The sequence below is a fragment of the Coturnix japonica genome, chromosome 2, assembly GCF_054131305.1.
Source record: "Coturnix japonica strain WE chromosome 2, WE-NBRP24, whole genome shotgun sequence".
In the NCBI taxonomy this organism is placed as follows: Eukaryota; Metazoa; Chordata; class Aves; order Galliformes; family Phasianidae; genus Coturnix; species Coturnix japonica.
Genome location: NC_140664.1, coordinates 28,878,368 through 28,950,456, shown reverse-complemented (window position 1 = coordinate 28,950,456; position 72,089 = coordinate 28,878,368). Strand labels below are relative to the sequence as shown.

Genomic DNA, 72,089 nt, shown 5'->3' with positions numbered 1-72,089 from the left:
CATTTAACTCTCCTCCCTCAGCAACCTTTAGATGCATGTTTTTATCACTTTTCAAACCCAGATTTCTTGTATGGATGATGCTCAGAAATACTTTAGGAATCTAACCTCAACTTGTCCTAGATTGGAGAACACGGAACAATATTAAACAAAAATTATCACAGGTATGGTACATTTCTGTTAGACTTCCAGATAGACTTCCAATGGCTACTGGCAAGTGAGGTGATCAGCATTGAGTTATACTGGTGGCAAGGAGCTAAAACTCTTGAGGTTTCTTGAAGCAGCTGTGGTCTCTAAGAAAGACATTATCTCCAAAGCTCTTCCAGTCTGTTCTGTGTTTAATAAACCATCTTGGTCTATTATGGTCATCCTGGCAATGTTGCTGTCAGTTAAAAGCTCACCTGAAAATGTCTGTAAGTAGTGAAAAGGTAGTGTAATAGATGACCTGGGAAAAGTGTTCCTGAAGGACAAATGTTCAGACAAGTGTTAAGAAGAGACTTGCAGGGAAGAAGGGGGCCAAAGACTGTTCAGGTTTTGTGAGTGGGACAAACCCAAGAACAAATGCTGACAGTGAAAGCACAACTGATGCTCAGTCACACAATATAGGCCTTTTTTCTGCACATTTTCCCCTGCACTAGGTATCTTTGGCTCAATGCATTTTGGAAGATTACCTGGAAGTTGTAAAGTTTAAGCAGTTTATCTGGCACTAACTCTAAAGCAAAATGAGAGCAATCTTACAGTCCCCATAGCTGAGAAAAGAACAACCTTCCTTTCCAGGACAATGGAAGGAAGAATACCTTAAATACTGGCCTATGTTTAGTACTGGAAGCATAGATCCAACCTGTTTCCCATTAGGAGCTGAGTGGTGTTCTCAGAAGAACGCGATGATGGAAATGATCAGATGGGAAATGATGACCCACCATCCTTCCATATATTTTTTCTGTACTGCTTGTGTGCTGTTTGCCGGTCTGATATAAATTCTAAACTATATTTTATATTTGTCTTATAGGCAAAAATCCCTTGCCTAAAGCCATTCCCATGTGTAGGTTATCGTGAAGTCAGTCACACCTTCACACACTGCCTCTGTAAGTCTGTGGGGTATGAAGAGAGCTATTTTAATACAAAACAACCTTATCTCCCTGTACCTCTAATAAACACAAACTGTGTCTCATATTTTCATCATAAGCACTCCCCCTTCCCTGCCTGTAGAAACCATAGACTGTGTGTGCTGAAAACATTGTTTTGTGAAACAGATCCGTATATACTTTCACGTTTCTACATATCTGATTTTCTCTTTTTTTTTTTCAGCTAAGCTGTCTACACACCACCTTGCTCAATCACTAAAATAATTGTCAGATATATGGAAAATAATGCCTGTGAAGTTCAACCCTTCTAAAGTAGAAAGTATTTTTAGGGTTAGGGCTTGCAAGACCTTTGTGAGGCAAATACTAAGCATATAATGCTAATACAGCATCTCAGAAAATCTTTTTCAAGGAAGCCTTAGTTCCATGCTGCATGTATTCTCAAGGATCTCTTAGAAATGACTAAGGAGGTGCTGCCTTCACTGAGTTTGTAGAGCACTTTTAACTACAATCTTCGTCCCAAACACAAGGTGAAAAGTCCTGTGATGTGTGCTACTACCCACAGCTAATCTGAAACATTTAGCAAGGCCTGCAGTTCATTGTTTTAAAGTCATACATCTTTAAATGGCACAGCTGTTCACCTCTGATTGCCAGATAGATAACAGCTATAAAATACAAACCATAAGACAAATATTTCTGCAGATTTGCTAAGTTATAGCCATCCAACAATATTCCCTCTGCTGCTCAATATGCAAACACCCTCTAGGTTTTATGACTGCGGAGGATGGAAGTTGTAAAGAATGGGATACCATTGTGCTGTATCATAAACTGCTATTTCACTAGATTCCCCAATTTCTTGGGGGAAATCTAGCGCAAAAAAGCAATTTACATGGAAAAAAACTAATTTATTAGGAATACCTTTCTTCTTGGATACAGTCAAGTACATTACCATAAATATGTTTTACAAATACGGTGCTCTGAGTACAGACCACCCCTATTTACTGCCAGTGAGTCGAAATATGGGGTTTGGCTGCATAATACTGCTTCTCCAGTTCTAACAGTTCTGCATTAATATGGTGTGAAAAACCTATATATAGAATGCTTTTGTTCAAATCAGATTATACTAATTCTATATGAAGTGCTTTAATGAAAAATGTTTAATGGCTGAAATACTATAAGACTGCAGTTAGAGTGCAGGTGCAAAAATGATATTCTACACTCCCTGGAGAGCAAACTTGTACATACTGTGAAATATCAATTAAAGTTTATAGTTGCCTGCACCAGTTAAATGTCTTTTTCATGGGAAATTTTCATCTTCTCTTATGAAACAATCACTTGAGTTAAAATGTGTACTGAATTATGTGGGCATCTTGAGTTATTAAGGAATAGATTTGTTTTACAAGCAAGCTGTAAGCATTCTTTGCAGTTTTTATGAGGTCATCTACATGACTTTTAAATGGCGTTCTTGGCCAACCTCGATTCTCAGATCAGTTCATTAATTCACACAGCTGTCTTTAAAAACTACAAGAATAATATATGCTGGAGTCTGAAAGAAAGAGGTGGATTTTGAAGCTGTATTTCAATCATGGGTCCTGTTGACATCATAAACTACGAGAGGACAGCCTAAGCTGTTTTATGAACAGCAGCAAGCTTGTGATTGAAATGCAGTCTAGTTAATTGATTTCTTTCAGAATATATGGAGATAAGATGCAAAATTTATCTTTCCAGCAAGTAAGTGCACCTTCCAGAAAACATTATCTGGAACAAATGCAATATGCAATATTAGCAGAGATCATCCCAATACAATCTGGTATTCAATGGCATATACCATGGTGGTCAGCCTGCTCATATGCTTCAAGATCTGAATAGAGAAGATCTGGATTTAATTTCTGACTCTGCCATACTTACTGTGTGATTTTGGACAGATGTCTGGTGTGCTTCTGCTTCACATCTTTGTATTACTGAGTAGTATGCCTCTTGTTTTTCCTTCTTAGCTTTTCTATTCTTCTTTTCTATCTCTTCTTGTTATCCTAAAATGTTTTGGTTTTTTTTTTGTGCCAGGGTTAGTCTCTCATCAAGTATTTCTATTTGTATGCAATGTCACTAGCTGAAACATCAAAACCCTACTGAAAAAAAATAATAAAAAAAAATCTAAAGAATATTGATACAAAAAAACCCCATATATTAAGGCGATATTTAAGTGAATGCAATCTTCTTTTTCTTTTTACATTTTTTTCTCTTTTTGTTTTTCATTTCCTTTTTCTTTTTTCTTGTTTCTTTTTCATTTTCTCTTTCTTATTTTCATTTTCTTTTTCTCTTTTTCCTTTTCCATTTTCCTTTTTACTTTTCCTTTTCCTTTCCATTTCTCTTTGGAAAGTTTTAGAGAAGCATTCCAGGAAAAATGTCAGGTTTTTTCCATAGAAGATCTTCCTATGGCTGCAACGTAATATAAAACAGAAATGTCATTTGTGTAAAATTAAAATATTTGGAGTCTTAGAAAGGATTTCCTTACATTTACATCTAAATCATATATTGTTGTTCAGATAAGCTTTAAATGATATTCCAGATATGCAGACATGCTTGGTATACTATGCTTTGGAATCTCCCATGTTGGAGTATAGAACTGTGTAAAGAAATACAGTCTCACCCAGAGTCACTCAATATTAGAATCAGGGGCAGACAAGAGCAATGACATAGTGAGGCACAATTATTTGTTGAGGCACTAACACCGTCTCTCTCCTGTCCTCAGAGCAAGAAACCTGGAAGAAAAAAGAGGGAAGGGGAAAAGGTAGAAAAGTCCAGGTAGGAAAAATAGGAGAATGTGGTAGCTGGAATTCTACTACCTTATCCTGCAAGGAAGTTGCTGTGTACATTAAAATCTATCAAAAGACTATAGATGACATCGTAACAGTAGATGTCAACAAAGATTTGATATAGCTTTTTAACTTTAAGCAAAACGGAATAGCACAAACCATCCATACCACCAGTTAGAGTAGTAGTTACAGTAGAGCAACTTGTTTCAAGCACTACATTCCAAACATCTCATTTACAGTATCCATTGTTTACCAGGGGATATGGCCATGCTTTCTCACATTCCTGTTTGGCAGTGAGAAGACAAGATGTGAATCTTCAGCCCCATGTATACAAGAAAGTGCTAACAGCTTTCGAGTACTAATTTACAGTCTATATATCTGCTTTGAAATACTAAAATCTAAAATGGCATCTTTTCACTTCAGGTTTGCACAAGAACCCTTGACAAGTATGAATGTCCAGGTTGCACTTAAAATATCTTTGGAAGTCTCTGGAATGAGCTGTTGGTTCCATCTGTGTCTCTGGAAACCTCATTATGGTCCCTGACTCATGCGAGACAGCAGGCAAGACCTTCTTTGTCACGTAGAGAGTGAACTGGGTGGGACATGGGCAATAAACTTTCGTTCACTGCACTACCTGCTCCTGGTGAGGAGAAACGGTTTCCCCTTCAAGAACAAAATCCATGCTTTTCAAACCAGAATCCCTGCCACTGAACATAAAGCAAAAGAACACCTAAACCATGGGTAGAGACCTTCCTTACTGCTTGGCAGTGTTGGCATTTAGTGGAAAAGTAATCATACAGCTCATAAAATACGTTGTGCTATAGCAGGTCATTTGTAACTGTGAAACAGGGAATACTATGGCAGCACACATGCATCTCCAGACACTCTTTGAAAAGACTAAACACTGCTTCTTGTGATTCTCCACATTTCTTGCTGGGGAATTGGCTGATATATGCACAGGCAACAAAGATACCTAGTGATTCACTCTCCAGCTTTCTACCTTTATAGCTACTTCATGCTTCTAAGGCCCAAAACAGCACTGGCTATGGTGAGTGGTGTGGTTACTTCCTTTCTGTAGTTTTTGCTATGCTTGGCTGGCACAAGCCATTAAAAGGAAAGAATAACATGGCTGCCCAGCATTGCTCAGCTTGTCCGTTCCTTAACTGTTCTCATGTTCATTCATTATATAACTGCCATATAAAGCTGGATTTTCTGGCCTGATAGTTGGCTTCTTGGAAAGAAAACGTAGCTTTCCAAAATTGCTTTCTTCCATATATCATGATAGCTGCACATGTTTTGAGTGTTTTCATCTAGCAGTTTTCTTTCCTTCTAATTTTCCCGAAGGAACTTACTGCAAGTCCTCAGCACCTTTGAGCCTGCCACATCTAGCAGTTGAGAGGATGGCACCATTTCCAGTAGTTTTTTTTCAGCACCATTTGCTTCCAGGAACATTTGAAAGTATTCAAGTCACCTGCTCCAGTTCTCTGCCAGTTCCACTCCAAACTCTGACTGCTTCAGTTATTCCATTTTTCCCACTTATGTACTTCATTTCTAGCACTGTGTAAAAAAGACATGACACAGGCCTTTTGGCAAGGATCCTTGGGGCTTTTCCTCCTTAGGTCATTTCCAGGACATAGTCACGTGAGACCAGCAATGACTTTAAAAGATTCACTCATCCTGCAGGCATGAATAGGCTTCAGTAAGCACTGCGCTGCACAGATGCTTTAGGTTCCCTCTCCTGCTCAACAATACACTGGGGGAAGCAGGCAGTCCTTAGCCATCATAACTGCTTCTACGTGACTTCATCTTCTTCAACAGGCTAGAAGTGAACTATATATATATATATATATATATATATATATTTTTTTTTTTTTTTTTATTTTTTTTTGCAGCAGTTGTTCTAGTCTGCAGCTGTGTTTAATTAATTACTTGGGGAACTGAGATGGATAGAAGAGCTTTTGAAAGCTGTTGAGAACAGAGTTGTCCACAAGCTAATTATACTGTTATAATAATCCCTTGGCATTCTTGGACTTTTCATCCTCTGACTGAAAATACATAGCAAATCGTCCAAGGATCCCCTAAATTTTGGAACAAACAGCAGAGAAGAGTCCTAAAGAAAAACAGGAGCCAGTCAGGAAAGCAAGTAGTCTTTCAGCTTTTTAACAGACAAATCATAAAAGATTAAGTCTCAAGAAAATATACAAAGAATCTTCGAAGATTTTTCTTCCTCCACCCAAATGTTTATTTAAGTTTGATTTTTGTGCTTTAGGTAGCTGACATGATTCATTTGAACAAAAATACTTACTACTGATCAAAACCACTTGGGAATGTTCTTTATAATGAACAGAGTTGCCAAGGAAGGAAAAACAACCAGAATGTCACTTAATACTTTTGCTCATTTGGGGATGAAAAATGTGCATATTAATACAGAAACACTACTACTGCAGAGCCAAAGGAAAGATTTTTAGGGGAGTGTACTTTTTTTGTCAGACCAAACTTTTACTGTAGGACATGCCAGGTTACACCTGAGAAACTACACTGAGTGGCAGAAGGGGAATGCTATCTGACTACCTGATGAACAGGGAAACCTGGTCACAGCAGGTAGTTCTTTCACAAACAGCTCTGAGACAGGTCTCTTGCTTTGTGTGCATAACTCCACATGGCAAGCTACCCATGCAGTCAAAACAATGCATCACACTAAGAGAAGTAAAGATTAAAAATGAAAAAGGTTTTCCAATCTGTGCCCCCAGTGTCTTTTCTTTTTTCCCTTCCCTTCCCTTCCCTTCCCTTCCCTTCCCTTCCCTTCCCTTCCCTTCCCTTCCCTTCCCTTCCCTTCCCTTCCCTTCCCTTCCCTTCCCTTCCCTTCCCTTCCCTTCCCTTCCCTTCCCTTCCCTTCCCTTCCCTTCCCTTCCCTTCCCTTCCCTTCCCTTCCCTTCCCTTCCCTTCCCTTCCCTTCCCTTCCCTTCCCTTCCCTTCCCTTCCCTTCCCTTCCTTTCCCTTCCTTCCTTTCCCTTCCTTTCCCTATCTATACCAGCCACTGCTGGTAAAGATCTACTCAGTTTCTATTCAGCCAGATAAGTGAGATAAGAGATGATGGTTGGTTAATATCAAGCTGTATCTGAGTTTAAGCACTATCATTTTCAGTCTTACTACATAAAAAAATGTGTCAGCTCAGCATGTTCCCTTTACCATAACAGGTCTAAATATTAATGGATGTATTAATTAAGATGGTAAGACTCAAACTACATTTGTTAAAACTAACACTTGGTCTGTTTTGTCTGCAAGTCAAATTTTTAAACATAAAAGTTATTCCATATTAGTGACAAGCATGCTTTACTTTAGCTTTAAAATGGTTAGCCCCACTGATGTAGTTGCAATAATCATTTCACTAGCCATTCATTGGTTACACATATTTTCAGAGCTGAGTATGAGACAGCCACAATAGTGAGAATGCAGCAGTTGCTGACACTGTGGACAGACAGTGGAAATAAACTGTGGAATAAATCGGTTGTATGGGTAACAGAAGGGAGCAGAGGTGCAATTAGTGTATGTAGTGGCAGCCACCACAGAGGCAACCAATTTGGCTGAAGGCTGGAGAGACTTTTCTGCAGTGTTTCAGGTATCTAGAAAAGTCTGTATTTTTTTCAAGCTGGAGTTATTCCTGATGCATTCATTTAGGGCATGTCATTAATAATTGGGCCAAAAGGAAATATCCCAATGCACAAAGTCAACAGAAAGGTTCTTAAAGCAGCTGCTGTAATGCAATGACTTCAAAGTCCAGTTAGTGATTTTCTCATGTCTTGATAGAGCCTTTGTGGGGGAGTGTGAACTTGGCAGTATTTCTCTTCCCTCTCTGCCCCTCAGTTTTCTTGCAGAGGAGAAAGTGTGCTTTGGGTTTGGGATATGTCATAAAAGATACTATCAGCCGCTGAAGACTGGAGATGTAGCTCCCTGCCTCTCAAACTTGCTCCAAAGGAGAACTTTTCCTCTGTCTTCTGGCTAGGAATATTTGTGATTTTCACTCAGGGTACTGATAAGTCTTATTGAGCATTTGAATGATCTGTTTCCAACTTAAAGTCTTAAATCTCACTGGTTCAACTGTCAGTCTGTTTCTACTGTTTTCTGCATACTACTGAATATAAGAAAGACAAAGTCACTGTATCAGGTTCTGAATCACAAAAGTAACATGAGCAAAGACAGAGCACCCAACCTCATCTAAGTTTTAGTAACATGGAACTTCCCTTGGAGATTTCTACTGCTCATTACAGCCAAATTCAGCCAACCACGTCGAGATACACACTGAAAAGTGGATTCCCCCGTGCAGCTGGGAATAAATACGAAGGATGGTATCTGTTAGGCTTTTGCACATGGGATTTTCACACTGAGTGCAATTCATAGTGCTCACACTAAAGGTAAGGAAACAATAAGTGATGGTGAAAATCCAACAGAAGGGAGATTGGAAAAGACGGGATGTCAGATTAGCTAGTTCTGTATAAAAAAAAAAAAAAAGTGTAGTACCTTATGATCTCCAAATGATGTGGAATACTGTATTTTCTGTTGATTCTCTAAGGTAAAAACCATTTCAGTGAAATATCTCAGTGTTAGAGACATCTCTGCCAGGAAAACTCTGTCCTGGTACTTCCATGGATCTGGCACACAGTGCAAACCAACAAGAAATGGGTGAACCTGAAGGTAACACTAGTATCTCTCCCACTTTGTCTTGAGATATCTCCTTCAAAAATAAAGCTGAAAAGTGATCACTGAAACAGCAAATATAAAGGTGAAGACTGAATTTCCCCTAACAGCTCTACCAGTGCTAATCATGCATGACATTTATTAATGAAATGTATATAATATAGTAAGGCTTTTTTGGTTTGATATGTAATGGGGATTTGAGGTTTTCTGTCTTACCAGTGTATTTCACGGCTCACTTCCTTTTCCACTACTGATTGCACAGCATTCCTGGTGCAGCAATGAGTGCTTACAGGGTAAGCTGATATTGGGGCAACATTTGTGGAATAATGTAGCTTTCTTTTAGCAGAAATATCAAATGGGGAAAAGGACAGGATTCAGCAGTGTGTGGCCAGCAAGCCCACTGCAGGTCTGGGCTTTCCACAGGTACTTTCCACTCCGTGGAGAATCTGCTGCATTGCGATATCTGCAGTCAGAGAATGTGATTTTGATATGTGTGGTGTTATTTAAATTACTCTGCGCTTGTTACTGAAATCTACTGGAAAACAAAATTGCAACAACAGCACAATGTTTACATTAATCTCAGGTAACTGAAATGGTTTTTTTAAAGGCAGTCACCTTATACTTTGTATCTTAAGTATTGGAATGATTTAATGTCAGAAAAGTGCAATTTATTCTAATCAAATTTTCTTTAGTAATGAAACAGGTTCTAATGGGACTTAATAGATTACATGCATTTCAGGACTTGAATCATGGAATTTTTTTTAAGTTGGAACTGAGGAATGAGAAATCTTACAATGTTATTAGTTCAATTTCTCTATTTTTTGCCAAAATCAAACTACCTTTTGAAATGCTTTCCCAAGAGCTTTGTCTAATGTATTTTTAAGAAACTCATATGATACAACTTCTGGCATGCCCCTTCGGTGAATATTCCCAAATCTAATCAACTGATTAATATATTTTATCTTCTATTTGAATTACATTTGCTTCCAGAAAATATGTTCCCTTAACTTTCATTTCAATATTGATATGTAATATAGTATAGAAATGAAAAATATTACTATTAATAAATATGAGGCATTGGTATACACGTAGTGTTTTAAAAAGCCATTTGACTTCTCTTAATTTCATGGAATCACCAAGGCTGGAAAAGACCTACAAGATCATCCAGTGTAATTTACATTCTAGACCCTGTGCAGGTATCATTTCTGTAGCTATGTCCACCATTCAGAAGAATCTGATTCAAATTTCAGTTGTATCCTGGTGGACAATGGCACGTGTGTTATGACAACTGACAAGCAGGTTAACATCCTGTCAAAGTAGGTTCAATTCAGGGTGAAATGAGTAATGACTGAGAGGCCCTTACCACACTGAAATGCATCTGATCGGCTGTGCAAGATCTCTTTATCTTTTAAGTCCTTCTAGTTTCCCCTTCTCTGCAAAGTTGGGCACTCGGAGGAGCAATTTATAAACTCACAGCTCATATTCTGGTTGCAGTTCCAGAACTGACACAAAATTAAATCAGTCTTGAGTGCAGTAGGATACAAAAATTACCTTCCCAGCCTACTGAGCCCTTCAAGACTTCCAATAAATCTCCTGAAGGCAGAATTCCTGTGCTGGTTGCCTATCTTTCTTTCCTTACAAAAAGACCTTGAAATGGAAACAGAAGGGTTTTCTTTGAAGTCATATTTCATAGCACAAAAAGACATGCACAGAAGCAGCTGACTTAAGGTTTTGCTCCTCTTGTTCAAAGTATTTCATGAAAAGCTTAAAACGGGACTTCTTACTTAATCCTCAAAACTCCTAATTGCTACAGACACATTACATATGGAATCAGGATCTGATGTTGACAGAATCTCTTCTTTGAAAAAAATAAAGACAAAGCTCTGTGAAAATATGCTGACTAGCAGAAACATTGTTGGGCTTCATCTAATTGCATTCCTTCTCTGAAAATTTTAGCACTCTTCCCTGTAAGATATAACACTTAGAATTGGCATTTCATGTAGACGAAACATATCCCTGTGTAATCGTTAAACTGAGCAAGACATAGTTATCCCTAGTTGATTCTCTGGACTTCAAGAGAGATATTTTTAAGTTAAAATCTTCTCTATGAGAGTAACTCCTTCATTTAAAACTTGGGAAGGAACAAGGCACTGGCTTGGGTCAGCCCAGAGCCCATTTTGCTGGTGTGTGGCCTGACACAGGCTCACTGTATTGTTTGTGTGCTGCACTCATCTGGGAAAGAAAAGGCTTGGCTTAGAAGCTTGTTTCTTTCTCAAGGCCTTGGGTGCTGGTGGGTTCTGTTCCTCAAGGTGAGGGACCAAAGGGATGCATCCATACCGACAATTTCATGGAAGTGATTCATCTGGTGAGGAAGCACCTCCAGCACAGAGCAGGTGGCTGTAGAACACAGAAGATTCTTGACTCCTCTGTCAAGGTCAACCTACCATTTCACAGAGGTTTACTGGAGTTCTTTTTATGTCCGGTTCTCTTTAAGCTGAAGCAGCATGAATACTGTGCAAAGGACATGGACTTTCACCCTGGCACCTCCCAAACCTTGATCCCAGTGCCTATCCAAACTTTGGCCTAGTGCCCACCTGTATTTTATGTGCAGAACCTTCTTAATCTGCCTGTCTTTGTAGAAGTGGGCTCTGAAGGGAACTCCCACGTGAAAGACCTGTGAAGAGTTCATTTTGTTTTAGGCTGCCTAGAGTGTTATTGGAAAATTCTGTAAGGCAGCTCATGTGAGTGAAAATGATTTGCTTAGGATGAATGTAACCACCAGTGCATTACTTCACATAATCTAAACAGAGTTTCAGGCACACTTCATCTATCACTTCTTGAAAGAGAGCGGCTGAGTTAACAGTCTCTGACAAATATTATGTTTCTCAGGCAGCCCTGGAGCTGTCTTCCGCGTTTCCTGGCCCACTTTGATTAGATATATAAACAGCATGAGTGAAACACGGGTTGAGTTTTGCTGTTAGAAATGCAAGATAAGGACTCCACGACGATTCATCAACACCCCAGCACTCTGTGTGATACACAGCACACTCGGGAGATCTGAGATTCCTTCTTGGTGCTGTAAGATGAGTCAGCTGGCTAATAACCATGATTTATAGCTGTCTTTTAATAGCTCCCAGGGCTCTCCAAGGGTAGAGTGTCACACTTCAGGGTGGCTGCCTCCAGAGTGGGAGGAAGAGGAGAGAGTAACCTTGCTCCAGCCAGAGATGTAGTGCCTGTTGGTGTGCAGATGTGAGAAAGCAACAAGTGAAGTGGGAAGGAGGGTATCCAAAGGGAAGAGAGGAACATATGTAAAACAGAACAACCATTGAGCTCCTAATAATGGGTCTGAATCACAGAATTACAGAATGGCCTGAGCTGGAAGTGACCTTAAATATTATCCCTGCTGCAGGCAAGATTGCTGCCCACCAGACCAGGCTGCCCAGGGTCCCATCCAACCTGGCCTTGAACACCTCCAGTGATGGGGCATCCACAGCTTCTCTGGGCAGCTTGGTCTTTTTTAAGTTTTATTCTGTTTGTTACCTTTTTTGCTAACACTGGCATTTGTCTCTATGTCAAAAATCAATGGCAGAGCAGAGCTTGGACTAAGTGAAGAATAAGTAATATCACATTTCTTGTGTGCTGCCATTGCTACAAATACATGTGACCATGGATCCGCTGTGTGACCATCACCTTCGTTTATGTAGTGAATGATAGTGTGGGTTAAATTTTCCTTAAAAACACCCAAAGCCTTGAATGTATCTACTAATTAGCCATAAGTGGGCCCATAGCCACATCTCTGGGCAAGTGTACAAAAAAGCAATCACAAGAAAATTGGAACATTTTTATTCCAAACATGAAAACCTCCCACATCCCTCGAATTACAATTCCCTGAAAGTCGGTCCTCACTTTCCCAGAAAGCTGCATTATAGGGCATTTTAGAAGTCAACAAACAATGTACAACACACACATTCTCACTGTATTCCTAATCCAGAGGGCATGGAGGTTAACTGAGAGCTGGCAGGAGGAACAAAAAAGTTTACTCTTTGATTTCCCTGATACCATTATGCTAAAACATTTGTTGGAGACACAAAGGCTTAAGACAGAGCTCCAGAGAGTTGGGCTTGTGCCCTATCTTCAGATCTTCTTGCATTTGTTTGAACAGGAGAATATAAACTCCACCTTCCCCAAGCTGTCCAGAGAAGCTAGCACTGCTGGGCGGTACTATCAGGGTTTCCAGCTATAGGTGTCATAGATGATGCCATCCACCTAATGGGCAGCACCCAGAAAAAGTCTCCAGCTAAAGCTGACACTCACTGTGATATTCTGCATGTTTAAAAACAGTATTTCACAGGCCAAATCAAGACAGCAAATTAAAAATCTCAAAATTAAATAAAACACAGAAAGCTGATGGCTAATTTTAAAAAAAAATAAAACAATGAGATAGTGAATTCTGATACCTACTTCCAATCATTGTGGTATATTTTCAGTATTTTTCTTGTTATATATACAGTAAACTCAAGAGGGAAAGGGGAGTGAAGGGGAGGGAAGGGGAGGGAAGGAGGGAAGGGGATGGGAGGGAAGGGAAGGGAAGGGAAGGGAAGGGAAGGGAAGGGAAGGGAAGGGAAGGGAAGGGAAGGGAAGGGAAGGGAAGGGAAGGGAAGGGAAGGGAAGGGAAGGGAAGGGAAGGGATGATAATTTTTATCCAAATGCTTCTTTCAGGCTGCTAACATGAAATATAAAGCATACAATTGAAATTGAAGACTGACACTGAAAGCATACAACGCTTTCAATATAATTGAAACTTAGACCTTATTTTTTTTCACTTGCAAGGAAGAATTTATTTTTACCATCTTCTCTAACAGACATCTAATTCATATTACTAGTGACTACTGAGATGAAGAAAAGAGCATCCCAGGGTCAATAGTGTTGTTTCTCATGGTCTGTAGTGGGGGGCTCATTTGTTGTATTCACTGAAATCCTTACCTGAAATCAGGACTTGTCCAGCATAAGGAGGGAACTGTTAACTTTTTCTTCAGATTCCTTATGCCAAACCAAGGGAACAACCTTGACAGAATATTTTAAATCTACTGAAGTAATCGTAAATTAAGAACGTTGATTGGTTTTCTGTGAGCGTGAGCATTCTCAGCCAGCACAGAGGAGGCCAATTAAAAGGGTCAGAATAGCAGAGGAAGAAATTAAAGCTGTCAGTACTAACATCTGAATTAATTTATGAGTTGTGAAGAACAGTTACTGTTTTCCACCCTTCCTTCTTGATCAGGAGTGGCTTTCCTTTATTCTATGCATCATGTTGATTATGGCTGAATCATCTTCAAGCTGTTGCATATGTCAAGCCATGCTTGGAAGCTAAGCTCAAGCTCTCTGAAGTAAAATGAGTCTTTAGTCTTTACAAGCTACAAGCCTTGCAGCCATGATGGCTGTGTTGCTGCAGTTTCTATGCAATCATTAATTAAACTAACAGCAAAATACAAGGCGGGGATGAACACCAGTGGCTCTGAGGGCTGTCACACCATCCTTCCATTCCAGGGCTGTGAGCTGTACTGCGAATGTTGCAAAGTGCTAGCACTAGACCTTACAGACAGGGCATCTGTGGGGCTCTGCAACTCCAGCCTGTCAGGAAACCTCATCTGGCTTCAATTTGTGAAAGACCACACACGCTCTGGTGCTGTGCCACCTGTTTCACATTTCTTGCCAGCCTCTGCTTTGCTTTGCTGGTTGTGGTGTAGAAGATGATCTTGAAAACCCTCCTATTTTGGTAACACCAACACAGTAAGACATATGCTTCTCCTTATAAGCATACTGAGGCTGTGTTGCAGGAAGAACACATGCCACTCAACCAACAAAAGCCAATGTTGACAAAAGCCCAGTTTCTGCAACAAGCTGGGAGTTTCCCAGAAGACTGACGCAACCACATGGACCAACATTGCTCTGGGAGGTTATTTTTATCCTGGAAGAAGAGCCCCGTGTTGCAGCACCTGCTGCTTTGTGCTCCTGGCTGCTGCACCCCTCCAGCAGGGTCAGCAAAGCCATGGGGCCATCTCCAGCAGAGCAGCGGTTCTGGCAATGGACGATGTAACAAAAAAAACACAACCCAGCTTCTCCATAAAAAACACCCCAAATTAGAACTGTATTTTGAATAGTGAAGAGATCACGCTTTCTGTTTGTGCAGAGTCAGGTATGACAGTTCACTACTCCTTCATTTAGGAAGGTGGTGAGATCTGTCACACAGAGCAAAATGTTGCTGGTGATTCTCCCATGGATGTTCTCAGACACTCTATATATTCTAAAAAGCTGCATAATTTTGGATCGTGTGAATCTTTCAGCTATTCCCAAAGTTTTTTTCAAGCTAGCTATATGTGTGACAGCAGCCAGGGACTGGGATTGCCACCTGCAGCCAGTAGGCACTTCAAGCATTTTCTGAACTCCCAGACAATGTGAAGGGTGAATGTGGTAAGCAGGTACAGAAGATTAACTGTAAGAACAGCCCTAATAACCCAGAAGTGAACTATCTGAAATAAATTACCCCGAGGCTATCTCATTCCATTCAAATAAAACATCAGAGCAGCAATATGAGCCACTTGGTGGAGATAGAGTTGAACCTCTGGGCAAGGACAGAGGGGAGTAGGTTACCTGGGTTGGCTCAGGGCGCAGGAATCCCATCACAAGGACATAAGGTACAGCTGTATAAGAACTGCTGTCATCAGGTAAGATTCTCAACGGAGGAATCACCTGAATTATGGAAATCAATAGTGGGTTACCTAGGGGGCAAGGATAATCAGGAGCATTAATTTCCCATTTTGTAAAGTGTCAAACTGTCTGTTGTCCAATGCAGTACAATTGAAATACAAACATTAGGACAGACCAGGAGCTGTGATGGCACAAAATTATCAAAGTTTCTGAATCTAAGAATGACCATCCCTGCTTTACATTTTCTTTATATTTTTTCACTGAAGCATTTTGCCTTTTATGACGCAAACTATTTAAACACATCAGAAAATAAACCAAATATGCAAGCTCAAGTGATGGTTTATTATTTGTTTTTTCAACCCTCTTATTCCCCCCTAGCTAGACACTTTAACTTTCTAAAGTCTAAGAGGAAAGAAATCCACGAGCCCAGGAATGCACTATTACTTGACTTCCTAACTCAAGAGCAAGCTCTTTGCCAATCATTTGGTCTTTATTTTAAGGCTGTTTAGTGAAGTAGGAGCATAGAAAATTACAAAGCAGGATCCTAAATCAGAAACCATGCATGCATGCTGCAGATAGAATCCTATTGTTTATCTCTGGAATCATTAATGCATGTTTTATGAGTTCCTCGGGAAAAAAATTGTGCATTGTTGCGTTTATTCGAGATAAGTGGATGATGCTTTTATGGCTCTGCTGCAAAACAAGCAGAGCTCCTTGGTGACTCACAGTTCTTGTTGTGGACTGTTGTGCTCCATCCTAAATTCTCTATCATCCCTTGCCTTCTCTTTCACCAGCCAAACCAAAGGAGCTTTGTGGCACTGAAAACATTGCTGCCCAAGCCCAGACATGATGAGTGCCTCTAAGCTAGCTGCCACAATTGCCTACAGTACCAGGTTATGTCAATTAAGTTTTACAATTTGCATTGGATCCTTTACTATTACACAGAATCACAAAATGACCCCGGTTGGAAGTGACCTCAAGGATCATGTAGTTCCAACCCCCCTGCCTGGCAGGGCCACCAAACATACACCTTTACTACATCAGGTTGCCCAGGGCCCCGTCCAACCTGGTCTTGAACACCTCCAAGGACAGGGCATCCACAACCTCCCTGGGCAGCCTGTTCCAGGGCCTAACCACTCTCCTAGTGAACAACTTCCCCCTAACATCCAACCTAAATCTTCCCTCTTTTAACTTAAAACCATTTCCTCTAGTCCTGCTATTGTCAGCCCTTTCAAAGAGTTTACTCCCCTCCTGGGAGTAAGTTCCCTTCAGGTACTGAAAGGCTGCAATGAGGTCACCCCGCAACCTTCTCTTCTCTAGGCTGAACAAACCCCACTCCCTCAGCCTGTCCTCACAGGGGAGGTGCTCCAGCCCCCTGATCATCTTTGTGGCCCTCCTCTGGACCCTTTCCAAAATCTCCATGTCTTTTTTGTACTGAGGGCTCCACACCTGGACACAGTACTCCAAATGGGGCCTCACAAGAGCAGAGTAGAAGTAGAGTAGAGTATTCAGCACCTCCTTCTCCTTGATTTATGTTCACTAACACCATGTTGATCTTGACACATTTATAGGCCTCACAGTTGAGAAAATAGTAATTTTAACAGAGCATATTCACTTGCTTATACTATATGGAGAAACCCATCTTATATACACACAGGGAAAGCCCCTGTGCCACCCTATGCCTTACTGTTCCCTGAGGTGCCATTGGTACCATGACTTATCTCAGGCAAATAAGACATCCCAGATCCACCTCACAGCTGCTGTGAAGGCAGATAAGATCTGTAGGAAAGCAAAATTTGGGTTTGGGATAGGGGATGAATGGACACCAGGAGCTTAGGAGAGGCTTTCCAACTTCAGGCCATGACTGGTATATACCATCAATCACCTCCACTTCCTAAGATCCTGTTACAGCATTTAGAAACCCAAATTCCCTCTTCACCTTCCTGTAACCTATCTCTGTGGGAAACACTTTCTTCCACTTCTCCAACCACTTTTTGCGGCCTGGCCTTCAAAACGCCTTCAGCCCCTCTGCCCCCCAAGACCTGGAGAGCAGGAGACCACTCAGATTGTGGTCATTTCTCTCTCTTTCAGCAGACACAACTGTAGCATGTATTTTTACACCCCCAATATTTCCTTTTTATTGTAAAAGAAAATAAGGAAGTATTTTTAGTTTAAAGAATAACAGAGAATATTTCAAAACAAATTATTGTTTATTTGTTTCAGAAGAAGAAATGAAAAGAGACTGAAATATTTTGGCTAGTTTAATATATTAATTAAGAAACATGAAATAACGGAGATTTTTTACATGCTTAGAAAGAAAGACAATATCTAGCCAGGGAACAGTCTGCCATGAAATGAAATCAGCCCATCTCTATTAATTAGCAGAGCTAGCTGGGTTGAAGCTAAAGGCTGAGGTAATGCACAACTCCCTATTTTTTCCTTTGTCTGTGAAAACTCTTCACAAAGTAGTGCATGTTTTATGGGAATATCAACAGGCGTTCTCAAGGAAGACAAAATTAAAGCCCAAACTTGCTGAAGGCCCAACAAAACTACCTTCTGAACATACAACAGGCAGAACTACTAGCCCAGTCCTTAATTTGACTATTAGCAAAGTGAGGCCAACCTGCAAATAAAGAGCCCTTGAAGACTGGTCAGGCCACTCAAACCATGGCACATTTCCCTTTCTACACTAAAAATTATATTTCCTGTCAACAATTACTAATGGTCTTTACGTGTTCATGTGCTAGAGAATAATGGCTTTTGTTAGTACTTGCATTATGGTAGAGACTGATCATAAAGGTAACCAAACAGCCACAAGCTGATCAAACATTTAGAAGGCAATGATTTTATTATTAGCATTTGGGATGAAGGAACGGTGTTCACACATCAGTCTTCTTCTCTAAGTATTTTGCATCCTATATGTGTTATTATAAAGGTGAGAAATGAGCTTGTGCTGATGAATAAACACAATGGATTTGACAAGAACAAATATTTCTTCTTTGTTCCTCTTCATCACGCTCCCAGCAATATCTGTCTTAAGCCTGCAAACTCTTAATTCATCTATCTTTTATTTATTTGCTTTGCAGAGGGAATCTTCTGTTTAGATTCTATGTGTAACACCCTGCTGCAGTGATTCTGCAGTGGAATAGACCAGAGGCAACTCTGACATTCCACAGAACCAAAGCTGTTCTCACCCACTCCTGATACTGTGGTTGAGTGGTCATACTAAAGACATGAAATACTGTGTTTCTGTCATCACCACAGGTATGTGAGAGCAAGATCCTATTGGAGCAAACTAGGGTTCTGGACAATAGGATCTCTCAGCTTCCCATCTTTTACCCAAAATATAATACATACATATTAAACTGTTGCCTGCAGATAACTTGGTCTCAGGGTAACAAAGTGTGTCAGTGCCTTTACTGATAACCCTACCCAACATGAAAACATTAATCCAGCTCTGCCTATTCCCTCTGACTTTGGAATTCATTGGTTTTGATGACTTATTGGGATTTTGGGGGTGATTAAAGGCCCTACCCAGCCATGTATACCACCTTTGCTCTCTCAGCTTAGCACTAGTGGGCACTGAGAATGGCTGGAAGCAGCATTCCAGCCATGAGTGCAGTGGGGGAAGAAGCTCAATACACTGTGCTGGGGTTGGAGCAAGGAATGCTTCTGAGGGAGCACTGCCCCAGTGTCAAAAACTGTGCATGGAGGTTGATCGGTGCTAATGGAAATTAATTTATTTGCATTCTTAAATGCCAAACACCATTTTTTTTACAAACTGTTTCAGTCTAGGAGAGTGCAGCTACCCCTTGCAATGAGAATCTCTTCCCCTCCTTGGGGCGAATCCACCAGTTCTTCACACACATACATGTATGCTGCCTTCTGGCTGATAGGAGCTTTGCATTAGAGGCTCTTCTCTCCATGACACAGTAATAGCTACAGTGGTAATTTTTACCATGATTACTTACAGCCATTTAATGCAACTGTAATTATCATGGAAACGGGGATAATATGCCAAGGAACATTAAAATCTGAATTGGCAGGAAATGAGTTGGCTCGAGCGAGAAGAAATCACCCCGCAGACCATGATGCCCATTTATCACATAATTGCTTCCTTGCTATAGCACTCCAGAGGGCAGTGCCAGCTCCAGGCATTGTCATTAGGACTGAACTGCAAAGTGTGCTTTATGGTTTAAAAATTCAAGTGATCTTAACTCTCCCTGTCCTCAGTCTCACGTGGTGGAATGCAGCTTAATTTGATGTTCCTTCAGTACTGCTATGGGGCTCACTCTGGGCATGCAGACTCTTGGGGCACCCAGCTCTTTGATTACACTATGTCTGTGTTGCTCCCTCTTTCTCTCCTTTCTGGTTCACTTGTACTTTCTATTCTTGTCAGTCCCCAGTTTCCGTTTCACACTGCAGTCACCTCTTTGGGTGAATAAATATTAACAATATTATTATCCATTTCTGACATGAACAGCTTTAGCTTTTTCTATGCTTTCTAAAGAGCAATTCTCAGTCTTCATACCATACTAAATGCATTACTTCTCATCACTTCCATTGTTTCCCTCTATCAACTTGATTAATAAACCAAACATTAATATCACAACATTTCTCCACTCCTGAGCTACTTGTTTAAGTGTCCACAGCACTTTCTCTCTTGGTTATTGTGGCATTGCTTTGGCTGCAATTATGACTCCTTTCCTTTCTGCACTAGAAAGATGTCAACATCTTTATGGTCCTGAACAGACTAACCCCAAATGATGGTGGTCTGTCTTTGTCCCAGACAGGTTTTGGTGGAAGCAGATGGTGCCATTGCCTGACTCATGCTGTCATTCTCTTCAAGGACAATACACTGCCAGTGCTTCTGAGCAGCAGGAAATGAACGGCGCTATTTACCCTCACTATCACAAACACTTGATATACAGTCACGAGAGAGAGAAATGGTACCTATGTGTGCCTGCAGAGCCCTCTTTAATCAGCACAAAGAGCAAGCAGCTCTTCCACGTGGATGAACAATTCCAACACTGACTGCACATAGCCTGGTTTAACTTCCTCTTCAGATAGCTGCAGTGAAGTCGCTGAAACAGGACAGGACAGGCTGGAGAGCTGGGCAGTAAGAAACCGGGTAAGGTTTAACAAAAGCAAGTGTAGAGTCTTGCACCTGGGTAGAAATAATTGCATGCACCAGTACAGGCTGGGGGAAGAGCTGCTGGAGAGGAGCTCTGCTGAGAGGGACCTGGGCATCCTGGTGAACAACAGGTTGGCCATGAGCCAGCAGTGTGCCCTTGTGGCCAAAAAGGCCAGTGGCATACTGGGGTGTATTAAAAAGAGCGTGTCCAGCAGGTCGAGGGAGGTGATCCTCTCCCTCTACTCTGCCCTGGTGAGGCTTCATCTGGGGTACTGTGTCCAGTACTGGGCTCCCCAGTACAAAAAAGACAGGGATCTCTTGGAAAGAGTCCAGCGGAGGGCCACTAAGATGGTGAAGGGCCTGGAGCATCTCCCCTATGAGGAGAGACTTAGGGAACTGGGTCTGTTTAGCCTTGAAAAAAGAAGGCTGAGAGGGGATTTGATCCAGGTTTATAAATACCTGAAGTGTGGGGGCCATAGTGGAGAGGCTGGTCTCTTTTCAGTGGTGCGCAGGGACAGGACTAGGGGTAATGGGATGAAACTTCAGCGTAGGAAGTTCCGCACGAATGTGCAGAAGAACTTCTTCACAGTGAATGGAGCACACGAATCCCCCCTGTGGCGCAAGTGGTAGAAGTGCTGCTCTGCTACACAGGAGGCTCGAATCCCGGGGGGTTGGACTCGATGATCTCTAAGGTCCCTTCCAACCCACACGAGACTGTGATACTGTGATACTGTGATACACTGGAACAGGCTGCCCAGGGAGGTGGTGGAGTCTCCTTCTCTGGAGATATTCAAGACCTGCCTGGAAGCCTTCCTGTGTGACGTGGTGTAGGGAACCTGCTTTGGAAGGGGGGTTGGACTCGATGATCTCTAGAGGTCCCTTCCAACCCCTACAATTCTGTGATTCTGTGAAACCCTTCTGGTGTTTAAATGTTTTAAGAAAGGCTGCCAAGATTCTGAAGTGGTGAATGTGAAAAATAATTTGAAGGAAATCAATGAAGTAAAAGATGAGTTATGTTCGAGTACGTGGTGCAGATCTGTTAGCACTGAGCGTACTTATAGTCATTAAATGGAAGCAGGAGATGAAAATCAGAGGTTCATCAACATTGGCCACAATCTTCAGATACATTCACAACTGAACAATCAATGCCAGCTGAATTCATCCACGTTAATTCCTATGTGCGAATGTTACAGGTATGGATGTACCCAGCAGGCCTGCTTTTCAAGGTGGCTGAAATAACCTTGTATCTGCACCCCAACCTACACAAGACTTCTTAACTACCCGTGATTTGTCTACCAAGTGACACAACACATGCTAACTTTGTTTCTCTGCAGGATAGAGAGTGCTCTCCAGGCACCCAAGAATGGGTGAATTAACAGGAGCTCTATGTATCCCAACCACTGTGAGCTTTCAGACTGTCCTGGGTTTGCATAGTCTGATTATGTCAGCCTGAGAGTGCATACTAGAACCAGGAGAAAACCCTTAAAGAACATAACAATAGATCCCAATATCTATTCAACAGGTGGCAAGCCTGCTATGGCTACGTCACAGGAAATAAAATAAAACAAAACCGCTCAGAGATATGGAAGTTCCTTAACTCCCAACCTCAGACTGTCCCCTTCGCAGACAAACTATGCAGTGTATTTTCAGGGTCAGCTTTGGACATGCACGTGGGAAAGATGGATACGGTTATCTGTATTTTCCACTGTAACAGCTGCTGAACAAATGAAAGAAGCAAAGCCTGAGAAAATTAAAAAGAAAAACATTTCTCAAATTGTAAGCTGAAAGATCAGAACAGATTTAAACCCTGCCCTGAGAGGCTGCTGTGCATAAACACATCAGAGTTCTTCTTAGAGGCTTGAAAGGCTCAAACTACAAAACTGTGAATGATGACAACTTTGCTTCTGTTGTAACCACACTGTTGACTCTCTTTACTTAAAACTAAGTACTTAGGCTCAATTTACTTATTCAAAAATCTTATCACTCACTGCCATCTAGTGTTAGCCTAATATTTTTTCAAGTCTGGCTTTATCCTGAGGACCTGGACATTTCATAGAATCATAGAATGCCCTGAGTTGAAAAGGACCACAATGATCATCAAGTTTCAACCCCCCTGCTATGTGCAGGGTCACCAACCACCAACAGTCAGAACCTGGTCAAGAGGAAGACTTGTGGATGGGACCTGTGAGGCACACAGGAGTATGTTGTTTTGGACGCAGTCTTACAGCAAAGACTATTTCCATGCCCCATCTCACTGTCTAAAAGCCAAGTACTCGACCTCTACCTGAGGTTAATTAAGATTAATTTTATCAATTAGAACTTACTTACATACTAAATGCCTACTCAGATTTTGGTAGGCAAAACCAGAACAGAACTTCAGTTTTATAATCAAACATCTCCAATTATAGCTAGTGTGGATTTATGCCGCAGATTTCAAAGGTATCAATGAATCTGGCTAGTGAAAAAAATACTCCAAAGGCTTCCTGAATATTAACAGATATCATCTCCCATTAGACATCAAGCTGCTGTCCACCATAGCAAGTACAGCATAACAGGCAAGAACAGTGATAACTTCTCCCCATCGCTATTTTACCATGTAAGAATGAAAAGTCTTAAAGATGACATAAGGCAGTTGGATGAGAAATAACTTTTCCTACTGAAAAGAGTGTCATCCAAAGAAATGTTTAGGCTCAAGTTTTACTAATCAGCAGCACATCTTCCCATCGTTCTTGAGGACTGGTCAAGTTTTGTACAGTATGAATCGATTTCTGGTAGCTGCCTTGCTTTAAAATCAACTAGGATTGTAACTGTTCCTTACATGAAGAGCTGATGTATATTCAATGGTTAAAGAAGTTGTATGAATTCAAAAGCAAACTACAGAACACTGTAACTATATGCAGACATAACTAGTTTATTACCACTGTTTTTGAAGCAAATATACTCAGATACTTGAACACAGTTTAATTCATGTTTATTTCCACGTTTGGTCTATTACTGTATATTACATAATGTACTGAATATCCAGCAAACAAACAGCAAAACGAGAGTGTAGATTAAAGAAACAAAGTCAGTTTTTATATCAGGAAGGCCAAAATCACACTAGCAGTATAAGGACAGTAAGTGGTAAATTACTAGTATTCAGCATGTCATTCTACCACTTCTATATGCATGCAAGTTCAAAAGATCCCTCTGCATATAGTTATCCAGAACATAAAATTATTCTCATCCTACACTGCATCTTTGTAACCTTATTTGTTACGTTTCAGGTCTGATCCTGCAGTCCTTACTCAGCAAAGCATCTGAAGGATCAGTCAAACTAGTCTTTTACTCCCGCTGTAGTCTACATAAAGCCCATTGGCTCTCTCAAAACATCTGATGAATTGCAATTTGAACTTCTAAAAATTCTAAAATTCTAAAAAGTAATTGTAACAATAAAAAAAACCACATAACTACACAGATAACTAATTGCATTAGGGCCAAATCCAGGAACTGACCTAGTTAGAAGCCACAAGAATTCTAAGGACAGCCAGGTTGACACCTGTTGAGTTAGGCACTTTCCTCATAGGTCAGCCTCTTTTGGGATCACAGTTCAAGATGTAGACATCTTAAATCTCCTTAAATACTGCTTTGAGCACCTACATCCTTTTTTTGGATCTGGCCTTGTTTTCTTACTTGAATAAATACTGGTTCACATTGATATTATGGACAGGCATTGAGAGAATTGACCCTAAAGAAAAACAAAATGTTAATATAACACGATATCACAGAGAAGTCTACAAGAAGCTGCTGCTCTTTTCTGTGCTTGGGTTAGGCACATTTGATTTAACAGCTTTTAACACTGTATCCCATTTACTGTTCCTATGTTCTAACTGCCTTTTCCTAAATTTGTGCTGAAATAAATCATTGCTGTCTTCATCCTCAGCCTCTGACACAATCTCCATTTTTTGTATAATCAGTTTAATGAGGTCGTGTTGCTTTTCCAACAGTGTTGATATATCTTTGAGCCTAAAAGGAGAGAAACAACAAGAAGAAACAGAAGTTGAAAAGCACGCATAAAGTAAGTTTTGCCATTTGGTTTCAAAGTACAGATATCAATAGTCCTCAACCTCACACTTCTCCTAACAAAGAATTTTATTTGGGGTACATTGAAGTTTTCAAGCTGTGCTACTTCTCCAGGTTTTAAGAAATAAGATTAAAGAACAAATTTCTGGTTCTTGAGAAAAAATGCCTTACTACATATTTAACGTAAGAACAACCTCACTCTCAAATAAAGTAAAATTCTAAACATTTCCATTTGTAGTTTTGACTTAAGTGTCTGGAAAGGAATAAGGACCAGATTTGCAACAGCAATTTAGCACTCAGTCATCTGATGATCTTCACAACTACTTTAGCAGTATATGGGACAAACTTACTGATTTCTTTAGAATCACAAACTGGCTAAAGTTGGAAGAGACCTTAAAGACAACCAAGCTCCAACCGCCAGCTGTAAGCAGCGCTGCCGCCCACTAGATCAGGTTGCCCAGGGCCCCATCCAACCTGGCCTTGAATGCCTCTGGTGCTACCCAATTGCTACCCAAAGCACAACTGATACAAAGAGCATCAGTTAGCAGGCATACAGAACACATTATCTTTTAAGAAAAAAATGGAAGAAATAGTAAATGTGTCCAGAAACTGTCTTCATGATATTATGAAGCAGGCTTTTTCTGAAAATCTACTCTTCACAATGCCTAGACTTACGAAATGGCAGCACAAATACAGATTTGCAGTGATTGAAAGGGCTCTCTATGAAGAGCAGTTTGGGTCTTCCTTAGATACAGTTCTTTCTATGTGGTTATCAAACAAGTACAATAAGAATTAAAACAGTACAGCAATTAACTAGCGTTAATTAAAACAAAACAAACAGAAGTACAAGTGTGTATATACTCAGAGCTGACTGTGTCCATCTGCAGAGGGAACTGAGTGCCATTTTGAATGCTGACAATAAAAACATACCAGTAACATAACAGAACAAAATTTTCAGAGAAGGAAATGCAACTTTCTGTAATGAAATAGCCATGAGTTATTCCATTCAAAAAATGTCTGATTAGATAGATTTTCCTAGCTTTACATTCACAGAAGGCTTTTCTGAAAGTGTTCCTATGGCTATATTGGTAAGATGAGTAAGAACAGTACAGTACAGAGGACTTCTTCCAACCTTCTAGGAAACAGATGATTTGTTTGGAGGAGAATGTGGACAGCAATCCATTTTGGGGGAAACAATCTGAAGCAGATTTACCACCTGACCACTGCAAAGTCTGTTAGCGATTGTGTGTATCTGCAAACCAGTTGGAATTACACTAATTGTGAGTTTAAAGTAACTCTGGAAAACCTCCATACATAAACCTCTAATTCAGAAATGAGCGTGCCTTTTCCTTATATATATATATGCAGTTCACTGCAAGGGGAAAACAAGCCCGTCCTCTTTCTCTGCCATGGGATAAGCATATTTCTTTAACACAGATGTCTTTTGAAAGTAAATACATTACAGAATATGAAGTTACCATACCAGTGAAGTTTAATAAAGGACAAAAGGTAAATTAAATTTCATTTTGTGGGTTAAGTATTGATCTTTAGAATGCTGTTTTAAAACAGCGATTCCTTTGTAATACAGGGCTCTACTTACTGCTAGAATAATAAGACAATATATACCTGTATTTCTGCTTCAGAACTTCCAGTTCTAATGTTGTATCAGTGCTCTGTGCATCTGTGGTAGAGTCCTCAAACCCAAAGCAATACTGGAACACACTCTAAATAAAACATAGTGTCAAAATGAATTAATAATAATAATTCCAAATGGGTGAACAGTAACAGACTCAACATACTCTTAATGTTAGAAGTAGTTTCAGGTATAAAGTTAGTTTTAGAATATTAAACATTCCTATTGCCAAATACACTTAATCAGAAAATTCAGTCTACCAACAGCAGATGAAATTAAAAGTAGAGAGACAGATAAAAAGCAGCCAAAAGTGAGTACTTACATTTTCAGTCTGAATAACTTCTGTAACTTCTCCTGACTAATAACATCACCCAACACTGAGAATTCAAGGCACTAATTATAGCTGAGTAAATTAGGTTGCACTCAAACATTGATTAGTCATTTTAAGATCAGACATGCTATCATTAATTTCAATTAATGATCAAATCTTATTAATGCAAAATTGTCAGCAATCTGTGTACAAACCAAGTTAAATCACACCACGTTTTACTATAAAATCTAGAGTCAAATATTCACAATCTTACCATAAATCCACAGTATCTTGGTCTGTTAGGATAAACTGTGATTGATTCCTGGTCCACTCGACTAAGGAACCAAAATGGCAGCTTCTTCTCTAAGTTTGTGTGAAGATTAACCTAAACATTATTTTGCAATTAGAATATTTCCTTAAGATAGCTACACATAATAACATAAAAATAACCAATATGTCAGTATATTTAAATCACGAGTCATCATGTCTCAGAGGACATGTACACAGCACACTATGGTACAATAATTGATCCTCGCAGTCCAGACACTAGATACCATGTAGTCAAAGCAGTATATAGTTTTCCACAGAGTAATTATTCCACACAGCTATGCACTCTTAAAACTAAAATAGTTTTAGATCTGAGTTAACTCATGTGTAATGACTGGAACATTTCATTACTCTACGGGTTGCAGTATAGAATTACAGAGCAGAAATGCTCAAAGACCGAATACTTTAAAAAGCCAATGATTTTGAGACTAAATAATGATGAGAGTGATCTTTCCCTTTAACCGTGCTATACCTTTTTCCTAGGTTATGACGGAGAATGTACAGATTAAGAAGCCAAAGGAATCACTGTAAGGAAAATACTCTGAATGTCTTCTCAGGAACTTTCCTACATGCACAGTCCCTAGGTTTTCTCTAAAACTCTCTGGAAAAAGCAGTCAGAAGGGAACGTGTACAAAGCCACTGCTCCCTGGGTGAATGTTATGAATGGTCAGTTCTCAAAATACAGACTTCCAGCAGAAGCATGCAGGGAGTTTCTGAGAATATCTTGTGAGAAGTGATATTTGTTCTCTGTTTGACAGGTCTATACTCTGTGTATTTCTACATGTGAAAAATCAAGCTTCATAGACAGTTTACAACAACGAAAAGAAAAAATTTGAAAACTATATGCCAAATCTACTGTTCCTTAAGAAATAAAAAAAAAAAAGAAGAAGAAGAAGAAAACTATATAGGTTATTAAATTCTTCTGGTTTCAGTGCAACTTCTACTAGGTGTTTAAATAGATTAAGGTATCTAAAAACACTTAGAAATATTACTAAGATCCTTAGTTATAACTGGCATTGCAGATTATGTTCTCAGTATACAAAAGCAGACAATTGAAAATAAGAGTTAGGATAAGATGCCCATATTCAAATTTTCTTGAAAGAGATGTTATGTTGTTAGTTAGTGATGATGATGATAAATTAGCTAATTATCTGTATGGTTTCCTAGCAGTGCTAATTCCTCCAGTTGTGTTTTTGTGGTATGCTGCTTACCTGCATTGCAATCCTTTTGAGAGCAGCATACTTTTGCACTTCAGCTATGTCCCCAACAGCCAAACCAATCTGAAAATACAACATAGTATCAAAGATCCAAGAAACATTTTTACTGTGGGTTTTTTATTTTCCTTTGTAATCTGATCTGTGCTTTCAATTGCAACTGTTACATTTAAATACAAAATGACTCTAAAGTTTAACCTGTTACACTTGAATCTGGAAACATCGCTCCTCTGTGACTACTTGGAAAATAGGTATCAAGAATAATAGTAAGCTTTTTCACTTCCAAATACCTGCATAGTAGTAACGAAAAGAAACCTAGAAGAATTGTTAAGAATAAAATCCCTTATTTTGTGATTCATGATTTTTATTTATTTATTTATTTGTTTGTTTGTTTGCTTATTTATTTATTTATTTATTGTGAAGTAGAATGTATCTTGACTTCTGATTGAACTACATGGTGACAGTAATCTAAAAACAAACCAAAACAAACCAAAACCCCAAAGATAGCCCTCAGCTGACTTGCTGAGTTTTATTGCTCAGCTCATGAGAAAAACCTGATTTCCTAAAAACAGTAATTGACGGTCAGTGAAATACGGCTGAAGATGATTTACTTGTTGTTTGCCTTTCTGACTATGAATTGGTTTTCTGATTCATTTTATTCACTACAGGCACATGAAGTAGCATATACTGCTGGCTGGCATGTGTGCAATGAAGATTTGAGATCTGTCTCTGAAAATAAATAAATAAATAAAATCACTGTTACTATTAGTTTATGATGGTAAAACAGAAGGAGAGATTAAACAATCAAGACAGTTTCTAGTTTATGGGGCAGGTATTTACCAAAGCACTTATTAAAATCATCCTTCCCCATTTGTCTCAGTAGAGAGAACATAATAACATACTGCAGCTTCAATCTGAACATGTGTTTTCTTCCTGCTGAAAAAAGAGGGGCAGCAATTGCATGAGTCACTCTCCAGCATGAAGTTAGAACAAAATCAGTGAACGTTGGTTCAGAGAACTAATCCCTAACATTTCTTCTTCTAATGTCAATGTAGAGTCAGATTGTAGCACAGACCAGAGGGACTGCTCCTCAGCAAACAAAAAACAGCTTCTTCTGACATTCATGCACTCTTCATATATGCAGAAGCTGTTTTTTTGACTCCTTGCAGAAACAGAAGGCTATGCTCCTGTCTATTCTAGAGCCAAACACAAGAAGTAAGGAAGACCCTGTTGCAGCTGGGGAAATTTCATCAGTTACTCATTTATACATACCTGAAGATACACACTGCAACAATTAAGGGAAAGGCAACTTTATGTCACTAAAAATATTTGTTTGTTACATTATGAATGAATGTTACACATCATTACTAAAGTAATTCTATATGTCAAAACTGTGTAAAAGTACACACACACATACAACCATGACTAACCACTTCTGTGCATTAAGAAGCAGTTTACTTACTAGCAAGTTCATAAGAAGGATTGGAATAAGCAAAGTAAATATAATCAGAACCGTGTAACTCAGGAATGGATATGGCAATTCACTGCTCAATAAAGGATCAAGGAATGCATCATGATAGTTTATGTCTCCCAGCATCATTGCAAATGTCTTCATTACAGAAAGCAGTGGTGTGCTATATGTTTGCTGAAAAAGAAGAAATGAAGAAATCAACAGAAACCCAAAAAACTATGAAATTTGTAAATAGTTTTGAAAATTCTTTATTTAAAGGTAACATCTAAAATGATAAAGAACTCAACTAACCTGTGAGCCCAAAAGGACAAAGAAGCTCAGTCCAAAGGCCAATATCAGGAAAAAGAAAACAACAGCGATCCGAATCAAAGTCCTCAGAATTTCCCAGAACATCACAACGTAAATGCCATAATTTTCAAATCTAGGCAATAAGTGAACCAAAAAAATGTAAGAAAAATTATATACTGAAGTTAGAACGCAATTTTAAGTCACTGAGTTTCCAGCGGTTTGTTCTCTGGCAAGCTTACCCCATTCTTGGCTTACACATCAACCAAATCTCAGAACACATGTCGTCACAAAGCAGACCAATCTAGTTTTTCCCCCAAACCTGAACTCAGGAATTTATGTTCTGTGCCAGATTCAAGGACCAGATGACTGTTTTATGCTAAAACAGTAGCACAAGTGAGAAAATCCCTTCACTAGTTTTCCCCCCTGAAATATTATGTGCACCTCTAAAAAGATAAGCTGAAAGTAAAGCAAACGTAATCTTAATATAAATAAAGGTGTTTTTATTTGGTACAGTTCTATTGAGGTCAGTATAGCTTAGGTTGCTTTGAGAAGAGATGGCCTAACTCAGAAAAATTATGTGTACAGTAACTGTAAAGTTCTAATATCTACAAACAAATTAACTATATTCAGGGAAGGATAACATTTGATTTATAGTAAGAAAGATGGTTGAGCACTCAAGGAATTTGATTTTGAGTGCTTAGGTTCAATATCCATTTTGCCCACAGGACACAGCAAAGGACAGAAGATAAGCCCACTGATTAGTCATCTAAGCTCAGACACGTGTACAACAATGTTTGTCTACAAAGGCAATGTCATATGGAGATAATATCTTTATGACATTGCTTTGGCTGACAAACCTTATCCTTAAATATATCAACTACAGTGAAATGCTACTGAAATTAATCAACAAATAAACAGAGTCAATGTCAACTCACAAGATTATTTCATCTAACATGATACTTTTATAGAGCATTAGGATGAAGACAACTGGGATGTGCTACTTACTCTATAAACTGCTAAGAGAAAATATCTTCACTCAAGTTATATAACTATAGTTTGTTCTCCTTTTGCCTCCTGTGATTTACATCCTTCTTTTGCAGCAGTATTTATGTGAGGGGTGGGGGGAAGTCAATTATTTTTGTCTGATTTTTTTTTCTTATGTGCAATTCTAGACATTCTTTAAACAAATACACAATTACTACACATCAAAATACATTTTCTTATTTCTTTTCTTGTCATCATCACACTCCGTGATGCTTCTCATGAAAAACACAAAAAATTACAGCTTATCAGGTGAAAAAACAACAACAGATCATGAGATCCTAATCTAGAAACTTGCATAGCTTAAATAAATAAATAATAGGACTAACACAACCAGTTATGCTCTATGGTATGTAAACTATCTGGAAATATTGAAAGTATTTATCACAGAGCATGTAAATAATCGTTACCGCTGAAGATAAATCAAGAAGTTCATCCAAGACAAGTATACAGCAATTGCTCCACATTCCCACTGCAAATGAGCTGGTGTGTTAATAAATAAAGAAGACACGAAAATTATGCTGGTACTATAAATTGTCCAGTCCAGTAGATTGGAGTAATCCAACAAATATTTCAATTTCTGGGATTTAAGAGAGACAGATACATATTTACAAGACATTCATCATTAAGTGACTGAATTAAATAACACTATTTAAATGTTCTTCATGCTTTAATTTTATTTGTAGGAATAAATTATATTTTCCTTGTAATCAGAGAAAAGTCAGATGTATTTTAATATCAAATAAAGTGCCATGCACACTGTGATTAGTGCTGTGAATCTACTTCTGTATATATTTACCTGCTGAATGAGTTGAAATATTTCTTTGCAAATTCCCAGTAAACTCATAATTAAAACTAGACACATACACACTCTTGTGAAGTATGAGTCCTGAAATAAAGAAACAGAGCACAAAGCAAAGCAGAAATTATTAAATGAACAATGTTTATTTTAGCTCTGCCTGCCTTATATCTCATTCTGTTAAGACAGTATTAAGTTTATTTGAAGCAAGCTAACAGGCTATGCTTCTGTTTTACTAATGTTTGTTGTGAAATTCACGTCAATTACATTGTTTTTAAGTAATACAAACCAAATAAGAAAGCTTGAGCATTCCTATGCTAAGCAGTTTTTGACCATGGGGCAATCTACACTGCACCTGGAATGATGGCTGCTGATGCTAGCAGCCTGTCCCTGAGGGGTAAGAGGGTATTAGCTGAAGAATTAGCGGGACTCATTGATAGGTCTTTAAACTAGGAACGAAGGGGGAAGGGGGCAAAATAAGGGCTACTGGGGTTGAACGGTGCATTCGAGGGATTGTACCAAACTCTGTGGGCAAAGATTGCAGAGTGCAAAAGGAGGGAGTAGGGCAGGGGGATGCTGGGGATGCCACTGTTCTAGTGGATCCTGGATCGCTTATGAAGGTGGTGAGACGGACAGCCCAGCTGAAGTGCCTTTATACTAATGCACGGAGCCTGAGTAACAAGCATGAGGAACTGGAAACTGTGATGCACTCTGAAAATTATGACATTGTTGCTATCACAGAAACATGGTGGGATGACTCCCACAATTGGGATACTACCATCGATGGCTATAGGCTCTTTAGGAGAGATAGGCGAGGTAGGAAGGGTGGGGGAGTCGCCCTTTATGTCAGAGATTGGATAAACTGTGAGGAACTCCCCATGAGAAACAGTCAAGAACAGGTTGAGAGCCTGTGGGTTAGGATTAGAGATGGGACTAATAAAGGTCAGCTGGTATTAGGGGTATACTACAGGCCACCTGATCAAGGGGAGGCTGCTGATGAGGCTTTCTTGCTCCAGATGCGTGAGGCGTCTGGCTCACGGGCTCTTGTCCTGGTGGGGGACTTCAACCATCCTGACATCTGTTGGGAAAACCACACGGCGAGCTGCAAGAGCTCCAGAAGGCTCTTGGAATCCATTGATGATAGCTTTCTGGTTCAGGTATTGGACAGACTGACCAGAGGTCAAGCGTTGCTGGACCTGCTGCTCACCAACGCTGAGGAGATCATCAAAGGCGTCAAGGTTGGAGGCTGCCTGGGCTCCAGCGATCATGCCTTGGTTCAGTTTGTGATCTCAAGCGATGTGGGCCTGGCAAAGAGCAGGACCAGGATGCTCAACTTTAGAAGAGCAGACTTCAAGCTACTCAATGGAATGCTGGCCAAGATCCCCTGGCGCGCTGCCCTCAAAGATAAGGACGTTGAGGAGAGCTGGCTACTGTTCAAGGATGCCCTCCTGGCAGCACAAGAGGTCTCCATTCCCCTGATTAAGAAAGTGGGCAGGAGAGGTAGAAAACCGGCATGGCTCAGCAAGGACCTGCTAAGAGAACTGAGAGTGAAGAAAGGGGTGTACAAGCTCTGGAAACAAGGCTGTGTCACCCGGGAAGAATACAGGGATGCCGTCCGAACTTGCAGATGTGGGATCAGGAAAGCCAAGGCGCAGGCAGAACTGAACTTGGCGAGGGATGTGAAAAACAACAAGAAAACCTTCTACAGGTACATTGGCCAGAAGAGACAGGCCAAAATGGGCGTGCCTACTCTGGTAAATTTAAAAGGAGAAATGGCTTCAACAGATGAAGAGAAAGCTGAGGTGCTGAATGAGTTCTTCACCTCGGTCTTCACTGGTGGCCAGGATTCTAGTCTTTTTCACGTCCCTAAGTCTTGCACCCCCATACCTCCATGTGGGGACCAAGGAGGTAAATCCCTCCCCACTGTAAGGGTAGAGCAAGTCCGAGAGTGCCTCCTTAGACTGAATGAGTATAAGTCTATGGGGCCAGATGGCGTGCATCCCAGGGTCCTGAAGGAGCTGGCTGAGGTGGTTGCTGAGCCGCTCTCCATCATATTTGAGAAGTCGTGGCTGTCAGGTGAGGTCCCAGATGATTGGAGGAAGGGTCACGTCACTCCCATTTACAAGAAGGGGAGCAGGGACGACCCGGGTAACTACAGGCCGGTGAGTCTCACCTCTGTGCCTGGGAAGATTATGGAACAGATCCTCCTGGACAACATGCTTGATCACATAAAGAACGAGCATGTGATCCGAGACAGCCAGCATGGCTTCACCAGGGGAAGGTCATGCTTAACTAATCTTGTGGCCTTCTATGATGGAGTGACGGCGTTGGTGGATGAAGGGAAGGCGACCGATGTCATTTACCTGGACCTGAGCAAGGCCTTTGACATGGTCCCCCATCACATCCTCATCTCCAAATTGGAGGGAGGTGGATTTGATGGGTGGACAACTAGATGGATAAGCAATTGGTTGAAAGGCCGCAGACAGAGGGTGGTGGTCAATGGCTCTATGTCCAGGTGGAGGCCGGTAACGAGCGGCGTCCCTCAAGGGTCTGTCTTGGGACCGGTGCTCTTTAACATCTTTATTAATGACATCGATGAGGGAATGGAGTGCACCCTTAGCAAGTTTGCTGACGACACCAAGCTGAGTGGTGCAGTCGATACGGTGGAGGGAACAGATGCCATTCAGAGGGACCTTGACAGGCTGGAAAGCTGGGCTCGGGTGAACCTAATGAGGTTCAACACGGCAAAGTGCAAGGTTTTGCACTTGGGCCGGAAGAACCCCAGGCACCTGTACAGGCTGGGAGGAGTTGTCCTTGAGAGCAGCTCGGCTGAAAAAGACCTAGGGGTCCTGATAGATGAGAAACTTAACATGAGCCAGCAGTGCGCTCTGGCAGCCCGGAAAGCAAATGGGATCCTGGGCTCCATCAGGAGAGGGGTGGTCAGCAGGGATAGGGAGGTGATCGTCCCTCTCTACTCTGCTCTTGTGAGGCCCCATCTGGAGTACTGTGTCCAGGTGTGGAGCCCTCAGTACAAAAAAGATATGGAGATTTTGGAAAGGGTCCAGAGGAGGGCCACAAAGATGATCAGGGGGCTGGAGCACCTCCCCTATGAGGACAGGCTGAGGGAGTTGGGTTTGTTCAGCCTGGAGAAGAGAAGGTTGCGAGGTGACCTCATTGCAGCCTTTCAATACCTGAAGGGAACTTACTCCCAGGAGGGGAGTAAACTCTTCAAAAGGGCTGATAATAGCAGGACTAGGGGAAATGGTTTTAAGTTGAAGGAGGGAAGATTTAGGTTGGATGTTAGGGGAAAGTTCTTTACTAGAAGGGTGGTTAGGTCCTGGAACAGGCTGCCCAGTGAGGTTGTGGATGCCCCGTCCTTGGAGGTGTTCAAGACCAGGTTGGACAGGGCCCTGGGCAACCTGATCTAGTAAATGTGTATGTTTGGTGGCCCTGCTAGGCAGGGGGGTTGGAACTACATGATCCTTGAGGTCCCTTCCAACCCGGGTAATTCTGTGATTCTGTGATTCTGTGATTCAGTTTCTGTTAACCATTTCAACTGTTGTGAATGGAATTGCTGTATTTAGGCAACATTTTCAGTATGTTTTGCCTCTATATAAGCATAAATTCTGCAGTTCATAACTTAACTATCACACTGGAGCATAAGGAATGGCAACTGAAATCTTTACAAGGTGCTGAAATTGGAGTCCTGACACCCTTACGTGGCTGTTCCCTTTGATGTCTCTATTTACAACCAGTATAGGCAAGGAATTTTATTGTGAGATGCCTTATACTGGCATAGAAAACAACAGTGAATTCTGTATTTGATAAATTGTAAAGCTGATTCCCCTCATGCCAGTTTTCTGCACATCTTTAACCTGAGGTAAGAGTCATAGAATGGCATGGGTTGAAAGGCACCTTAAAGATCAGCTAGTTCCAGTTACCCTCCTTGCTGTAGGCAGAGCTGCCCCAAACTAGACCAGCCTGTCCAGGGCCCCATCCAGCCTGGTCTGGAACACCTCCAGGGATGGAGTTTCCACAGCTTCTCTGGGCAAACTGTTCCAGTGCTTCATCATACTCTGTGTAGAGATTTCCTCCTAATACCTAATCTAAATCTCCCTTTTAACATTTAAAACCATTTCCCCTTGTCCTATTATTATTATCTTGTGAAAATCAGTTTCCTTCCTGTTTATAAGCTCCCTTTAAGTATTAGAAGGCAACAAGAAGAACCTCCCCTGAAGTAATACATAAAACAGGCAAATAAAGCTGTATTTGAATAGGCAAAAAGACTTTACAGTTGACAAATATTTCTGTGTCAAAATTTAAAAAAAAAAGCAAACTTTGTTTATTTTGTCTGAAAAATAAAAATATATGAGAAGTTGAAAAATTCAGCGTTATCTATCTCTTTATTCTTAAATACATGTTATTCCTTTTTCTTCAACTTTAAACGAACACTCACTTCATGGAAGAAACTGTAATAGTCACACCAGGTACTAAGTTTTTAGAAAAGACACTGAAAATAAGAAATCATAACTAAAATTTATCATCAAAAGTAACTGCTGATCAGATAAAACACTTCAATTCTATGTAGAGTTGATAATGAACAGTTCAAAATAATCATAACTTCTTCCTACAACCATTCTAAATGCATTGTAAAGAGGAAGAAAACTCAGTACCTCATACTCCAACGGTCTTGCTTCATAGATTTCTGTTCCATTTAAAGGTCTTCCTGGCTGTATGTGGGTGACCAGAAGAGTCAATGGTATCAAACCAAGAGAATAAATGCCTAAATTCATTAGATGTGCTCGAAAACCATAAGCCATCCTTAAAAGTAAAAAATGCTCCATGTTAAAACACTTAATAAATTTAGAAGGGCATGCATTTAAATTTAATAGCCAAGAATGTTTTCATTATTGGTATATTTTCAAACATTTCTTTGTGATCCGTGTTCACTGAGGTTTGTGTGAACTCTAGCAGGCATTCCAAAATATAATTTCTTTTTGACTTTATACTATTAAATATTTTAAAAAATGTGTGGAAGCAAAGACAGCGGCTGCTTCTTCCATATATATCAAAGAATCACTACTAAACTCTAAATTATATTTTACATAAAAATTAACATATTCTAGATACATTTATGAGTGCTGTATATAAAAGACATTGGTGCCATTCATGCCATAGCAGTATTCGTCTTTTACCAGCAGCTCTAAGGTACAACAATCTTCATCCTGACGTGTGATATTGTTTTTTATATACATTAAAATACACGTACCACTTCATTAGCAAATACTCTTTGCACACGGGATGACTGAGTAGCTCCATACGATTGTGCCGTACCATGGCCTACAAAACAAGAAAGTACCAAGGATCAGATTTGTCTCTTCTAGCTAAGCAACATGCTCAAAAAACAGGCTAGCCAACCTTCTCAACTTGATTAACAGCATAATGAAAACTATAGTGTCTTAGTAAGGTACTGCAAAGTTCTTTTGTATACTCAAAACTATGATTCTGTCTTAGCCTACTGAGTCATCTGCTTACTCTTCTGCAGCTCTCAGTCTATTTCAAGCTTTAAAAACTGACACTACATAGGCAGACAAACCTGGAAGACTAATTAATTATCTATGCTTTTAGGAGTAAACATTTTGCTAGCCATAGATGTGAAATGACCAAGATTTTCTAGCTACATTTAACTAGAAAGTAATTTCTTTATTATTAAAAACTACACCAAATCTAATTGCCAGCAGTAAGCCTAAAAAAGAAATCAAAAGAAGCCAGCAAGATCAGTCTATAATGTTTTCAGGAAGGGGAAAATAAATAAATAAATAAAAATTAAAATAGACTGGCTATGTGTGAGAACAGCAAAACTTGTTTTAGGCACAGAAATTTTTCACAATCAACGCATGGAAACAGTCAACCCTGTCAGCTTTTTCTATGCCTTTTCTTCCAGCTCATAGTCCTTATGATTGGATCATGGTCTTATTTAACATGCTGTCTGCCTGTTTCAACACACTGTCTTGAAACATTCATAGCTATTTACATAAACTAATCCTGAGAGAATTGCTATGTATTACGTAGACTATATGATCTTGAACCCATACTTCATTCCAAGATACTTTAAATGTACATAGGTAGAGAATTTGGAGAAGGGATGTTATGATAAAATATAACAAACCCTCATTTATCTCAAAGAAGGCACCATGGAATTATGTCAGAATAAAATAAAATACTTACATTTAAAATGGCCAGTGGTTCATAGAAAATATCTTCAGCTTCCTTTAATTTCTTGTTAAGTGTCAGGGGACATTGAAGATATCTGAAGTTGTATTCAATCTGAACAACAAAGGTTAGATAATATGCCGAATTTTAAAAAGCTTATCCTGAGAGAAAAGAAAAAGTCTATCATATCATAGTGTTTGTAAAGCTGATGTTTACTAATTGTTGGTCAGTCTGCCTGTGAACATGACATCGAAACAAATATGGCTGCAACATAATTATATTAAATCTTTTATATTGCAATAGAAAAAACACTAAAAATATCATTCATGTAACTAGAGTTTGCTTTAATGATGACTTCAAAGAAAAGCCCAAAGATCAGCCATTTGTGTTTTCTGGCAAGATCTGATATTTATCTACAGGCACGCCATGTCAATATCATACCAAGTTCACAAACATTAAGAAATTTGTAGTGATTTCTTCCCAAGCTTTCATGTATAAATATGTATTTCTTCCAGCATCAAACAGTAAAGAGAACTGAATTACTGGATTTGTAGAGAATAACACATACAAACATTTGAATACTGCTAGAATCTGATGAAGGGACTTTAAGGTCTTCCACAAATTGAGGTGAGTTTTTTTGTGAATGAATTTTCAATGCAGTTATTGGTGAGTAACTGTTGAATTATTCGTGAACCAAGTTAAAGCAGTTTCAATTTATACCAGGATGCTTACGTAGCTACGGAAAATACTGAAGAGGTATTAAGTTTACATCCAGCACTACTAGTAAAAAGTCAGGTTGATGGTTTTCTAACTTAATATTTATCCAGATAATATTCTGTGCTAACACATTGTCGGGGACACTGTGATATATTTGACTCTAAGTTCATAAAATGTGCTGCTTTCATACATTTTTTTCATCCACTTACATAGAAGTCTCGACTTGTCTTTTCCTCTGAAGATTCAATTATGCAGTTGTCCAAAACCAGCTTTGAAGATGAACAGAACCATGAATAAAGGTGATACAGATAACACACATCAATATGAACAGAAAGTTTGGGCATGAAGAAATAGGCATTCAGACACAGCAATCCTCTAATAGAAGTGATGATTCAGTCAGGTTTTACAGGGTGTTATACATACAGAAAATTCCAAAGTTCACATATAGTAGTTCAATAATGAAATTATGCATTTTACAAGGCTGTATGTTAGCTTAGAGGTATAAAATGAAAAGCATTTTTGAATATATACATAACAAGCAATTTTAATTAAAAAATTAAAATTCTCTATCTTGATTTAAGAGTTAACTCAGAAGGCAAAATTACCTCAAATAGCTTTGGAACCAATTCTCTTCTAACTTCCATCATTTTTATCTTTTAAAATATATATGCTATATGTAATACACAGCAAGGCTGCTTTTATCACTCCACTTTCTCAGGAAACTAAGATCTTATTTCTATTTCTAAAGAAACTCAAGAGACCAGACATGTCTGAAACTATCACTAAAACACAAGTACATCAACTTATGAATTTATGTTTTTTTTTCTTATTTTATAATAATCAATGTTATTGAGGACAGCACTAGAAAAACAATGGTGATTGATGCAAAGTAACTGAGTTTTTTTTGTGCAGCTGTGTCTTTAAAATGAGCAGCAAACTTACTTTAAATGAATCAGGAAGATACTCGATCATTTCCAGCAAAGGGCATTTATTGGCACTAGAATAGTGAGAGAATGTCAGAACAGCTTCTTCCCATCTACAAAAATAAGTTAAAATTAAGAGGAATTAGTTGCTTCTTTTTTAAATTAAGCTTGTTTGAGATTATTTGAGTTTTATTTTAGATATCATCTTGCAAATCACAGTGTGTAATTTTTATATACCACCAAGTGGAAATTCAGCTGTAACTGAGTAACACTCTAGATGCTTCATTGAGAATGATTCATATTTATTCCTGTTATCAATTAAACAAAAATGTGTCAACTATGCTAAGACCTCTCAAGAATAAGTGTCTTTCTTCATACTCCATAGGGAACTTAACTAAAGCTGGAATCCTGGATTGCAAGATGAGCTGAATACTAATAAATACTGCAACATACTGGCAGTGTTCCTTCAGCACTTACCAAAAGATTTGCTCATCAATCAACAGTGAAATGTTTTGGTCTTGAAACAGTACTCGATAATATTCTAATGTAGAGTACTCTACACTGTAGTTGAACTGCCACATTTTTAAATATTTGTAACATATGTGAAACAATGATTTTGAAATCATTCCCTTGAATGGTGTCAGTCTTATCTTTTGATTAAAAGTCTGAAGGTATTGTAACATTATGTGAAAGGGCTAAATTACATGCATATGCAGTGGGAAAACATGGGAAGGATTACTTAATTTAAATGTGCCTACACATGCTTTTCTGTTGGTTGCTTTCCTTTCCCTGAATCTGAATACTCAACCTAACATGAAAAAGAGCATGCCAAGTAACTTAACAAGATTTACTGATTCTCACAAGAGTATAAAACAATATCTGAAATTTCAAAATAAAAACTCATTAAACAGCCAGTTTTCAAAACTTAATCTCACATAAAACAAAACCAAAAACAATTACAAGTGGAAAAATAAATTCAAAAAGCATTTTCTGTGTATCTTACCTTTTGTGCAAAATGACAGCTGACACTACATCTTTCCTCCTGTTGTGTATTGCTTCATGGAAAAAAGAAGCTACTGCTTTGTTCAACAGAATTTTTGCACCATAGTCAAGAAGTAACCTTACTGCTTTTGCATGCCCTTCTTTTGCAGCTAGGTGCAAAGCTGTGTTCTGTGAAGAAAAGCAGGACAGTAATACAACAGTAGGGCACATTTTAAAAAAATGCACATATTTCCATCCTTCTTTCTCATACTGAAAAGCCACACGATGCTCTTAGTTACAAGTCCTGAATACTTTTAATGGCAAAATTAAATGGTAGAATATCGTTATAGAGATTATGATACAGACAAATTCTTTATTCTAAGTTTACAGTCACAACAGCATTAAATTAAAAGAGGAAACTCAGCTGTAGTTAATAAAGACCAATTCAGTGATACCTTTAATTTTTTTAGCTAACAAACAGTGAGGGACAGATAAGTAAAAATGATGGTATCTGTTCAATATTAGTGTGCAGAACAAGTAAATTTCACACAGGATGTTAACAAGTTTGATTTGATGTTTGACTTTTTTTAATCTGTATGATTTCTTTAAATTTAATTACCAATGCTTTTACTACATAACAAAAGTACCGATGTACTGTAAAGGGAGCAAGAGGTACAAGTCCAACATATTTTGTATTTTATGTATTCCGTTGATCTATTTATAATTTTCATTGTTTCTCACAATTAAGAACTAGATAATAATTTCATTAATAATAAGCTACTCTACATGATGAACAGTGATGAAATATATACTGACTTTATATAGGATATATGCAATAGTGCTACTAATCATATACCTCCAACATATGCTTTATAAGTAACAGGAGATGACAAATACCACTGCCCGGTGGTGCAGTGGTAGGAATGCCGCTTTGCAACACCGAGGCCCGGGTTCGAATCCCCTGTGGCGCAAGTGGTAGAAGTGCCGCTCTGCTACACAGGAGGCTCAAATCCCGGGGGTTGGACTCAATGATCTCTAAGGTCCCTTCCAACCCGCACGAGACTATGAGACTATGAGACTATGATACTATGATACTATGATACTATGATACTATGATACTATGATACTATGATACTATGAAATTATGTGAACACATACCCCTTCTTCATCCACTTTGTCAGTACACTTCACATTAGTATCCAGTATTATCTGCATTGTGCGAGTGTATCCTCCGAAGGCAGCATGATGCAGGGCTGTCCAGCCTTTATAGTCACTTACATGTAGAAGATATAAAAATAGTCATTATAAATGCAAAACTGCATCCCTTTCAAATAAATTCATTGCCCTGCCCTTTGACTCTCAACTACTGCACCAATGCATCAAACATTCAAGTCAGTAAAAGTATGCAGGTCTGACTTTTCTTCTCTCTCTCCTTTTTTTTATACATGCATGTACTGTACCCTTTTTAAAAATTATTATTATTATTTTTTAGATGTTTTTCTTAGAAAATGACTCAAGCACAAGATTCAGCTATTAATAGCTAGCAATAGACATGACATTGACCACGGCCATACTATGGAATCTTGCTTTTAATGACAGTGAATATAAAAAAGCACACAAATATATTCCAATGAGTATTACTTCATCTTAGTATAAAAAAAATTTGTTAAGCCTTTTATCACGCAGAATGTACCAGCTCATCCCAACAATTAATTCAGTTTTAATTCTAAATTAAGCCTAAATATATACATACAAAATTGTGTACATAAATACATACAATCATCACCTCTATTCTAGCTAAGCGGACTAGTCCAGCTAATGACACTGGAAATGATAAAATCATAGAATCATAGAATGGCCTGGATTGAAAAGGACCACAATGATCATCTAGATTCAACCCCCCTGCTATGTGCAGGGTCTCCAACCACCAGACCAGGCTGCCAAGAGCCACATCCAGCCTGGCCTCCAGGGATGTGGCAGTCAAGTTAGTGGAATCTCCACAGTCATAAATACTGGCACTATGACAGGCCTGCCTGCCATAGGATCTTTTCAGAAGTTATGCAGCCCTAGCTCCAAGGTGCAGCTGCAGTGCAGATTGTCACAGATTTGGAAGAAGAGGACATGAGAGTTATAACTCTACAAATTGTCCAGGTAACGGGGCTTTAAACTTTCTGTATCTTTGGATTCTGGCTTTATAGATTTGGGCTTGGAAATTAGAAATCCTATCCAGGTGAAGAGCTGCCAATGCCAAGAGACCTGAGGATCTATGACCTGAAATCAGTACTTAAAGTACAAGAGAAGTTGCCTGGGACCACCAGTCCTAAGAATCCTCACACAAACCTCTAATCAAACATGACAACAGTGAAGCTGACATGATTATTAATAAAACATTTTTTTCCCTTAAAAATTCTAACATTCTTTCCTCAGCTGGACTTAGATAAACCTCAGTTTTGTCTGCACTAAAACCTCTGGCTAATAGCTAGACATGATTCTATGTGTAAGGCAGATGTAGGTACAAACACCTTAGTTTTACAACTACTGTCTATATAGGTGTATTTTTTATATTTGTATGTTTATATTTGTAAATATTATTTATCATATGCACTAAGTATTTATTTATATATATTGTATTTACATTTGTATTGTATTAGCTTCCTAGCCAATGGACAAAAAAAAAATGTGATAGTTCTTTTTTACCTTAATGAATGGAAGCCTGAACACATACCAGAGAAAAAGGGCCCCTCTTTTCAGAAGAAACTGAACGACCTTCTCATGACCATTCTGGGCTGCCAGATGGAGGGGAGTCATTCCCTTCTTATCACCTTCATTCAAAAGCCTTGTGTCTTTCATATCCCTTATAAGTCGTTGGCATGTATTGATGCGGCCATAGCTTTGAAAGACAAACAAAGATATTAATGTCAAAGAAATACTGACGGTAAATGGCACTGATTCCACTGCCTAAGCTATACTAACCTGGCAGCAAAGTGTAATGGTGACTTCTTGTCTCTGCTCTTTGAATAAATGGAAACATTGAGGCTGAGTAAATTATTTACAGAGAGGGCCACACCTTGTCTGCATGCATAATGCAGTGGAGTGCATCCTTCGTTATCTTCGTCCACCACCAGATTTTTAATATTTTCCATCTGTTACCCCCAGAAAAAAAACAAAAGCATGGAATTATATCACTGATGTTCCACAGCTTCTAACAGTCTGTAACAATGGTATTAATATTTTTAAAGCACTATGTAAAAACAAAAAACAAATATAGAAAAGATAAATGTCGTAGCAATTAACATTTAATATCTGTTGATTTGTGGGTGACCATCTTTAAAAAGAATCAGTCTTCGGAGAACACAGCAACCTGTCAGTCTGTGCCCTTACTGGGCACAGAACAAACATCATATGGGAGATTTTTATTTGCTGCCATACTCATCGCTGTCAGCAGGCAGCTTGTACAGAAGCAAAGGTAGTCTATACAGTCCATACTGAGCAGCAAAACTTTCGACTGTCTGGAATCATCAGTTCTCTGTTCTACAATGTATTTTTTTACTCCTATTTCTCTCTTAATTCCCTGTTTTATTCCATACCCTAATGCTATCCTGTACATATTCCCTCTTAATGCAACTAAGAATCTCCTCTCACAGTCTCCTCCACTCACTGATTTATTATTATGATCAATAATTAGAAAATCAACATAGACAAACCAGAGTTATCACCCTATTTTAAGGCTGATTCTCTACATCTGCTGAAAAGGGAAGTTAAATCTACTTCCACTACCAATCCAAGTTGTTTACAAAGTCCCAAAAGACATCATAAAAGCTGTTTTCATGATTCACATATATTATTGCTCTGGAGGTTAACAAATGTAACTCTTTCAAGCACGCTTGGGTTCTAGCAATATGAGTTCACCTCAACAAAGCCAAATTCATAATTGAAATTCTTTTTAGAACTAAATCCAAGACTTCACTACAGTCCAGTAGCCCACAGAAAACTCCTGAAGAACATTCTGTAAGCTGTTTAAATCCTAGAGCTTGACTGAATATTAGTATGTCTCCTAGTTTCACTGCATGCAAGCTGGGAAAACAGAAATGAAAAGTTCTGTATTTCATTGCCTACCTCTTGAGCTATTCAATCCCCCAACAGCAAAATAATTTATGGGATTATGTTATTCCTTTGCCTGGCAATAAGAAAACTGTATTATTGGCTTTGAAATATTTTCATGAGAGATATGTACCTGTTCATACTATTTTCTGTGACACTTGGTAACTTAACAAACACCAGGAACTTCTACTAACATTTGAAAACAAAAAAGTAGTCGTTTTTTGCCTTTACGTTTCCTAGTGAGGGCAACCGAGAGAGATATAAATCAGTGCTTACTGTACCTGCAGAAATTTCTCATTCAGATGTTGTAATCCTCCAGGCTGTAACACCGTCAAGTGCAAGAAATTCCGACCAAGATGATCTTTTAATGATACGTTTGCTCCTAGATAAACATGGAAACAAATACCAGCAACTTCAAAACTGCTGGCCCCTGGCACTAACTGATGATGTTTAATGCAAAGGAACAAATGTTGCGAATAAATTTATAAAATAACAAATATTATTTCAAGTTAACATTATAAGATATCACTTCACTTGCAAATAAAAACCAGCTCAACACAACCAGAATACTCATCTTTACTTGGCACCGTGCATATGCACTTTATATTTCATCACAGCAGTAAGATTTAGGTGGGGCACTTATATTCAGATATACTGAGAATCCACAGATCAAGAGGCAATTTAAAGGTGCAGATAGATCATTTCTTCTAGTGTTGGGTTTACAGTCAATTCCCATTGTAATTATACAGTCTTAATAATTATTTACTATTTCCAAAGTCACAATAACTTTATCTGGCAAAACTATTTGAGTAATCGACAAAAAAAGAGATTACTTTTTTTGCAAGCATTACAAGCATCAGGAAATGGGATTTTTTTCCCCTCAGTTTTGGGGAAAAAAAAAAAAAGGAAAAAAAAAAAAAAAGCCTTATTAAAGAATTTAACCTTGTTATAACTTTAAAACCTTTATTACAAGGTTTACGAACAAAAATCAGTTTTGTTACTCTTAAAAAGAGGAAATACACTAGCAGTTAATAGCCTGCACACAAAAGGCACGGGAACTGAAAAATTTAAATATGACTGTGATTATATAAAATCTGATTTTTGGTGTGAAATGTGACTCTGTGTAAGTGACTAATTTATTACACAGTTCTGCTTGCTTTGTGAACTGCTAAGGAATGGGAGGATGTCATTAGGTTGAGGTTGGACTTCATGATCTTGAAGGTCTCTTCCAACCTGAGCAAATCTATGATGGAGTGCCAGTGTTACTTCTACCTTGAGAGGCATGAAAAATACCCTAAACGCTTTTCTACAACCTGTTCACACTATGTGGAAAAAGGTGAAATCACTTCCCTAATTCTTCCCTTAGCTTCAGGAAGGCAAGCTGTTAAACACAGTTACTCCTGGACTATATGCTGAAATACTGAATTAAAATTGTGGAGAAATTTGGATGTCAATTTTTGACACATACAAATCCTGTCAACAGATGTATATCATAAGTGCCCATATTCTTGTACCTTTTGAGAGCAGTAAATTCACAATTTTCCATGACGCACAAGAAGTGGCCAACAGAAGTGGAGATCGACCTTCTGTGTCAACACTATCAATATTTGCTCCCTACAACAAAGAATTTCAAGATTATAATCTTGCTGCCCTGTACATCATCACAGTATTAGTCATTCCTAGTAACTCCAGATTATTAAGTTCAAAAAACATATTATATCTTTATGCAAAAACAATGCTTTCAAAGTAACAGCCACAGCCTAGTCATCTGGTGTCTGTCTCTTCACATTTAGATACCAAAATAAGAGCTGCCTGCTTCTTGGTATGCTTCGCTTTCATCTTTTAGGTTACTCAGCCTTTCCTCATAAGGGAGATGCTCCAGGCCCTTCATCGTCTTTGTGGCCCTTTGTTGGACTCCTTCTGGGAGATCCCTGTCTTTCTTGAACTGGGTAGCCCAGAAATGGACGTAGAAAAATTTGGCCTTCTTCTTATGGAAGGACTGGAATGAGATAAGGCAATAAAGCCCAGTTTTGGTGGTTTTCTTTTGTTGTTACATGACACTTATAATCGCAGGAGATTGTGGTCACTATGGTCACAGTATCACTCTGGTCACATCAATAAAATGTTATGAGCATGAAAGTATCTATCGAAAAAATCCTGTCAACAAGGGAGCATGATGATGCAAGTAAATGAAATAGTGAGATATATATTTTATGATGTGGTAGATACTAGGTATTGAGTCAAATTGAATGAGGTGAACTAAGTATGCCAAAAAAATATTCTATTTCAAATGCTACCCATTAAAAAAATCAATTGGGGTTTTAATATTAACTGAAATCATCTTTGGGTCCATTCCTTACTTGAAAGATAATTAATAATAATCATGATCAATATTTACTTTCTAAGTTAATAAGACCTGCAATATATTATTAAGAAGCATGTAATAAATGCACGATGCTTAACCAACCAACAGTGAACAGGAAGCTTTCAATGTATGTTGATTAAATGTTCGAAGGTAAGACACACTGGACCCTTTTTGCAAGTCACCTTACTACAGGGTCAGACAAACTGAAAATCATCCTTATTTATCATGGGAACAAATAGAGATCTGTTTATCCAAGTGACTCACTGATTTCAGTGAATACAGTGGCACCAAATTCCAGCTAATAACAATCTTATTATCACAGTCCCTGCAGCTAACACCTTCCCTCAGCAAAATGAGTTCAGCAGTGTACATACTACATAACACAGTAGGGAGTAGCTTCCATGTTGACAAATACGTTTACAATATTTACAATACAGCTGAATCAACAATTTGTAAATTTAGTTTCTGAATTCCTTTTAATTTTATATGTATAAATTAATACTTCCTAGTTAAACATAAATGAAAGTACATATAAATATTACGAAAGAAATCTAAGTATCAGTATTTATTATCAGTTTAATATTTAGGTGTTTTTTTGTTTGGTTTGGTTTGGTTTTGTTTTTTTTTTTTTTCTGGAGAAAAGTAAGACAAGAGAAAAGAAAGAAGACAACTTAAAAAATGAAGCACAACATTTTTTACCAATACTGCTTATTTTGCTTAACTACTTTGACTAAGTGTTCTTTCAATCATTTACAAAGAGAAAATACCCATACAGTTGGATTCTCTGATTGGCATACTGACCTACAAGTAAAAAAACAGAATTGCTGTACTTTAAATGAAAAGAGCACATGCCTGGACAATTTTCTTCAGTGTAGATAACCTTACATTTTTTATCCAGAAGAGCTACACATAACACTGTGTGTGTTTACAATTATTTTTATTTTAGAACATGAAAAGTGCCAAAAATGAAATAAAGTCAATGTAATACATTGTGTTCTATACTAAAGCCAAAAGCCATTCTGAACTGTATTTTGCTATTCCTTCTGAACAGTAAAAATCACTCTACCTTTACTGTTACCCTCTCATACATATACAGCATAAGAGGTACCTAGTTATCTTACTAGGAGTTCAAGAAGCCTAAATTGCATGTGCTGCACTGCACTAACATGGACTGACCTATTTTGATTCATTCCCAGAAAGGGCAAATGTAAACAGCCCTAAAGCCTCAAAACCCTCATCATGGGCTATCAGAAAAGAGGCCAAAATAGTCAAAGTGACACTCAAAGCATCTAGATTTGTTCTCAAGAAAAAATGTGTTCTTATATGGGAAAGACATTCTCCTTTTATACTTAGTTACACAAACCGACACACGCAAGTAATACAGGCACAAGTTGTCAAGTAATAACTTCTGTAGACAGGTTGTTTTGTCAGCCAAGCTTAAGCAGTCAAATCTCACCATTTCACATCTGGAATAAAAATAAGCACCACATCTATTTTTGACTAAGCCAAATCCCTGCAAGAGAATCCTGGAAAGCTCAAAACTCTGCATAAAATTGTTTTTAATGTAATTATTAAGAAATTGAGAAAAATAAAACATTTCAGTCTTAAAATGGAAAGTCTGCTGACTTCTGAAAGTTTCCTCAACAAACACAACAATGCCTATAGTGGTTACATGAGCCTTAGTTTAATTGGAGTTAATGGACACTTGGAACACAGCCAGAAGCATCCCAATTCTTTTCTTTTTCTCCCCCATAATTAGTGTAGAAATATAATCAGACTACTCAGAGTAAGACATATCTCTGGATCATCCATAAACTTCATTATATGGTTTTGTGACCCCAGAACAATTATATCTATGTACATTAGACAACGAACTTCTTGAGAAAGCAAATTAAATTCAAGGCAAACTTAGATTTATTTCATATTTAAAACCACAAAAGTGAGGGTGCCTGAACCAGTCTGTCATATCTGCTAAGAGATGTCTATGAATTTTTTCTAAGCAAGTAATATGAAAATAAAAATGCAACCTTTCATTCTCTGTAACTTTCAGATGCTATGAGGGAGCCTTAACAGCACTGTACTGTAGCTGTCACTTACGTATTATGAAATATATATACAAATAAATAATGTATGCCTGAGAAAATATTCTCTTTATGAATTTCTCTATGCAGACCTATAGTAACAGATTGCAATCATCTGTATAAACATATTACTTAATTAAATAATTACCATTGAAATCAAATACTCTGCCAGTTCATAATGATCAAACAAGGCCGTCCTGTGAAGAAAAAAATGCAAAGTTACAGTAATACTAGGCAACGAATTTTCAAACCAAAAGGTAGAATTTTTCTCTATTCAGTAGAGAAAATGTCAGATTTTTGTCTGTATGACATACATTCATTAAAGAACTCCATAAGCTTCAGACCTGGATCATTCCATGCAAAATGTGAGCATCATATCCATTTCACTGATTGTTTAAGAATATGAGAACAAGAGTAAAGACTCAGCTAATACTCCATTTTGACTGTAGCAGACAACTTGAGAAATGTAAGAAAAATTATTGTAATATACCGCCTGACATAAACAGTTAATTAGCATATTCTAAAGTCATACCTCTGTTAAGTATTTCTACTGAAAAAGACTAAATGTCTAGAGGGCTATTCTATACAGAAAATAGAATAAACAGAAACACCAGCTCCAACTTTGCAGTCATTGAGAAGTTTATCTACTTGTACCTGAACAGATATAAAACATTTTTTGGGAGAAAGAATATAAGTTTTGGTGGTTTTTTTTTTCTTTTTTCTTTTCTTTTTTTTTCTTTTTAAACAGTTCATATTCCTTTTCACATACTTTCTGGAAAACATAAGCCTCACTAGATGAGGACATTTGTTGTATAACCTCAGAAGCTGTTAACAAATCCATACATTTATCACTTTCTTATTCTTTACTATAGTGAATTTTCAGTACAAACTGTTAGTGACCATCCTTGGGCATGATTCCAAGGTAATTAGACCATGCTACTTTTATTTTGCTATCAGCACCAAAATCTTCAATGTCCTGACCAAATTGCTGATACTTTCATACTATACAATAACCACCTCCAGTCTCACAGAGAAGTTCCAATACATGTGGAAGGGTGTATTCAAGTACACTTCATAAATTGTCATTAGATCTGTAAAAGACTAACCAAAAATATTGTGCCACTGAAGTCTGGTAGAGAAGTGTCCTACCTGTGAAGCAATGTTTCCTTATTCCCATCTACAGCATCAATAATGGATTCGTCACCAGCATAGGATGACATCATTAACTTTACAATCTCAGTTGCTCCTTGAGTGGCAGCAAAATGAAGCGCTGTGCATTTTTCATTCTGTAAACAGGAAAATAAAGTAACATTCCAAGTCAGCTTAGTCTACAACCAACTAAATATGCTAGCAATCTAGCCCAGGATTCATGCATAGGAACTTAGGAGGTACATGATAAAACTTCAGTCTTTAACTAAAGTAGTGGAACTCTAAAGATATATTTAAGGCCAAAATAGTAACGAGATGATAGTTTAAAGGATTCCTGCAAAGCTTGTTATTATCCTATATCAAGCCCCTAGAATACATGATCCTGAACCTCAACAATGTTTTGTACCTGTTTAATCAAGAAACACACACAGCATCCTTAAATGGAAGAGATGAAGCAAAGGAAAACCACAGAAAAACAAAAGGCAGACCAGAACAAATGAATAAGCAAATAAAACTACCTCTGTAATGTGTAATAAAGAAACTGCATGATCTTGACTTCCTTATCTTATTTAGAAGCATTTCATAAATGCAATTTTCTGCAGGGTTCATTAAAAACGACTGGGACTAGAAGCTATTAAACTATTATAATCTGAACAGTCATAAAAATTATTAAACATTAAGTAAACGATTGGAATGAGATTTGCCAAAACATAAATTCTTTTAGCTAAATAGGACAAACTAGCTTTGATACATGCCTGAGGATCCCGTCTTTGTGCTTTTCAGAACCAGAAATTTCAGTGACTGCATTGGAATGGGCTTTTTCACAACTCCATAAACATTCTTAAAATGGTTCTTACCTATTGCAAAACGGTCAGCATGAACCGCATCACTCAAGTTGTGTGTTCAAAGAAACAAATACATAAAAGCTACACTGTGGTATCTCTGGTTTCATGAGTTGATTTCAGCCTTGCAAATAATTTGAGTAATGTCAGATATTTTCAGAACTGTCTACTCCACATGAAGCCTGGAGCAGGTCTTTACACCAGCAGTATCACAGTGCAGCAGTAGCATTACAAATTTGTCTAAGTATGCAAGCACAGAACTATAATGACCAGGGCAGGGCTGAGAATAAACAAAAAAATGAGAATGTGTCAAATCAGAGACTCGGTATCTGGCAAGAGATGACAGCAGGTAAAGAATTTGTGAAGATGGCTGTACCACTGGTTCTCAAGTCCTCTCCCGGATTCCATCTATTTATGACTCAAGGACTTCTTGAGTCAGACAGAATGCAGGATGAGAGAATGTATTCAGTAGTTATGAGCAGATCTTTTCTGCCATGGATTTGTTCAAATGTGTTTTGAATTCACTCAGTTTTCCCATTACCTTATGTAATTTATGTAAAGAAACCAGCCATTTTATCTGTTTTGAAGTAGAGACATGTTCACATTTGCTGCTCCCTAGCCGTTATATTGGGAAGTACAACAGGCTATGGTTATGTTATTCTTCTGTCATACTATTCTGATTTTTAAAGACATCTAACCTACTTCTATCAAAACTATGTTCCACACTATTGCAACATTTACCTGTTTTAGATCAATTTGGGCTCCAAATTCAATGCACATTTTTATCATTTCCAAGTCTCCGCTTTGAACTGCCAAATGAAGCGGACTGCACTTCCCATTATTGGTAAAATTGATGTGAGTTTTAGCAGAGTGACCCAATTCTTCACCTGAAAGATGAAAATAAATTTCAGATTTTACAGCAAGAATGAAATAACAGAAGCAATTGTTTTTATTTATTTATTTATTTATTGACAAGCAAATTAGCTGTGGGACAATATTCTCCCACTCTGAACACAAACCCTTTCAAACCCTTCATTAAACAACAGATGGTCAAACGTTTAGGCACACAGCCACACCTCTAGAAAAGTTACTAGCATGTACTGCCCACAGGGCATTAAGTTGCTTTAAGTTCAGTCACAGCTTCAGTTCTTGTTCGCAGTCCTCTGAAATGTAAAGGAATACATTACTATAAATAATGAATCATATTGACCACTTTTGAACAAAATTATTTACCTTTTTTTAAAAGGATTTCCATACATGTTTTTGCACCTGAAAATGCAGCAGCATGGATGGGCATGCATCCCGTTTTGTTTGGTTTACATATTTTTCCTCCGTTTTCAATCTGAAAATTAATACCTAGATACAGTTTAATGACATAAAGAAAACTCTGAAAAATGAACATATTGCTGCAGATACAGCCTTTGTTGTAGCTGCCTCTTTTTTTGCATTCCATATGCATTGTGAAGTTAATACACAGGCATATTTTATCTTACCTCCTATACATAGATGTGCTTCCTTCTGTTTAGTTTTCTTTTTTATTATCTTCAAGATACCTGTTTCCTGTTTTACACTCAGATATATTTATGTATGGTCTTAAAAGACTAAAGTTGTAGCCTTAACAATAATAACCTGACTCACACATATCTTCATTTTTTTCCCCCACAAAACAGGCAATATTTTTTCACATATGTCCCTCAAAGAAGTAAAGGAATTTAAGTAGGCCTGATATTTTTTCTAGTTTTATAAACTACAAAATATGACATCTCACTTTTTCCAAAGCATATATAGCTCAGAGACTGCAGAACATACTTAAGAATTACTCCCACTGTCTTTTCAAACAGCTTCCATGTATCTCATGAACAGTTTTATTTATGCTCCAATAGCATATAAATGAAAACTGTAAAAAAGAATAACATAGGGGTAGAAAAAACACCGGGCATTTCAGACCAAAAAACCTAAAAGCCCACATTCTTTTTAAATTCTGAGTTTCAATTTTTTATCAGCTGATAGTGCCTTTATTTAATGAATGACATGAGGCTATCTCATTAAAACAGCACACATACGCATACGCAAAATAACTTAAATGTTGAGTCCATGATTACCCTTCCCTCTGTTAAACAAAGAACAAGAAACAGCAACGCTGTGTCTAGACAAACTGAATCACATCCGAAGGTGTGATAATTATCCTTACCAGGAGTGTTAGTGCTTCAGGATTGTCCTTATAACATGCTACTATTATAGGAGTGTTTCCTGCTTCACCTTCCAAATTAACGTCTGTACTGCTGTGCTGGACCAAAATCTAAACATTTAAGAAAACATGCAGTCATCCACAAAGCCTATTCCATTATTCTAGTTTTTCTTTCTTTTTTTTTTTTCCTTTTTTTTTTTTTTTCATGGAAAAACGGTCAAAAATGCAAAAGCTGAGGAAATTAAAAATGAGACTGAATGCAGAAATATGAAGGTGAAAAATGCTGGTGAAAACAAACAATTAAAATTGTTTATGGTAGACAGCTGAGTAGCCAAGATAAATGTTGCAAATAACCCCAGAGTACCTTAGAAGTTTTATGCATGTGTTACAGCTGCATTCATTTGGTAAATTAAATAACTTTACAAATTCTAAGCTCTTATCCAAATATTGCAAATGGAATAAAACCATTCTCATTATACATGGTCAAATGACCAAAGAATAAAAAATAAATTAATGTTGAAAAGAACATTTTATGAAAAAATTCTTGTGTTCAGAAAAATTTAAAGAATTCTCCATGAAGCTATTACAGTAACACAAATATTGGTATTATGTAAAATCAGTTCTTTATTTACTGTCCTGAGAAGACCCAAACCTTTCTACAAGCAATGTACGCTACACATGTTTGCCAAACAAAGCATATGAGGAGCTACGGTCCAGGATACAGCATATATAAACAAGGTCTTAGTGTTCTACACACAGGTGCTGCTGAGCTGCTTATCAAGTCTGTATATTTATGTGGACTTTAGACTTACCTTGACAATTTCATTATGCAGGGACTGTATAGCCATATGCAAAGGTGCCATCATATTGGAGTTGAGAATGTTTGGGTTGGCTCCTCTGCTGAGAAGTAAACTAACACTTTCAACTTGGTTTTTCCTTGTAGCCCAATGCAGTGGGGTATTTCCAGAAGAATCCATCACATTTAACACTAGATCAAAGGAGTGCAAGCAAAACAAAAGATAGCAAAATCATCAAATGCTACAATCACACTGTAGAAATAGTGTTTTCAGCAAAGGTTTAGATCAGTGCCAGCAAACTTCTTTAAAGAAGAAAAAGATGACATTTCATATGATGTGGTATGTTAAATTAAATGTGCTGAAAACAGTGTATTGGTGAGAGAAAATGTTCTATTAAAAATATTAGTATACTAAAATAGCATAGAAGCTTAGTAACATTAGGAAACAGCAATAAAATTTCTTATTAGATCTTCTGTAATTATAATAGTAGAAGGATGGGAAGAAAGAAACACTTGTCTATTTCTAGCCCAGTATTACATACCATCTTTTTTACCCCAAGAGTTCTTGATTTACCTCTTGCCTTGCCTCATCTTGCTCCTACTTTCTTTGATGCTGCAGCCACTGCTTCAGAGGCCACATAGAACAAGTGAGCACAGATAATTAAAATATAAGATAACAAAAAACTGCCTGCAAATTTAGATGATTACTGAGAGGTAAAACAGTTCATGTCAATTACAGAACTGATTTTTTTTTTTACGTATATATTTATTTCATTTGGAAACAAACTTCAAAAAAATACTCTACATCAAAAGATTATAAACTGAAAAGAATAACATTTTTTTTCAGACAAAATAACCTAAAATTATATTGGCCGCCATTTAGAGAAAAGTGAAAAACAACTTTCCTGTAGCATTTGCTTTGCCCAGTAGCCCTCAGCCTAGAAGTGGAAGTTATAGGCAGTATCATAAAGCTGACTAATGATTGTTAAACATCATTTCACACAAAGTATCTTTTTCCACCATTCAAGGCCCCATGATGATCTTCCACTTCTCACTTCTTCCCTACCTGTCTTCAGATGTCCTAGCTCATAAACGGTTTTCTCTCCCTACTGTTAAGTAAACAAGAGTGAAATTATAATAATTTAACAAACTACTACCTCCAGGGTACCTCTGTACTTAGCCTTACTTCTGCATATGTGTTTCCTGAAGGCTAGTAGCATGCGAGTGTCTATAGTTTAACCAATGTAACTGCATCCTAAAATTACTGTTTTATAAAAAGATATAAGAACTCCACTAAAACAGGTCTGAATCATTTACGTGCAATCAGAAAATATTCAACTATGTGTTAAATTGACTTGGAAGTATTAATAGCTTGAACAACGAGTATGAGAAACATAATTACTTTGAAGTTTCCAGTGTTTTAAATGTAAAAAGGAAGACAAATAATTCATATAAAAAAGATACCCAGGATTACTGTAGGCTCATTACAGGCTTTCCATATCAGAAGACTGTAAACCTGAGTCCCAAATAAAGTAAGAAAGATGAATCAAATCACTGCAATGGAGATCAAACACTAACAAAACAATAAGGGTGACACAAGTCATACCCAACACACTGTGAAATGTGACAGCTTGAACTCTTTTTGAACGTAGAAACATAACACATAACAACTCAGCTTCAGCTGGATAGCAAACACTGATTCTTTAAACTGTGCTGAATAAAATAATTGATAAGATATGTAATACCTTCAGAGGAAGAATCATCTATGATCAACTGCATCAATTCTATCTGGCCTCCTTCAGCAGCATGATGCAGTGGGGTTGCATTTAATTCATCCACTTTGGTGAGTCCAGAACGGTTCTTCTTAATGAAGCTTCGCAGCCTACAGGCGCTTCCATCTGAAATCACCTATTTTGGACACAAATTTTCTCAGTTATTTTCATAAAAAAATAGGCAAATCCTGATCAGATCAAGTAATCTGAGAAACTGAGATTGACTTAACCGACAGAAAAACAGACCCAGATGAGAAACAGAACAAATATTAACAAAAATTGAAGCAATTCTGAATATCTTACTTCACCTTCTACAGTGAAGATGATCCTTCTACCACAGAAAAACTCTAACAAAAAAAGTCATCACTTTCTCCTACACCTCTCTGCAGCTGTGGCCAAATAGATGAATTTAAGAAAGGGGAATAAATAATAATTTTCTCCTCTTTGGGACATTTCTTCAAAGACTGACATTGTGTGCTGGGCTTTCAAGAAACAAATAAAACTTTTTCTACAAGATCCCTTAAGCCATAAAGACCAAATAATTTTTTGCTGTCATTGATTGAATATACCTTATAGGGCTACTCATGCAAACACTTAAGCATGCATTTAACTTCTTTTGATTTAATAGTCCCATTGACCTCATTGGGGTTACTCATGCAAATAATGCTACAAATGTGTTTAAAGATTTAGGAGATTGGTGCCAAATGCGGGGGTAGCGTCTGCTTCAAAAGTGCAATTAGAAAAAGCTAATATAAAGCATGTGATACCAATATGAAATGAGTGTTTGGAATGACTCAACTGTCATAAAAATCAGAGGTCAATTATATTCACAAATATCTACACATATTATGCACTCTAAAAATGTACTTAAGAAAACTTTATTATAGAGCCATATATACAGGCAACCAGGCAAACAATCTTGTAATCCTCCTTACTTTATAATGTAATTTTAGATGTAATGAATTTTAAATCTTTCCCATGATTTAGATCACATTTCATGGCTCTTCAAACTGGGACTTCTTATCAGTTTAAGACTAAGTAGGGCTGAAATACTGCACGTCGAGAATTTCTAACACCAAAAACAAGACTGCAGAGCTTTGTTAACAACATAGGAAAGGAAGGAGAAAGTTAGATGCTCTGTGTAGTTATAAAAACAAACAAACAAAGAAAGAAAAACCAAAAAAGCAGAGCAAGGCTTTCACCTAACAGCAGCTCTTTCTGTTCCTCGTGACCAGCTCCAGGGGGACAGATGACCCTCAGAGCAGTACGGTCCCAGAGATCCAGCTGCCCCAGACTACAGCCAGCACACAAAAAGTGGTTGAAAGACTCTCTTGAGGTCACAAAACCCATCAATGCTCTTGTTTAGGGAACTTTGGAGATTTTTATGAATGGGTTCTCATTTGTACCACAGTCAACTTCTTCATTGGCTTAACTGTTCCTACTATCAAAAGATGTTCAGTCTAGATCTCCCTCACAGCACAGGAGTACATCACTTCTTGTGTACTCTCTATGGAAGTGGGGTTGGAACTACATGATCCTTGAGGTCCCTTCCAACCCAGGTAATTCTGTGATTCTGTGAAGTGGGCACTGGCTGCATCCTGCCCGGCAGCAATTTCATGTTTGAAAGCTGTGATGCTTCCCTTTCCCTTTATACGAGTTTGCTTCACCTCAACTTTCATTTTGGGACAATTCTGCAAGGCAGACAGTCTATTTATTGCTGTATCAACCTCCAGTCAACGCAGCACAGCTCTTCACATGAGCAAGGGGAGAGCACAGCCCTCAAGAGGACCACTATTTTATTGGTCCTATATAACTATTTTAGTGGTCATTATTTTAGTGGATCTCTTGGTCAGGAATGCTCTGTCTACCCCAGGTTCCCATCAGACCACCTTGCAGCCCTCTTTGGGCTTGCACCTTGCACCACCAGCCCATCTTGCCCAAGCCCCGCACAAACTTCCCAGCCCTGGGTACCAGCTTTTCCCCCTCTGTCTCCACACCTCCCCAAGGGACCACCGTCCCCACGCACCTTGAAGACATCTTGCGAGGCGACGGAAGCGGCATCGGCCTCGCAGACGACGCCCTGGTAGGCGCTGGAAGCGGCCGCCTTCTCCCTCGACTGGCACAGCCGCCACAAAGAGCGCTTCATGGCGCCCGCCCGCCCGGCTCCGAGCAGCGCCAGCCCCGCTCGCTCCGGATACCTGCGAGGCGAGAGATCGACTGAGGGACGGCTCGGAGGCAGCGGCAGAGGAGGCGGAGAAAGCAGGCGGGAGCTCTGGCCGCTGCCCCGGGAGGAGAGCCGCTCCTACACCGGGGCGGGCTGCTGCCAGCGGGGCGGAGGGGCAGTGGGTTGCGGGAGCCTCTGCGTGGGGGTGCTGCCTCCACTAGGGCTGGTGTGGGATGGGGCCGAAGGGTCACGGCTTTTTGTTTAAAGTCCCTCAACGTCTGTCGGCGAGGCAGCCCTACAGGTCAGCGTGACTGTAAATGCAAAGCCTGCAACGATGTGCAGAAAGAAGGGGAGCCAGAAAGTTCAGCAGCCGAGTGGGAGCCTTCCTGGGCACACGGTGCGATCTTAACGAGGAGAAAATCTCCTCAGGATGGGCTGGGTGAGGAGGGTCCTGGCCGTCGATCAGCAGCCCTCGATCCCACCAGGCTGAGCTCTCCCGAGCTGACACGCTTTTCTGCCAGTGACTTCTCAACTTCTGCTTGGTCCTCCCGAGAGGCATTTGTTTTACCAGTAAATCTAGACCAGTTTATGAAAAGAGTAAAAAGAAGCATTGCAAAATATTTCAAAGGGTTAATTACGAAAGCAACGTTAACAGAGTCATCCTGAGCATCCTGTAGCTCAGCGGAGCTGATGGTTTACTCACTGTGATAAGGACAGCTAAGCCAAAGGTCAGCCCTGCAGCTCCAGCTCAAGGCAGCAGCTGGGCAGATGCTTGGAAAACAATGGGAATATGTGGGATTGCTTTTTGCCAGAGTACTGTGTTTACAGTACACAACAGCTAACAAGCTTCCCCACCCAGGTGTTGCATCCAGCTCAGCCTGTTTAGTAGCTATCAGTTTGCAGTTCTCCATTACTTCACTCAATCCTTTTGGGAGCCCTTTTTATGTTGTTTGCTCCACAACACCCTGTGGCACTAAGTGCCGTAATTTCATTATGTTTCTCATTTTTATCCCTGAAAGTGTTCATAATTTCAAAACCTTTTTCCGTCTCGGTTTGCTAATGAGGCATCTTAGGGAATCATAGAGTCATTAACATTGGAAAAGACCACTAAGATGGTGCAGTCGAACCTTCAACCCATCACCACCATGCCCACTAACTTATGTCACTCCATGCCTCATCTACTCTTAAACACTTCCAAGGGACAGTGACTCCACCATTTGCCTGGGCAGCTCATTCCTATGGGCAGCCTTCCTTTTTGTATCATGAACAGCCTCATTCTGCTGCTCTGTGTCATTCCTATCTTCCTTTTGCCTAGGTGCAGAAGTCACAGTAGACTCATGCAATACTATTAGTTCATTTATTTCCCTTCATTCTTCTGAATGTTCACAATGATATTTGCTTTTTGGAATGCCACTGAGACTCCAGGGAATTGTTGCTACTCCACCACAAACCCTTTTCTGAGTGGTGGTAGTATAAATAACATTAATTGTTGTGTAAGGGCACTTAAGCTTATGTTTCCCCTGTGTGCCCACTTAGCATTTATCAGTGTTAAATTTTACCTGCTATCGCGTTACTGTGTCACCAAATCTTGTGGGAACCCCAACAATTATCTTCATTTTTTGGTCTTTCTTAAAATTTCTACAGTGCCATCCAGATCACCAGAATATCTTTACACTCTTTAAGGAAGTCTGGTTAATACTGTGAAAAACTAGAAGTCATGATCCTCAAACAACCAGTCTTTAATTTATTTTCTTGAATCTGAGAATGCTGTCCTCTTCTGATATTACTGTTAGTTTTCAGTCTTCTAGTAAACGTTCTGAAGATCATTCAGACTGTGAAAACTAATAGAAACACTTTTCCCAGGAGGAATCAAATGGGATTCTAAGTAGGCTGACCACAGCTTTTATTTCTACATAATGATTTGACATAAGGAACTAATTCACGTAAGTAGTCAGAGAGTAACCTTTCTTAAGTCTGTTTTTCCCAAGAGTAGATTAAAATGCATTTATACCATTTTATTTCAAACATTATCTTGCTAATGGCGGGATAGCAGATCCATTATCACAAGCAAAATTCACTAAAGGTGACTACAGAATAACATTTCATTAAAAATTTGATTGTTTAATAATTAAATTGCATATACAGGAAATATGTGCCATTCCAGTTCAGTAGCTTTAGTAATAGTGTACTGCAATTTTGTTAAATCTGTAGGCATAGGAGCTTCAAATTTAACCAAATAACAGTAATGAAAAGGATGCACTGTAATTGTACTTTACAAGTGCCTTATTTGTCAACAGCATTATACAAATTATGATATATAAAATGATATTTAGGATCTTGTATTGTCAGTTTAATTCATTAAGACAAATTAATTCCTGATGTTACTCCAGATATCAGTTACAGTCACCCAGAAATTAATCTGAGCTACTGCATAAACAAGCATGAATACCTTATCTCTCACAAGTTTTTAGAAACATGCTTGTTCTTACAATGGAGAATAAAGTTGTATTTAACTTTCATTTTATACGTATTGCTAATGAATACTTCATTTTTTCTTCTTTACATTTTGCAGTAGTAAGAAACATACTGTAAAGCTCAGAAGAATAATTTGAGTTATAACACACTTATTAAATTCTTCATTTAAAAAGAGAGAGAGAGAGACTTTAGAAAACAGTAATTCATTCCACTAGGATTCTGCGGCCTTTTTTTCTCACCTGCTTATGCAGGTGAGTGGTGACCCAGGTACCTGTTTCAAAGAGTAATCCTGTGAAGAAGGGAGCTTATCAGTTTATTGCAAACTTCCAGCATGGAGCCTCTTACATATCGAGTACAGTGGTGGGAAAATGCACCATATGCCTCTCTCAAACTTTGCCTACTTCTTAAAAAAAAAACAAAAAACAATCGTGGCCACAGTATGGTCACCTGCTTTCTGGTATTGATCTGTTCTCCTGTTGAAACTGTGCCAACATGGAACCATGGAATGGCTGAGATTGGTAGGGACCTCTGGGTTCACCTGGAGCAACCCCTACTCAAGCAGAGACACCCAAAGCAGGGAGCCTAAGGCTGTGTCCTAAGGCTTTTGACTGTCAAACTGCTACTGGGTAACTTACCCTCTTTTCCTGCCTTCAGGACAGCTTTTGCAGTCTTACATTCAGCTGCCTATGGCTAAACCCAGCTACAGTCTGAAGCAGAAACCTCAATCTTGGTCATCCCATAACAGTCAAATTTAGGAAAAGACAAACTTATCAGCCTTCAGAAACTTTCTGGTCAATAATGTCCAGTCAGATTTAAGTGTGGTTTTTGTGGACAAATTGATTTCCATTCTGGATATTGCAAAGATGTGCCTCTAGTTGTACCAGCTCTAAGTAATGGGATAAAGTCAGTCATGAAATACAGGTTCCTCAGGATATTTTACATAAAAGATTTAGGCAAGGATTTGTTTCAGACAAGGCACACTCAGATTTAAAAAGCCTAAATCATACCTGCAGTCTAAGTTATGAGCTTTCTTTCTGATTGGTGATACCTTCAGAAAAAAAATAGTTATTGTTATGACTGTATCTCTACTCATACTGCCATGTCTCTTGCAAATTCTTGTTTATATCTTGTACATCTTTGTTTTTCTAAATGTTCTCTTTTCTTTACCTTACATTATTTTCTTTCTGAATGTATTATTCAGCTAAAGTCTATTTTTCCAATCATTTCTTCTAACTATATCTCATTTTTCGTACTAAGAGGATTTGCTTCTCTAACCTCCTTGTGTACAGAGTTTCTGAACCTCTGTTCAGAACCTCAGAACCTCTGTTCAAAACCTCTTTTGCCTTGCAGTACCAGCATTTCTAAACTCTGAACACTCTGTGTAAGTATTTGTCAATAAAGAATAGAATCTATATTGCTGAAGCAGCCAATGCTCTTTATGGATATCACAGACTGGTATAACACCAGTTATAACACATGCAATTACACTGGAATTCTGAAGCAGACCTTTTGGTGTATTAAACCATGCTTTTGTCAGAATAAGAAAAAAGATTTGTTAAAAACAAGAATTCTGAAATTTTATGTTGTGTGATGCAAAATAACTAAGATAATTTTAAAACTGATAAAGCTCTTGAAAATGGGGCTCTATGTTCAATTCAGTGACAAATATACACATCTGAATTAGTAAAATATAGAAAGATAAAGTTTCATTTTAAATTAGTTCAAAAATACAACTCAGGAAAGAAGAGAAAGATCAAAAGATTCTTATGAAATGTCTTTACATTCAGTATTTAATATGTTAGATAGTCTTATGAGTTGCTGAAATCTTGACTTCGTAGGGTGGTAGTAATATCAAAGTCATTCAGATGTTGTGTTTCACTAAGAATAAATTCTGCTTGTTTATTAAATGGAATAGGTATAATAATTGTTTGGAAAGTAATTTCAGTGTCATATTTAGTAGACATGAATTGATGATCAGAATTTATGTGATAATAGCCTATTTTGGTCACCAAAAACATAAATCATTTACTGACAAATAGGAAATATTTAGCAGTAAGATTGGTGCAATATTTAGATATATTTCTTTGTATGTATCTATTGAAATAAATAAATAATGTTTGGTGGCCTAAAGAACACCTAGGTTGTGGAAAAGATTTGCCAATAAAAAAAAGTGTAAAGTCTTTCTGAACATTAAAGGATGGCACATTATTTTCCTGACTGAAAAAAAAAATAAAATAGTTTTTATTAAAATTCACTAAGATTGATACCATGCAGTCCTCCAAATATATGAAATTATGCCAAATTTACATTTAAATACAAATTCCGAATATTTTATCCTATATTTTTAACAGAACTCCCTAATCAAAATAAGAACAAGCCCAACAAAATTCTGAATGACAGAATTTGAGCTACAGGAAAACTGTATTCTGCTTACCATTCAAGAAGTTTGCAGGTGATTTCTCTCAGAAGCAACACATATATAAAGAAAACAAAGATATGACTGATTCCTTATCTGATGCTTATATCAGTAAATTCTTGTGACATGTGAAGCCACCAGGTATGTCATCCAGTGGCTTGCTCTGTGCAGCCAGACTCCTATTTAAAAGATATGGAATGCGTGGCTCAGCATGGGAGGAGCATCGGTATTCATCAAGCGATACTTGAAGCATTCTTTTCTTAATATTCTCATCAAAGTCCAACCATTTTCATTCCTGGCTGCAAATGTACCTTTTGTACCAGAAGTTTTTTCTAATGCAATATCTTTGAGTAGTTTCAGTTTTGTTAGGTAGTCACTGGAGGGTTCTTGTTTACCTACTTGCAATGTACTAATTGCTTTTAATGGAAAATCTAAATATCACTGAAGAGGAATACTGTCTACTTATGAAGATTCACTTTACTAATAAATGTTTCAAAAATCAGAGTTGGCACATAAAAAGTAGCGGGCTGTGATCAATGCCTAATGCAATATGGGGCAACATAAGAGTTACATGTGCTTTATTTTTGAAATGCACGTCATACTTTGCTTCCTGCACTTTATTTTGAAAGTGCCACAAATTTCTCTGTTCATTTGTACTAATATTCAACTGACTCCTTGGCCCCATCTGCACTGTACACAAAGTAGAGCTATGCAGTTCTCTGATGCTAGAACAGAGCACTGAATGCCACTGTGGCCAGAGTTTTGATTTAGAACAATGTTTATTTGTGCTAGTTTTCTTGGGAAAGTAGTTCATATACTGTGAGCAGATTTAAGGCCTGCAAGTTTTCTTCTATGAATCTTACTGATTTTCAAACAAGGGATTTGATTTGTAGTTTGGAGAGGCACATTTTTGAACTTTTCTGTTACATCAGACTTTTGATCAGACTGAATCTGAACAACACAAAATACTTAGAATGAAGAATTTAAACTTCATTGATATCTCCTAAATTGCCCTTTGGCAAGGATGGAACCACTGATTTAATATCTTATCTTATCTTAGCCTGATGAAAAGCACTAGGTCTTGCAACTCAGCCATGCCCAGGAAAGCTTAGTGACTCAAGAGGACAGATAAAAAACATTCTAACCTACCAGCACTTCAAATCTCTCTCTAAAGACTTGCTTGTCATCACTACAGAATTCTATTGGATGCTTAGGGATATTTAAGTCCCTAACTCCTAGATAGCCCCTGTAAAAAAAACAAAACATAACATAACAAAACAAAACAAAACAAAACAAAAAAGTAAATAAAATTAAAAAATCCAGAGTCTTTATCATATGATGAAGGAAAATATTCAGGATGCAGCTGTGCCAGCCAGAGTTGTCTCAGGGTCCTGAAGGAACCAGCTGTTGTAGTCACCAACCCATTGTCCATCCTGAAGTCATGGCTTTCTGTTGAACTCTACAAGTGAAAAAAGGTAAACATCACTCCCATTTTTAAGAAGCATAGAAAGAAAGATCCAGAACTTCACCTTTGTGTCTGGGAAGGTCAAGAAGCAAATCATCCTGTAAGCTATGTTAAGGCACATGCTAGACAGAGGTAAACTGGAACAGCCAACATGGCTTTATCAAGTGCAGATCGTGCCTGACCAATCTGGTGACCTTCTAGGATGAAGTGACGTAATTGATGGACAAGCCAATTATCAGACTGGGAGAACCTGAAAGCAACTCTGCAATAAGGAACTGAGAGCTCTGGTGGACAAAAAGCTGAACATGAACCAGCAGTGTGCAGTTGCAGCATCAGAAGAGGGGTGGCCAGCAGGGAGTGAAGGGGGTTTGCTTCCTCCAATCTGGTCTCCATCTGTAGTACTACTTCCAGACCTGTGATTCCCAGAACAAGAAAGACATAGAGTTGTTGGAGTGGGTCCAGAGAAGGACTGAAGTATCTCTCCTATAATAAAAGACAAGATAGTTGGACTTGTTCAGCCCAGGGAAGAGAAGGCTTCAGTGAGAACTCCTTGAGGCCTTTTGATACTTAATGGAGTCCTAGAGAAGAGCTGGGGAGGAACTCTCTATCAAAAATTATAGTAACAGGACAAGAGGATTTTAAGGTGAAAGGGGGTGGCTTTAGATTAAAGAAAAAAAATTCTTTACTCAGAAAATGGTGAGACACTGGTACAGGTTGCCCAGAGAAGCTGTGGATGCTCCATCCCTGGAGGTGTTCAAGGCCCTATCTGGTGGGTGGCAGGAGGGTTGGAAACACAGGATTTTTAAGATCTCTTCCAACCCAAGCCATTCTATAACTTAATGATTCTTTGAATCTATGATATCATGTAAGTCCAGAGTTGAGATTAAATAAAGAAATGCAGATTTTAGAGGCCATTCTCATATGGATGATGCAGTGGGAAAGGAGGAAGAGGAGCTGAGAAATTAGTTAAATACTATTAAAATGTTTTGTTTCATGTTGTGTTGTACTTCAATGAAACTCTTTATAAAATGAATTTGATAAAATGCACTCACAGGTTATGCATGATGTTAAAGTGCATCTGGTACTCAGTGCTGTACAAAGTGAAAAAAAAAAAATGGACTGGTTCACAATTACAAGACTATTATCGGGGAATAAAAATGTCCAAATACATCCACTTGAAGTTACCCTGGATTATTTCTTGATTTTTCTTCAATGTTTTCTGTGCCTAATGACTCAATTTCTATTCTCTGGAACAGAGATACTGCAGTGTATTTCAAAGCAAAAAGTGAAATTAATATTACTCAGATCATGTAGAATATATTCTAAGGATTCAAGTAGTACTGAGTTCAAGTGTTTTTTGCCCACTGTGTTAGATTTTGCAATGGCCTTAGTGATTCAGTGCTTAAGTAGAGCAACACATACAGTGGACACCCATACACCAAACAATTACGTTGCATAGGAAGTCACAAGATAGCAGCATGCTTACTTATGGTGGTGAACAAGACTGCATCTGTTAATGTGACTCATTCTGTTTATTGAGAGTCATAAACTATTCAAAAAATATTTTTTTTTCCTAAAAGTGTTGTTAAATTACACAAAGATACTCAGTAGGTGTATTTGAAAATACAACTGTATTTCCATGAAATATGAAAATAAAAATAAAGCTGCCATGAAATAAGAATATGTTAGAAAGATTTGAACAATGTTTGTGTCTAAGTAAGTCCTGAATGTACAAGTTAGAAGTCTATAAATGTTGCAGACCTTAGGATTGGCTCGTAGGAACTGAGGCATAAGGTCACAGGTCACAGAAAAAAGGGGTATAAGACTTACGAATCAGAGCTATGTCACATGCCTTGTTTTTGTCATAACCCAGCTGAAGACCTTGAAAAGACTGTCTTCATCCTCCCTCTGCATATACCCTAGCCAGAAGCTATTCAAAGCTGTATTTTAAATATTTACACTGGGTCCCTTTCTTGTGTTTATAACATTTGTAGAAACTTTATCATGTGGATTTTGTTAGAACTGTAAATACTAGCTTGGATATTAATAGCGTTCCTGCAAACACTGTAAACTGTGTTTTTATTTACTTCCCATATTGGTCTAAATTAAAAAATGTATAAATTGTTGGAAATAACACAGTAAGCGGAACACAGTCAATGAAGCATTCTGTAGATACACACAGTTTGTTCCTGCACTTCTTTGGTCCCATTCAGCTACACAGTCATCAGTCTGTCTGCTTGTGCCACTTATACTGGACTGATCTGAACCAATGATCAGCTTTGAAGTAATAAAGCTGGTGAAGCTGAGTTCAGTGGAATGCTTTAGCAGTGAAAGCAGCATAATTGCTGTAGATGGTGTTTCTGGGTTTGATAAACTGACAAGAAAAAAAACAGAAATAGAACAGGTAAATAGAGAGAAGCAGGAAGAGTATACAAGAAAGTAACATCAATTAATGCAGCCTAGTTTCAAGAGTAAAACCTTGGTTGATGTAAAATAATCACTTAGAGAAAGCAGTATAGCATGAAGATCTCCTCACAGGGCTCCAGCTGAATTTAATAAGCTCTGAATAATCTTCACTCCATCAAATGAGCTTGGCCTTTCCACTTTTAATCCATTTTAAATTCCACATGTTTCTATAATACTGTATCAATACTTGCATCTTATTGTTGTTACTTTGTCGAAAGAGAACGAAGCCAGATCTGTTAGAATCAATGGCTGGAATTCTTCCAGAATACTGAGAACTCTATTTACTATAGTTAGATAACAATAAATGCAAAACACAAAATTAAAAACGCAAATGTGTGCTCATCAGAGATTAAAATAGCTCAAGATTTAACATCTCAGCCAAGGTAGTCATACTAAAACAGTTGCAAATTGTATTTAGTACATTCTGTTGCTTTTAAAAAGATGGGCTTGATATGTATAGCATCATATACAACTGCATATGTAATTCCCAAGACTTCTGGACCCCAAATATTTAACCCCAGGGGAGTTTTAATCTTCTCCTACCTGTGACTCATAAGACCAGCCTGCGTATATCTCTGTGTAGGCCTTTGGTGTGCATGTGGTAATTCTTGTTTCCACAATGATTTTGGTAGGTAGCTCTTAAGATCAGTACTATTATCTCCCTTATCTACATAAGTCCATCATCTTCCTTCCCACTCTTTTAACTATGCCATGTCAGCTTGAAGCCCAACTACCCTTGCATGCATGAGAAACTGCTTGGGATCCATTTGAATCCATGCCATCTCCTGAGAGACTTGTTCAGTTGCTGAACATTCTCATTTCCTAACACAAGCACACAACAGTCTGTGCGCTTCTTAAACTGAAATCCTGAAGATGTCTGGAGACAAACAGTTTGGCCTTGTAGGGAGAGCAAAGAAAAAGGACATCAGCCTATCGATTCTCTACAAAAACAGAAGTTAAATACTTTGCTTCTGGATAACTATATATTAACTGAGAAGGGAATGAACAAGCAGAAAGCTAAGGCACAATTCTAAATATATGATAATTAAGGTATGTAGCCTCACACTGACTTCTAAGGCAAATGTAGCTTTTTAGAAACCATTGTGGAGAGGATCTCCATCTCTCTTTGCATGATCTTTTATTTTTGTCCCTCCTCATCAATTTTTCTTTCACTATCTCTTTCCTGCTTTCAAGAGGAAGTTAGATCCTGCCCTGTCCCAGACAGGCCAGATAAGAAACCCAGAAATACTTAGCCACAAAGCAATGAACCATTTGAATCATTACTGAGATCCTGTCCCATCCCCCTTTGCCATTTTGCTTCTCATGGATTTCTTCAAAGTTTCAGATCTAATTGTAATCTGGACTAATTAAGAGTACTTGTGGCAACCGTATGGTTGCAAGAGTGAAAATGGAAGTCCTCAGAAGAAGAGGAACAGAGAATATAATAATGTTTTTACATTACACTTAGATCACTGTCCTTCATTTCAAATATTGCCCAAGTTATCGAATCACTGAGATTGTGATAGATTTAAACGAACTGCATGATGATGCATAAGATCAAATCCACTTTTCAGGTCCAGTTTTTTCTTTCTTTCTCTCAGTATGTAAGAGCATCACACCAGGCACTGATATAAACAGTTTGAGTTTGTGGTAAACTTTAGAAATAACACAGCATGCTTCAATTTCTTCACAGATGTACTATGTATTCTGAGTATACACAGAAAGGAAATGATCAAATAAGATATTTCCGAAACTAATTAATTTCTTGCTGTTATTCTGCCTCCCGGGCTGCATCAAAAGGTAGGTAGAGGAAGGGGATTGTCCACCTCTACTCTGCCCTTGTAAGCCCCCTACTGCATCCGGGCCTAGGGCCTACAGCACAAGACGTGAAGCTGTTGGAGTGGGTCCAGAGGAAGACCAGAAAGATGATCAAAGGGCTGGAGCACCTCTGCTATGAAATAAGGCTGAGGGCTTGTTCAGCCTGGAGAAGGCTCCAGGGAGACCTCATTACAGCCTTCCAGTACTTAAAGAGGCTTTTAAACAGGAGGGAGGTGATACAAAACCATCAAAAGTCTCATAAACTTTTGTATGAGATCTGATGGTGATATAACAAGGAGTAATTATTTTTAACTAAAATAGTTGAGATTTAGATTAGATATTAGATGGAATTTTTTTCACTAAGAAGTGCATGGAGGCACTGGCACAGGCTGCCCAGAGAAGCTGTGGATGCCTCATCCCTGCAAGCATCTAAGACCCGGTTGGATAGGAATAGGACCCTGATCTAGTGGGTGGTAACCCTGCTCATTGCAGGGAGCTGGAAATAGATGATCTTTAAGATCCTTCGTAACCTAAGCCATTCTGTGATTCTATGATTGCTTCTATGATTCTTTGATTCTATGATAAGCAGCATTAGGCCAGACTGGACTAAGTGGCTGATGTGGATGCCCCATCCCTGGAGGCATTCAAGGCCAGGCTGGATGTAGCTCTGGGCAACCTGGTCTAGTGGCTGGTGACCCCGCACAGCAGAGGGGTTGAAACTAGGTGACCACTGTGGTCTTTTTCAACCCAGACCGTTCTATGATTCTATGATATATAATAAGGGAAAATATCTTTTACTTCTCAACATGCATACATGCATGAACACACTGCTTGAGCTTCTCAAGGCTTTGGATGAACAGGTCAGTGGACACTCCTCTGTGTATTTTCTTCTTTTCTTCCACGTGGGGCTTATATGCAAGTTTTTCTTCATTTTATGTATACACTTCTTCTGAATGGACAGGTTTCTCCTAATTAGGTGCTGTATTTTGATACTCAAAATGGATGTAATCAGTAATTTCCTCTAAAAGTTTCCTTCTCAGTATAGGTAAATGAAGTTTATCCTGTGTCAAGAGGTGTGGATAAGAACTGGAGGCACTCTCATTGTTACACATCTGAATCTTTCCTCATCATCAGGTTTGTGGCTGACAGTTTGTTTCATGCCTGTACAGAGGGTTTCAATCCCCTGACTCACATAGAACACAGACTTCTTCATCACTGAAGCCCAAATCTATGAAGACACCTAGCATGCACTTATTTGCACTGTTGTCATAGTGATTTCTCTAGAGTTAGGAATGGACTTAGGTTCCTAATACATGGTAGAGCTGGGCTTTTGTCTCATATATTATTCAGTCAGCATAATAAAGAATAAACCACAGAACTTGAGCTATTAACTTTCTAATGACTTTTATGTCATTAAAAATGTATTTTTTGGGGGGAAAAAACACACCAATCTTTGAGCATTCAGTATTAGTATGTTCAAAATATATTCCTACAGCCCTTCCCTCCAGGCTTTGCATTCTACATTTCCAAGTAGCTGATAATTTTGTTTTCTTTTAAAATGTTTTCCCACTAGTTATTCCAAGCAATTTTAGCATTTTAAATGCTGATTCTGAGGTATTTATGTGGGCAAATGTAACATTCATTGTACTTTCTGCAGTAACTTGAAAGTAGCTCTGTCCATTAAATCCTGTTTAATTGAACATTTGACTACAACATAGGACACCATGGATTGTCATCATCTGTGCAAGTGCTGTCATTTAGAAGAAAACGTCCTGCTCCAGCAACATCAAGACTGGCATTACTGAGACAGAGCTCATGCAGACTTTGAAAGGAAAAATACCATGCATTGTTTGTAATTAGGATGAACACGTATTTGTACAAGCTGCTGAAATAGCTGCTTAATGGTAGTGAAAAACTGACTATTAGTGAAAAATATATGTCTTGTGCTAAAAATATACCAGTGCTCAATACATGTCACTGCATGCAGTGATTATGAAATAGCATGCCACCGTTACCATCTCTTTCCAGTGCTTTTAGAGTTCCCTGGACAGTTGATCTGGTTATGGCCATGTATGGTTCATTCCTTTGTCCAGAACCTCTGGAGATGCTGACATGCCATTCCTTGTATTTCAATGTGTGATGTACCCCACTAACAGATGAGATTCCTGTTTTTGATACTCATTATTGTGTCTAGCACAGGTCAGATAGCTCACTGTAATTTGCTCTCTCTGCAACGCTGTTATTAGCACAGAAATCTTGTCAAAGAAATAACCAAGCATGTTGCGACTTCCATGTGACAAGCTCTAAACCATTGCATCCCAGTCTATGTCTCTCCAGTGAGAAAGGCATTATGCTATTGGAGTTACAGGTACTTGTGCAACCTGCATACAAAAATCTTCCAGAAAATGAAATTTTGTAGTTAAAAAACCTGTTTTCTGAGTTACTTTTTCTTTCTTTCTTTCTTTAAACAAACAAACAAAAAAAAAAACCCATAAAATAATTACTACTGAACAGGACAAAAATCATCATTCTGTAGTAGAATTTGGTAAAAATCTCTGTTGCCAACCCAAAGAGACTCAGAGCACCCGAATGTAAAGAGTTAATGATTACTCCATTATAAATGTGGATGGAAGCAGGACAAGGACTCACTCCAGAAATTACAGTATTGGAAGGTGGCTATCTTCTGCTTTGATAGGGAATTATATTAATGATTGACTGATTACAAACTCAAAGTGATTTACAAACACTGAGTAATACCATATTGAAGTAGCAAGTGCTATTTTTTCTCCCCTTAGGCTTTACAGATTGCTTATCAGAGGGCAGAGAGGTGAAACTTCCATGATGCCAGGAAAAAGACTGTTTTACATCAGTATCAGTCCAATGCTCAGACAACCAAGCTATTCTTTATTGATTTCATTTACTTTTTCTTTAATGTATCTGTGAAAAACAAACAAGAGAAAACATCTGTTGTTTGAGAGTTCACCTTTCAAAGGGAGAAAAATGCACCACTGTTCCATTCATCTGTTTGCTGATTTTCTTTCTTTTTGTACTTTTAAAATTCTGATTTATTTACAGCAAAATTATAATATTTATGTTAGTGATTAATGAGATGCACTGATATGTCATGGAGATGTTCCTGTGCTCCTTTTACTGTAAGTTGTTTTGACATAGTATATCTGCAGGAGACCAACCATTTCACACACAGTTTGATGAAACAGAGACAGAGAATACATGAATAACAATAGTAACACAGTAAAAAAGATTCTACTCTTTAACCTGTCTTTCTATTTAGTTATTAAATCTCTTCCTTTGTTCTCGTTTCTGTAGGCTTTCCTTCACTACTATAAATGTAATGGGTGCATCTGAGCTGAAATGTATAGACCTTCCAGAGCATCACTTCAGTCCATGACATCATCTTCAACAGTTATTTCAGAAAGAAGCAGAGAATAAAAGTAAAGTAAAATGGGGATGAAATTCAGAAAAGACCTGGGGACAGGGCAATGAATCATTAAGACAATGAGGACCAAAGAACTTCATAGTGTGAAAAGCCTAATTTTTACTTGCCCTTGTAGGAAGACAAGATCAG

The 72,089-nt window shown here is 38.3% G+C and overlaps 1 protein-coding gene across 1 annotated transcript; it reads right to left on the bottom strand.

The window, feature by feature from the left end:
- Positions 1–23,317: 23,317 nt before the first annotated feature.
- Positions 23,318–62,884, bottom strand: TRPA1 (transient receptor potential cation channel subfamily A member 1). The gene is made up of 28 exons (XM_032442756.2): positions 62,773–62,884; positions 57,726–57,897; positions 55,673–55,835; positions 53,944–54,119; positions 53,135–53,242; positions 52,177–52,285; positions 51,685–51,830; positions 50,102–50,238; positions 49,101–49,149; positions 46,021–46,120; positions 44,788–44,888; positions 43,379–43,548; positions 43,131–43,295; positions 41,564–41,678; positions 40,428–40,594; positions 39,444–39,537; positions 38,711–38,770; positions 37,800–37,898; positions 36,841–36,911; positions 36,245–36,392; positions 31,572–31,661; positions 31,183–31,352; positions 29,735–29,864; positions 29,435–29,617; positions 27,970–28,038; positions 26,706–26,816; positions 26,115–26,212; positions 23,318–24,431 (listed from the first exon to the last, which is right to left on the bottom strand). The coding sequence occupies exons 2-28, from the start codon at positions 57,843–57,845 to the stop codon at positions 24,200–24,202; spliced, it is 3,381 nt and encodes a 1,126-aa protein (XP_032298647.1). The 5' UTR covers positions 57,846–57,897; positions 62,773–62,884; the 3' UTR covers positions 23,318–24,199.
- Positions 62,885–72,089: the final 9,205 nt, after the last annotated feature.

Coding starts and splice junctions, on each gene's coding strand:
- TRPA1 (XM_032442756.2), bottom strand. CDS start 57,845: ATGAAGCGCTCTTTGTGGCGGCTGTGCCAGTCGAGGGAGAAGGCGGCC. Junction 43,296..43,378: donor CCATTACACTTTGCTGCCAG/GTTAGTATAGCT, acceptor TGTCTTTCAAAG/CTATGGCCGCATCAATACAT. Junction 28,039..29,434: donor TCCTTCTTATGAACTTGCTA/GTAAGTAAACTG, acceptor TTGTATTTTCAG/ATTGGTTTGGCTGTTGGGGA.